The 72,089-nt window shown below is 33.6% G+C and overlaps 5 protein-coding genes and 1 long non-coding RNA gene across 17 annotated transcripts; 5 read left to right on the top strand and 1 right to left on the bottom strand.

Annotated features, from left to right (window-relative positions):
• The first annotated feature begins 458 nt into the window (after positions 1 to 458).
• On the top strand, positions 459 to 10,585 carry LOC114725059 (uncharacterized). The gene is made up of 3 exons (XR_003738381.1): positions 459 to 530; positions 1,349 to 1,355; positions 10,575 to 10,585. It is a non-coding gene; the product is annotated as an uncharacterized LOC114725059 (long non-coding RNA).
• A 12,519-nt stretch (positions 10,586 to 23,104) lies between these two features.
• LOC114725072 (ATP-dependent DNA helicase Q-like 3) lies at positions 23,105 to 32,165 on the top strand. Of its 8 annotated transcripts, none has more exons than XM_028911525.1 (20): positions 23,105 to 23,164; positions 23,304 to 23,481; positions 23,999 to 24,106; positions 24,238 to 24,245; positions 24,353 to 24,436; positions 24,910 to 25,050; positions 25,131 to 25,165; positions 26,690 to 26,773; positions 27,845 to 27,933; positions 28,176 to 28,328; positions 28,421 to 28,517; positions 29,085 to 29,088; positions 29,195 to 29,344; positions 29,482 to 29,574; positions 29,652 to 29,717; positions 29,810 to 29,943; positions 30,347 to 30,441; positions 30,560 to 30,687; positions 30,964 to 31,070; positions 31,387 to 32,165. In XM_028911525.1, exons 2-20 carry the CDS (start codon positions 23,316 to 23,318, stop codon positions 31,829 to 31,831), a joined length of 2,187 nt encoding a protein of 728 aa, XP_028767358.1. In that variant the 5' UTR covers positions 23,105 to 23,164; positions 23,304 to 23,315; the 3' UTR covers positions 31,832 to 32,165. The 8 variants fall into 8 exon arrangements, with proteins under 8 accessions (XP_028767358.1, XP_028767357.1, XP_028767359.1 ...); XM_028911524.1 differs by having other exon boundaries at positions 23,113 to 23,195; XM_028911526.1 differs by having other exon boundaries at positions 23,138 to 23,186.
• Positions 32,166 to 40,845: 8,680 nt separating this feature from the next.
• Positions 40,846 to 44,199, top strand: LOC114725066 (receptor-like protein 7). The gene has a single exon (XM_028911520.1). It carries the CDS (start codon positions 40,846 to 40,848, stop codon positions 44,197 to 44,199), a length of 3,354 nt encoding a protein of 1,117 aa, XP_028767353.1.
• Positions 44,200 to 46,385: 2,186 nt separating this feature from the next.
• On the top strand, positions 46,386 to 51,686 carry LOC114725073 (histidine protein methyltransferase 1 homolog). Its single transcript, XM_028911533.1, has 9 exons — positions 46,386 to 46,483; positions 46,613 to 46,753; positions 46,863 to 46,925; positions 47,071 to 47,137; positions 47,518 to 47,618; positions 49,012 to 49,056; positions 49,395 to 49,682; positions 50,079 to 50,181; positions 51,134 to 51,686. Exons 1-9 carry the CDS (start codon positions 46,457 to 46,459, stop codon positions 51,214 to 51,216), a joined length of 918 nt encoding a protein of 305 aa, XP_028767366.1. The 5' UTR covers positions 46,386 to 46,456; the 3' UTR covers positions 51,217 to 51,686.
• A 6,132-nt stretch (positions 51,687 to 57,818) lies between these two features.
• Positions 57,819 to 58,695, top strand: LOC114725067 (uncharacterized). Its single transcript, XM_028911521.1, has 2 exons — positions 57,819 to 57,942; positions 58,019 to 58,695. The coding sequence occupies exons 1-2, from the start codon at positions 57,819 to 57,821 to the stop codon at positions 58,693 to 58,695; spliced, it is 801 nt and encodes a 266-aa protein (XP_028767354.1).
• Positions 58,696 to 60,222: 1,527 nt separating this feature from the next.
• LOC114725074 (pentatricopeptide repeat-containing protein At3g24000, mitochondrial) lies at positions 60,223 to 66,665 on the bottom strand. 5 transcript variants are annotated; one of them, XM_028911538.1, is made up of 3 exons: positions 62,619 to 65,384; positions 62,300 to 62,367; positions 60,223 to 61,728 (listed from the first exon to the last, which is right to left on the bottom strand). In XM_028911538.1, exons 1-2 carry the CDS (start codon positions 65,269 to 65,271, stop codon positions 62,339 to 62,341), a joined length of 2,682 nt encoding a protein of 893 aa, XP_028767371.1. In that variant the 5' UTR covers positions 65,272 to 65,384; the 3' UTR covers positions 60,223 to 61,728; positions 62,300 to 62,338. The 5 variants fall into 5 exon arrangements, with proteins under 5 accessions (XP_028767371.1, XP_028767370.1, XP_028767367.1 ...); XM_028911537.1 differs by having other exon boundaries at positions 60,223 to 62,367; XM_028911534.1 differs by having other exon boundaries at positions 60,223 to 60,623; positions 61,391 to 65,384.
• Positions 66,666 to 72,089: the final 5,424 nt, after the last annotated feature.

Here is a 72,089-nt window from a genome sequence, read left to right on the forward strand (position 1 = left end):
GCACACGATGGACAAGAGGAAAATATCATCCACTTTGTTGACTCAAAACATGAAGCCTAAGAAGCAAAGAATTGATGATAGCAATCTCCCAAATAACAATAATATTAATGATTTCTGGCAATTTATTCCAAGTGGATTTAAGTTTCTACCTTCAGAACAAGAGTTGATTATGGCTTATCTGAGGAAGAAAGTTATGGATGAACCATTAGAACGTAATCTAATCGTCGAAGTTGAAATCTATAAGTACAATCCTGAACAACTATCTAGTAAGTTTCTTGACCTTTTTTTATGATTAAATATAATATTTCATTATATTTTAATAAAGTGTGTTGTTTTTAATTAATTATTCTTATGTATCTGTTTGTTAAAGGAAAGAGGGAGCCATCCTAATGTGTTTGTGTTTGGATAGAAACCAAACCATGGTTTCAGAAGTGCTTTTACGGATTACGAAGTAAATATGTGGAGGAGATTATCTCGTTTTGCGGAAAAGTGCTTCTGAAACCACGGTTTGGAGATACCCAAACAGGCTAGTATATGTGCATACTTGATGAGTTTTCTTGAAATACATCTCTAGTTGAATCCTATTTTTTTCACAAATAAATTTTTAAATCATGAAGGAAATTTTAAATAACTTTCTTAAACGTTATGGTATTTGTAAATATCTCATTCATAAGCAGTTTTATTTATTACTCCTGTGATTTTAATATAAGACCTATTTAATTAATTTGGTTAGATTAAAAAAGTTAAGTAAATTAGTTAATTATAATAACTATGACATGTTTTTCCTAAAACATCATAATCATCTTCCTCTTCTACCTGATTAAGAATGTTCAACTTGTCTCGTTCCGATCCCAATCAATTGAGGATGGGATGGGATGGGATGGGGGAAAAAATTTCAGAACGAGACGAGTACAGAATGGGACAAAACAGTGACCGGGTTCTCCCATCCCATCTCAGAGTTTTATTTAAAAAATCATTTATTAATAATTTTTATTAGATTATTCAATTCTTTTTTTTAAGAATAATTATTTTTATAGTAATTTTCAGCTATTAAGTTATAATATTATCTCAATAAAATCTTCTTCTTCAATAAAATAATTTATAAAGCTATTATATAATATTTCTTTTATAGTATTTCTTTTTTTACAGTATTGTTTTTACACATTTTTTAATTACACAATTGGGTTTTTCATGTAATATTTTTTTTAGTGTTTTTATCAACAGAAAACCAATAAAAAATAATTATTACGATATAAAAAAAGATTCAAGACCAAATTACATTGGCTCGTTAATAAAAAAAATGGGATGGGACACGAGATGAAATTCCCATCCCGTCTCGTCCCATGAGTAAGCTTGTAGATGATTATAGTTGAGTAATTATCAATAGGAGTAATTTAAAATAATTTATAAATATGAAAAATATGTTTTACAATCAACTTAACAATTAGATCCTATATTACGAATCGAATGAGTACTTATTTGTGTATATGCTAAAAATTTACGGGACTTGTATGCATATAACTTAAAATTTGAGAGGGTCATATACACACAAAAATATAATTGAAAAGGGTATATAATCGATGGTTGACATTTATTTAGAGAAAACCATTTTACAGATACCCATAATTTTTCTCAATTTATAATTTAGTATCTCTTTGTTTTTTCTCTTTTAATTAAATATTTTAGTTTTGCTCAGTTAGTATCGTTATTTTTTATAATTTTATTGTTTGTGCTGTTAACAGCTCAATACTAACTTAGAACCTGAGAGGGTTATATACACAATAAATTGTTGGTATATGGTTCAAAATTTATGAAAATTTTATATAATTTAGCCTTTATAGCTTTAAAATAATTATAAAGAACTTGCTAATTCAAATTCATAGTATTTCATAGTTAATTATAACATATTAGTTCTTACCTTTTTTTTGGAAGAATAATAATCCATCAAATGAATAAACTAATATGGTTTTAATTGTATATTAATTGAAAACACAGGAAAATATAGGAGTTATGGAGAAAATGAGTGGTATTTTTTCTCCCCAAGAGATAGAAAATATCCAAATGGAAATAGGCCAAAACGATCAACAGAAGATGGTTATTGGAAAGCATCAGGAAAATGTCAGTCCATTTATTTAGATGACGGATGCACATTAATTGGAAAATGGAGAAGTTTGGTTTACTATGAAGGGAATCATCAACGGAGTAAGAAGACCAATTGGATCATGCGCGAGTATTATTTGGATGGCACAACCCATGCAAGAACAAGTTCCTTAGATATGAAGGTTAGTAACATATAATTTTGATTTTGCAATCTTTTTAGTGTTTTAAAATTAGAGCTAAGAGTATTTTTGCCTCGGAAATATTTTCAAAAAAGATGTCGGGTATCAAAAAACTTTTTGACTTAATGTAAATATTATAGAAAAAAAAAGAAACAGTGTTGTCCCTGCCGATAAAAATTATTAATAGTTAATGTTAGTTTTTTTTTTTTTAATTATTAGGGTGACATTGCTAACACTACCACAAAAAATGCTGTTTATATATGTTTTGGAGGCTTTTTATAATCTTTTTTCATCTATTTACTGTTGAGTAAAAAAATTTCTGAATAGTCATATTTCATTGGCAAATATTTTTAAGGCTAAAATAACCCTCATTAGTACTCTAAATAGCATATTTTATTTTTTTCCCTAAAAATGATATTGTTGTATACTTTTGTTCCCCTTCCTTTTGCAGTTAGATGATTGGGTTTTGTGTAAGATTTACAAGAACAATAAGAACTACATGAAGAGCTCAACTAAGGAGCAAACATATTCAGAACCACTAAGAACAGAACCAGCTCAAATGATTTGTTCTTCAAAAATGTTGCCTCAATCTCAACCTCAGCAACCTCAACATGAAAGTAATAAAATGGACCCAGTTCAATTGAATCCTCATTCATCACCAGGAATCTCTCAAGAATCATCAAATCCTTCATATCTTAATGAAATCAACAATGAAACGTCAAGTTTTGATGATGATATTTGGAATTCAATAGATTTTGACAATTTGGATGCAAAACACAATGATTATATGATCCCAGACACGATTTCTTATGAAGACGACACAACTGCATCAGTAAAACCAAAGTCAGAAATGGAGTCTTCAAGATTGCTGTTGGCAGAACCATCAAATGATCTCTACATGATGGGGGGCATTAATAATTTTTTTCCTATATATATGTAGGAGAATAAGAAATTTTTTTTATAAAATTGATGGTTTAGTTTTGTCATATATAAAATATATGTGAACTTCTCTATATGTTTCAAGGGATGACTGAAGTGTAAGAAAATATTTTGTAGAGGCAAATATGATATGGTTTGGGTGAGATAAGTGTTTTATGTGTTAAGTAAGTGCCTTCAATTATATGAGAAAAAGGAAATCAAAATAATTGATATGTTTATTTTAATTTTAAACATATGTAATAAGTAGTAGCGCCCTTTAATCTCAACCAATAATTCAATACTAGTCTTGAATGCTAAAACTAAAAAAACAAAAATTGATATAAATATAATCACTATTTTGAATTTATAAATTTATAGTTGGTCTAATTGAATGGGTCAATTAACAAATTAATACAAATTTTAATTCTAACTTTATTTTTATCAAGGTAATTACTAAATTTTGACCAAAAACCTTGTTAATTCAAATAGATTTGAAAATTTCACCAGCAGTTTCGGTCACGACCACCACTGTAACTGCCTTTTATCATTACCGCCATCCCAACCATCATTAATAACCATCATCATCAGCCATTATCACGATCATCAATAGCTACTAGCTCACCATCATTGCTAGGGATTACCTCCGTCGTCACTTACGACCACTATTATTATAATATTAAAATTAAAATTTCTTTCTCTAAAACTGAATATAACACAACAATTTTAAATGAACTAGTATATGCTTCTCGCGATTAATGAAACCATGAAGATAAACGTCCCTTCAAATGGCTTAAATAATGTTTGGATAGAAACTAAACTATGATTTTAAAAAAAAATTTTGTGATATACAAAGTAAATATGTAAAAAAATTGTCTCGTGTTATGAAAAAAATGCTTTTTAAAAGCACTTTTACATCTTCTTAGGGTATGTTTGGATTGACGTTGGGTAAAATTGACTTATGAGAAAACTGACTTTTGTAACTGAAGTTAGAGTAAAAGTCAGTTAGTGTAATGTGATTTATGTTTGGATAGGTGCTTTTAAAAAGTCAGTTGAAAAAGTTGAAAGTTGTTTGGATGATTAATATAAAAGTTAGTTTAGTTGTAAAATGACTAAAAAGGGTATACATTTTATTAAATAGTAGTGTTAGATATTATATATTTTTAATATAATAATAATTTTAAAAATGCCTAAAATTATTATAATAAAATAAAAATGGGTTGTGAGCAATAATTGTTTCATCCTCCATAATCAAACCTCCTAGGTACTGATCACTTGCTTTTCTTTGAAGGAATCCACATAGCAAGAAACAAAATACTTTATAAATAGCCCCATCAAGTCGATGATTTTCAATTCGAATGCTGATGCAGAGGAATAGCGATATTCTATTGCCCAAAGATCTAAATCATCTTGGACCTCCTATACATGGCCTGATTGGCGAGTGCGTAGAGATATAGGCAAACTGCAACCCGCCAAGCCCCTAACAAGAAGAATGGTAATATGACAAAGTGGAGTTGAGCGCTCAGCTAAGGCAGGGAGACACCGGCAAAATTGAGGGAGGGAGAGTGCGATCTACAGGAGAGACTGACGGAGAGAGAAGAGCTGGCGACACTGAGGGAGGCAACGAGCGATCTATAAGGGAGACTATTAGAGGGAGCGAGCGAGCGATCTGCAGGTGAGACTGAGGGAAGGAGAAGAGCCAGCGAGTCTCAAGGAGGCAGTGAGCAATCTGCAGGCCACTTGAGGGAGGGAGAAGAGCAGCTGAGACTAATGCTCTGCTTGGATTGAGTGAAAATAGGAGAGGAAGGAAAAGTGGAGTGGAAAATGGGAGAGGAATGAACTTTTCCCCTGCTTGGATGGGAAAGAAAATAGGAGAGGAAAGAAAAGTGGGAGGAAAAATGTGGTGGGCCCCATGTCCTATTTTCCTCTCAAAATTTCTCTCCACAAGTGGAGAGATTTTCACCATTTCAGATCATTCCCTCACTACCCTCTCCCGCCAAACATTATCACTTGAAGGAATAACGAGATGGGCATTATGCTAATAGGTATTATACTAATGAGTTCGTTATCATTTTATTAAAATATTACATAATATATAAGTTATTTATTTCATTTTATTTTAATTAAGTTCAAAAATTATTTCCTTTTTATTTTTACATAAAAAATAATTTTTTTACTAAATTATTTGGTTTCCTTGCCAATTAATTATAATAAGGACATTTTAGTCATCCTTATATTTTTACATTTTCTTTCCTCTCTGTTTTCTCTCACTCATCCAAGCAGGAAGTAAGTGAGGGAGCGAGAGAGAAAACTGACAGTGGAGGAAAATGGTGGAGGGCAAATATGACAAGTAGAATTTTGAATGAGCATTTAATGCTCTGTTAACGGTATATCACCTTTTGAAACGCTCAAAAGCTACAGATCTGAGCGTTCCAACATACCAGTGATTAGGTCCAAAAGTCAGTTGGCTTTTTAGTTCATCCAAACAACCGATTGAATCCCCAAAAGCTCCAAACCTTCATTTCACGCTTTCCTAGATGCTTTTATCCTCCCAAACGGAAATCCAAACATGCTCTTAAACACTTCCTTAATAGAATGAGAAATGATTTTTTTCCTATTAAATATGGTTTATGAACAGTAAAATATGTCTAGAGCTGATGATAAGCTATTTATTGAGGTGGCTTGCTGGAACAATTATTGATGATGTACCACTCTGTTCCTTATTATAGGTTACTGGTATCCCAAAAGTTTGTTTCAAAATATAAGTCAATTGTAGTATAATTAATAATTTTTTCCCCAATTTTACCCCTATTAATTTAATAAAAAATTTATTAATTTAAGTTTGAAACAATGGCTCCTCAAAACATGTTCTTCTCCATCTCTCTCTCTACACTTTTCATTTCCTATACAGTCCATCCCCTCCCTCTCCCTCTCTCTCTCTCTCTCTCTCACAACTTTTAATAAGGATAAATGTGAAAAAAAAACTGGTTAATTTAATGTATTTCTTGATTTGCGGGTTTGGGATGCAAGTGACTTATATTGAAGAAAGGAGTGGTATAGATCAATTTGCTACATAAGAGAGCTGAGTGCAGTAATAAGACCAGCCAAGAGAAAAGGAATTTGCTGTAGCCTTAATCGAAAACTGAAGATCTTCAAGCTAGAGTTTTGAACTTGATCACTCCATTAAATAGTTGTTAATTACCCATGTGCAAATAGGATTACGGTGACAGTCCAAAACTACTAATAACAATGCTTTTTCCTTTTTTTTACAAATAACATTAAACTCCATCACGTCGATCAAAAAATTAGTTAAAAACAATAAATAAGTAAAAATTGGGAGTTATTTCTCTAAAATATGCTTTTTCATGAGATACAGTGAGATTATAGGGGAAAAAATAAGAAAATTATTATAATAAAAAGAAGGCTAAGGTATACATTTGGTTTTTTAATTTTATGTAAAATTTCAGTTTGGTCCCTTAATTTTAAAAAGTATACTTTTAGTCATTTAACCCCAAAATTATTAGTCTTAGATGATAATTTTTTGTAACAATTATAGTTACTTTAAATATTAAACTTAATGTGTTAGTATTTAGTAATGTTTTATCAGCATTCAAGAGTTTAATATCATCATTTTTTATTAACAATTTTAAGGTTAGAGGACTAAAAATTTATTTTTTAAAGTTCAGAGACTAAAATGAAATCTTGTGTAAAGTTAAAGGACTATAAGTATATTTTAGCCTAAAAAAAATTATGAAAGAAAAATAATATAGATGGAGAGAGATGATATTTTTGGAAAATGGGAAGGTATTAAAATGAGTAATTAATGGGAGCAAAATAGAAAATTTGTTAGAAAAATTTAAGACAACTTGTAAATAATACTTATATTTAGGAACAAGAGGATGATAGTAGTTATTATTTATTTTTTTTAAAAAAAACGAAAGGAGTACGGTTTAAGAGTGAATTAAACATATGGAGTATTGAAAACATGAGATGCCCTTCTTTCTTGTTTCTTGACTGAAATTGACAAATTGTAGATGGTCCATTTTACTTCTGAGAATTTGACAGGCCAAAGGAAAGGAAAGATCTCTCACATCATCTTCTCTCATGTAATATATGACCTATTTCAGTACCGCATATTATATATATTTATATAGAGAGAGAGAGAGAGAGAGATTGGTAAGTAATGTCATCTACGAGAATCCAAAATTTTGTTAGCTGAAGGCATATCAGAGGGAATTATATGAGAAAAATGACACAAAAATAATACTTAAACTTGAAAATCTTAAAATGGTCACTTAAATAAGCAAAATCCTAATTTAAGCATAAATAACCAACTTGGGATTTACAAATTTACTGAAATAACCATATTACCTTTTTTATTATTATTGTTTTAAAAAAAGCCAAATATCCTCACTAGCCAGCTGATCGCTGGAGGTCTGGTGCCTGCAGTGACCGCCATCATTGGAGCTCTGGCGGCTGATCAATAATTGGTAGCTGGAGCTCCAACCCTCGGCAACTTTTTTTTTTTGAAAATTTTTACAACTTCAGTAACACGGTTAACAAGTTTTATAATACTATTAACAAGTTTAGTATATTAATTAACCACAGGTTTTTCAAGAAATTCAAAAAGTAGCATTTTTACAACTTCAAAAATGCCATTAACAAGTTCCATAACTTTATTAACAAGTTCGGTATAACATTTAACAACAAATTTTTTGAAAAATTCAAAAAGTGATATTTTTACAACTTCAGTAATGTGGTTAACAAGTTATGTAACGATATTAACAACTCTTATAAATGTTGATGTTTTTAATATTAGCTCCCTATGAAGGTTGTGCAACAAAATTTTCCCACTTACTAGGCAGCTATTATGGCTATGAGAGTTGTTCATTTCATTACATGACTTGTTAACCGAGTTACTGAAATTGTAAAAATGCCACCTTTTAATTCTCTAGAAAACTTGTTGGTAAATACTATACCGAACTTGTTAATAGAGTTACGGAACTTATTAATGACATCATTGAAGTTATAGGAATGTTACCTTTTGAATTTCTTAGATAATTTGTTATTAACTGCTATACTGAACTTATAAGTAGTGTTAAAAAACTTATTAATTGTATTACTAAAATTGTAAAAATTTTCAAAAAAATAGTTGTTGGCTGTCGAAGCTTTGGTGACAAGGGCTACCTGAGTTCCAACGACTGGCCAGACAATGAGAGTATTTGGTTTTTTTAAAAAAAATAAAAAAAAAATAAAGGACAATATGGTTACTTCAATAAATTTACAAATCCCAAATTGGTCATTTATACCTAAATTGGGATTTTACTTATTCAAGTGACCATTTTGGGATTTTCAAGTTTAAATGTCATTTTTGTGTTTTTTTCCCAGTTATATGCGCATCTTAATTAGGCCATTATCGTGTTGGGATTATTCAAATCTAATTCATATGTTGGATTTGAAATATTTGTAAAGGATTTTTTTTTTTAAAAAAACATTCAATCAAATTATTGGGTTGGATTTTTTTGATTAACCATCTATTTAAAAATTTAGTTATTGATAAGGCATATTGGCGTTTTAGGATGATGTAGCCAACAATAAGGGGTATAGATGAGTAAAGTTGGGGAGAAGGAAAAGAAAAAGAAAGGAGAGGAGGAGGAAAGAGACGGAGGAAGAAAGGGAGAGGAAGAGAAGAAAAATAGGTCATTTTTGTTATAAATAAAGAAGAAATATAAAGAAGAATTATACAGAAAAAGAGATAATCAACAAGAGAGAGCACTTCTCATTCCATTCAAGTGTGCGCAATATATTATACATGGTTTCTATTTATAGGCACAGCTTTATACTTTCGATAGAATCTACATATTATATAATAATATGAGATAATTGTGGTATATAGAGATAATAGGAGATATTAGAGATTATAAGAGATATAAGAGATAATGGGAGATATATGGACATCCATAAAGATATTATTATATTCATAACACTTTCCCTTGGATGTCCAACATATATGAATGTGCCTTGTTAAAAAACTTCAACTAGGAAAAACTCTATGGGATAAAAACCTAGCGAAAGAAAAAGATTACATCATTCATTGATACACTATGCAATGCTGCCTTATTAAAAACCTTGTTAGGAAAACCCAGTGGGACAAAACCATAGACAAGAAAAAAGAATACAGCGTTTATCATCAGTTGACATCTTTGAGCCTGCAAAATCTAATATCACGAACAAACCTTCCAAATATTGTAATGAGATAAAAACATCAAACATGAATTTCATAATCTTCTGAAAATTATGAGACGAATAGTTCTTTTATGATTTACCCACATGTGGATCATACTATGATGTCTTGACATGAGGATCAAACAAAAATACTTTATCTATATAGCCATCAAGATTAGTCTTGGGTACCTTCAAATAAAATAATATTACCTCCATGACACCCTTAAAGTAATGAGGAATATTTTTAATTACATTCCAATATTTCATGTTGATAAAAAACTATGTTAGATTTTTGGGCTTGGATCCGCCCTTGATGGGCCGGATTATTTGACCCGGTATAAAGAGAATATATCAGTCAAATATCCAAGCGATATCATGATATGTTTGACTTGGTCAAACATCCTGAATCATATCCAATCGGTTACGATATAAATCTAATTAATTTATATTAAATTAATTAATTTATATTGTATAGATTAAATATATATTAAGTATATATATTTAGAATTAATTAAGATTGATTCTGGATTTGAATTCAAAATATCATGATATTATGAGATAAGGATATATTATATCTTATCTCAGATTTTATCTGATGGGCTCAGTGGATATTTTTATGCTACCCAAAATATCCCTGACAAAAGCTATAAATAGAGGCTTCCCCCCATCAGTTCAAATCACTCCAGTAGTAGAGCTTTCCTACTATCTCTCTCTCTCTCTTAATTTTCTTTCTTGCAAAAGTGGTGCTCTGCTGTGCACTTAAAAGCTCAGACTTTTATAGTCTAGCTTAAGCGTGAGCTAAGGAGATCCGACCGACCCGACCCGAGATCCGACCCGGTATGTTTTCGATCCATTCTCCAATTTTTCTAACATTGGCATCAGAGCCGAGATGTTCTTGAGGCTCTCAATATATGTGTGCATATATATATTACACGCTCATTTTTTCCGCTGCACGTGAATATGCCGTATGCCATTCGAACTGAATATGCTTGTGTTTTAAACTCAAATACACACTCCGTTTATATAAGTGAAGTTCGAAAACATTACTGTTACTTCCGTAAGATTTAAAAACGTGATCGAAGTCTACTTTCTGAAGCTTCCAACGTCGGCCGTTCGAACCTTTTTTTGGGTCTTTAAAATTGATGTTTTTTAAAGAAAATAAACCCATAGAGTTGTAGAGCACGAAAATACGAGTCCATAGACACCTAAAATGCATAAAACGGAGCTCGGAGGAGGAAGATACGGCGGTTCGAAAATGGCGGGTCGCGACGGACCCGCCGGAGCTCCAGCCGGATCTGGGGCGACCCGGCTGGAGGTCAGGGACGACCTGACCAGCCCAAAACGGCGTCGTTTTGGGCTGGCCAGGACGCAGCGTTTCACTTTAAGTGAAACGCTGCGTTTCGGGTCCGTGGACCCGGATCCCCCTGGAAGTCGGGTCGGTAGACCGACCCGACCGAATTTTTTTTTTTAAAAAAAAAAAAAATTTTTTTCTGAAATTTTTTTTGGACGCGCCATGTGGGCGCGTGGGGTCCACCTAGGGACCCTTTGGTCATAAAAAGCACATATATAGACTCCTTGAGACGTGAGGAATCAAATAGGACAGGTCAGGTGACGGCGAGAGGCCGGAAAGGCGGCGCGTGTATGACACGCGCCGGTCCCGAGAGTGGGCGATCCTAGCTCTTTAAAAAAAAAAAAAAATTTTGCTTGTTGGGGCGCGTGAGGGCGCGTGAGGGACTATTTTTGAGCCCTGTTTGACCTGAAATATTTCTAAAATCATGAGCTATGAATTAATATATTATGTGCTGATTTTTTATGACTTTTTGGGTATGAAAAATAGCAAATAAATGTTTTGAATATTTATTTTTATATTTTTCTTAACTTGTTCTTTTTGGGTTTAGGAAATGGCCAACTCAAACTCAAATTCTAACTCCTCTTTTGGAAAATATCCAACTTATTCTCCACTTTCTGATGCTCCGAAATCTTCAAATAATTATGCTGCCGAAAGTACAAATAAAAGAAAAGCGCCTCAATCACAAGTAAACTCTAATGTACCTGAGGGGAGCAGTGGTAAAAGGAAATGTGTTCCTGACCAACAAGAGGAAGAAGTCTGCAGACCCAAGGACATAAATTTAATAGAAAAGATAGCAGAAAAGCATGCTGATGAATACAAGCATCAAAAGTGCCTATTTTCAAAATTGAATTATTATGCTAAACAAATTGTCAATGAGCAAGACGCACTCTTTTTCTCAAATATTGCAATCCAGTACAGAGAGGAACTGGCAAGGAGGGGACACATATTTAGTGAAGCATTTTTTAAACAATGTCTCTGTAGATGCTGGAAAGGTGTTAAAGAGAGTTTGAGAGAACCAATGATAAAATATATCATGAACGAATGAGTTTTTGTTCACATTTATATTTCTTTTCATTTAATGTTTACTCTTGAGACTTCATTTTTGGAATTATCCAATTTTTTGTAAACATTCATGCTTCAATAAATAAAGTTTTTTTTATTTTCAAATGCTTTATTTGAGTGGGAGTTTCATGAGGAAAACTCCAAATTGGGGATATGTTCAAGGAAAGTCAAAGGTAAGAAAGGTAAGAGACTAACCAGGAGTAATGGGATGGGAGCCAACCTAGTTGTCTCCTGATCATGAAAATGGTGAGACTCTTACCCAGGCGACCTATGACCTACTTGAATAAAAGTGTATATATTGCATACCATACTAAAATGCATTGTTGTCTATGTGATAGCACGATGTCTCAAAGAGGAATCAAGTCCATTATAGCTGACCTCGTAGGAGGTGACAAGCTGAACGGAGACAATTACAGCATGTGGCGTCGTAAGATATCGTATGTCCTCGAAGAACAAGAAGTCACTGATGTGTTGACTACTTTTCTTCCAGAGCCTGAGGCAAATGCATCGCGAAGGGACCAGGACGGCTACGCGGCCTGGAAAAGAAGGGACACTATCGCCAGAATAACCATGCTAAGTGCCATGACTGACGATGTGTTGGTGCAATTCGAAACACACCCTTCAGCCTCTGCCATGTGGGCAGCACTGAAATCCGAATTTGACGGTACCTCTGCTGCGAGGCTTAGGAGACTCACCGTCAAACTTGATAATTTCAAGCTGGGTCCTAACACTCCCATAAGGCATCACCTAAGGGCAATGCAGAACTTAATAGGGAGCTTAAGGAAGCCGGAGGCGCTTTATCTGATGAGCAACAGATTCAAGCTGTCATGAGATCTCTCCCAGCAAGTTGGGATACCATGAAGCACACCATTACTCATAATGAGAGTATAAAAACCTTTGCTGATGTAGCTCGCCACCTCCAACTGGAGGATGATCGGATGGAAACTGTGAAGCCTGTCAGTAAGGCATATTTAACTGAAGGAAAGGGAGGGACAACCTCCCAAAACCAGTCCAAGAGAAGCAAAGGCTCTCAAAATAAGAAAGGCGGCCCTAAAGTGAAGAAGGGAAAGAGTCCTTCAAGAAAGGCAAGAAACCTGCAAAGAAGCGGAACATAGCAACCATCAAATGCTATGCTTGCCAACAAAAGGGACATTATGCCAAGGACTGCCCTGAGCAGAAAAAGGTATTGGATTCAGATTCAATACATTTCTCTTATGTTTCTAGCACTGCGTTTATTGCTGAAACTAATCCTGTTTGGGTTATAGACTCAGGGGCCACAGACCACGTGAGCAAGGATCGTGGGAACTTCACAGAATTTCGTCGGTTACCAGCAAGAAGCAGATGGCTTTATGTTGGGAACAACGCGAGAGTAGAAGTCAAAGGGATCGGTACTTGTGAGCTGACCCTGCATGGAGGAAAGACCCTAGTCCTGCAAAATGTCCTCTACGCTCCGGAAATCCGACGAAATCTTGTGTCTGTTATTTCCTTAGTTAGATTTCATTTCAATGTCTTTTTTCATGATTTCACAGTAGACATTTCGTATGGGACCAATTTTTCAGTTTCTGGTTATGTTTCGGATGGTTTCTTTGTTTTAGAAAATTTCAATGATAATTTTTCTAGTTCTTGCTATGCGCTTTCTTCCGATGTCAATTACGATATATGGCACGCTAGATTAGGACATATTGGTCAAGAACGCATGACCAAACTAGCAAAAGAGGGTTTGCTAGGAAACGTGTCCAAAAAGGAAATGTCTCTGTGTGAACATTGCCTTGCTGGCAAGAGTACAAGGAAGCCTTTCGGAAAGGCAACCAGGGCTAACCAACCTCTTGAATGGTACACTCTGATATTTGCGGACCAATGAGTGTTAGGGCACGTCACGGAGCATGGTATTTTATTACCTTCATCGATGATTCTTCCCGATATGGCTATACTTACCTGATTTCCCACAAATCTGAGGCATTAGAGTGCTTTAGAAAATATCTCAATCTAGTGGAAAATCAGCTAGGTTCAAGAATCAAAGCCTTAAGAACTGACCGAGGCCGAGAATACCTCTCTGATCAGTTCAAGGAGCTCTGTGAAGAAAGGGGCATTGTTAGGCAACTAACAATCCCTGGCACTCCTCAACAGAACGGAGTTGCTGAAAGGAGAAATAGAACTCTCCTCGATATGGTTAGATCAATGATGGCACAAGCTGAGCTTCCAACCTCATATTGGGGAGATGCTCTTTTAACCGCCACATTCATACTTAACCGAGTGCCTTCTAAATCAGTCACAACAACCCCTTATGAATCATGGACAAACCGCAAACCGGATCTAAGCATCCTAAGACCATGGGGGTCAGCGGCCTATATTCGTGATTCTTCCCATAAATATGACAAGCTAGAACCAAGGGGCAAAAAGTGTATCTTCATAAGATACTCTGAGAACTCTAAGGGGTATGTCTTCATTGGTGAAAATGATGACGGCTCAGTGACTGAGATAGAGTCAAGGGACGCAACATTCATAGAAACCGAATATCCTAGCAGAGGGAGTATTGATCGAACAAGCCGTCTTTATGAGGATGATGGCAATGAGGTACAACAAAGTGTTCCTCAGTCTACTGATCCGAGTGGGAGGGTTGAACCATTTTCACAACAAGGTTTAACCCAGTCACAGGAAGTAAGTCCTGCACACAACCCCACTTAGGAGAAGTAACAGAGACAAAACCCTAAGAGACGCTTCTCAATTGAAGGAGCAACCTTCATCGTTAGTCCAGAGCACGATGAAGAAGACCCCGTAAGTGTTAAAGAAGCACTAACAGGACCTGCTAAGGAAAAATGGCAGAAGGCCTTACAAGAGGAAATGGATTCCATGGAATCCAACCAAGTATGGGAATTAGTTGATCTACCACCTGGCCGAAAGGCAATTGGGAGCAAGTGGGTTCTCAAGTACAAACGTAAGGCTGATGGATCAATTGATAAACCCAAAGCAAGGTTAGTTGCCAAAGGGTATACACAACGGGAAGGAGTGGATTACGCAGACACCTTCTCACCTGTTGTACGTTTCAACTCGATACGACTGATACTGGCTTTAGTAGCAAGTTTAGACTTAGAGTTACATCAGATGGATGTAAAAACCGCCTTCTTGAATGGAGAACTAGATGAGGAAATCTATATGGAACAGCCTGAGGGCTTCATACAGAAAGGGAACGAACAAAAGGTTTGTAAACTATTGAGATCCATTTATGGACTCAAGCAATCATCTAGGCAGTGGTACTTAAGGTTCCACAAAGCTATAAGCTCCTATGACTTTGAAATGATCGAGGAAGATCACTGTGTTTATATCAAGCGGTTTGGAGACAACTTTGTCATTCTATCCCTCTATGTTGATGACATACTACTGGCTGGTACCAATCTTAAACTAATAAAGATGATCAAAGAGTGGTTATCCTTGAACTTCGAGATGAAAGACATGGGCGAAGCAGAATATATCTTAGGCGTTAAGATAAGAAGAGATCGTTCTAGAAAATTGCTGTCATTGTCACAAAAGGCATACATAGCAAAGATTCTTGAGCGTTTCAATATGAGAGACTGCAAGCCTATGGATACCCCTGTGGTTAAGGGACATAACCTAAGTGAGGAAATGCGCCCTACAAAACAATGCGATATAGAACGCATGAAGAGAGTCCCATACTCAAGTGCCGTTGGCAGCCTAATGTACGCCATGTTGTGTACCAGGCCAGACATATGCTTCGCAGTCGGACTTGTGAGTCGATTCCAATCCAATCCAGGAGTCAAACACTGGGAAGCTGTAAAGAGGATTATGAGATATCTAAAAGGAACCATGGACTATGAGCTATGCTATCAAGGAAATGGCCTTCGTGCGGAGGGTTATTCCGATGCTGATTGGGCAGGAGACCTGGACGAGCGACACTCGACGTCAGGCTATGCTTTCCTACTGAATAACGGAGCAATCTCCTGGAGCAGCAAGAAACAAACGTGTGTGTCTCTTTCATCCATGGAAGCAGAATATGTAGCCTGTTCTGCAGCTGTCCAAGAAGCTGTGTGGCTCAAAAGATTCTTAGTACGATTGGGAATCCATGGTGGGAGTGAGGGACCAACTCTGATTCACTGCGATAGTCAAGCAGCAATAGCCTATGCAAAGGACCCTAAGTACCACAATCGTACTAAGCATATAGACATAAAGTATCACTTTGTAAGGGATATGATCGCTAAGAAACAAGTGACAGTTCAATACTTGTCCACTCATAAGATGTTGGCAGATCCCCTAACCAAGCCTATAGCTAGAGATCCTTTCGTTAAGCATGTAAAGGCCTTGGGCATGCGTAGAGCATGATGTATTGAACTCCTTTTTCTTTTTGATCCTTTTTGTTCAAATACGCAGGCACAAGGCATGTTGTACTGAACCTTTTCCTCTTACTTAGTAATTCAATGCATTTTATCCAGTTCAAAGAAATTTTTCTTGTATATTTGTGTATTTATACATGCATAGGCACAAGGTATGCAATACAATTATGTCGTACAGGTCACAAGGTTGGCTCACTCACACGAGCAACCGCCTCGCTATGTTCTCATGGGATATAGAAGGTTTGACAGCAGATGATCACCATGAGATGGTAGAGAAGAATCACTGCACAAATGTCACCTCAGCTAGACTGAGATGAGACCCATAAAAGTTTGGGCCGAATCATGGATAATGTGTCATCCATGAGACCTGTAGCCAGACAAGGAACTCTTTACTAGTGAGACGTCATATATAGTTGTGATGAAAGAGCTCCTGGTTCAAATGTTGGAGTACATTTGGAACTTAAGTCTGTACGGTGCTATTAAAACCAAAAGCGACATACTCCACTTAGTGGATTGAGCACCGTAACATGCAATTCATACTGCATGAGCTCACTTAAATCCGCAACAAGGGACGTAGATGGAAGATCCCTGATCCATTACGATGTGAGTCCCAGAAAGGAAATAAACCTTTCATAATGCCCTTAAGACTTAGACAACATCACAAGGTTTTGGTTTAGTGGCAGCTACTCTAGCCTAAACCCCATGGTCAAGAATGATGCGATCTAACGGGTCAAGACTGAGAAAGCGACTATGCCAAATCTAAATGATGAATAGTCAGAAGGAAGGTTTATCCTGAAATACACATCTACGTTGGTGTCTGTGACATGTCCCTTGCAGGTTGAACAGAACAACTAAGCAAGTGTGGATACCATACGTATGAAAAAGGCAATCTGAGTAAACAAAATAACTCGAGAGGGATTAGATATGCCACAAGTAAAGTGTATGGATAAAACTAGGGCATTCGAGGCAACAAGCATACAATTTGCAGGTACACCAAGGGTGTTCTTGTGTGCTGGTCCTGCATAAAGGATTCCTAGTGCACAGGCGCCCGAATCGATGACGTCATGCCCACGCGGTCACGGCAGACACCTAGTATGAAGCAATGAAAGATTTAGCTATCGCACGATGGACAGCCCATCAAGTGCGAGTGGGAGATGTTAGATTTTTGGGCTTGGATCCGCCCTTGATGGGCCGGATTATTTGACCGGTATAAAGAGAATATATCAGTCAAATATCCAAGCGATATCATGATATGTTTGACTTGGTCAAACATCCTGAATCATATCCAATCGGTTACGATATAAATCTAATTAATTTATATTAAATTAATTAATTTATATTGTATAGATTAAATATATATTAAGTATATATATTTAGAATTAATTGTGATTGATTCTGGATTTGAATTCAAATATCATGATATTATGAGATAAGGATATATTATATCTTATCTCAGATTTTATCTGATGGGCTCAGTGGATATTTTTATGCTACCCAAAATATCCCTGACAAAAGCTATAAATAGAGGCTTCCCCCCATCAGTTCAAATCACTCCAGTAGTAGAGCTTTCCTACTATCTCTCTCTCTCTCTTAATTTTCTTTCTTGCAAAAGTGGTGCTCTGCTGTGCACTTAAAAGCTCAGACTTTTATAGTCTAGCTTAAGCGTGAGCTAAGGAGATCCGACCGACCCGATCCGAGATCCGACCCGGTATGTTTTCGATCCATTCTCTAAATTTTTCTAACAAACTATATCATGCTAATCAGTAAATGATATATCAAATTTTGTATGGCTAGATATATAAATGCTTCAGTGATACTAAGATATAGTACTTCTGAACCAAATGTTTATTCATTGCCTTCTGAAGGTCTAAATCGATCTTTAGTCCATATCTAAAGATTTTGCAACTACTGAAACATATAATGGATATTGCTTATCCACATAGTGGATGTGACTTATCTATATGCATTCTTCTGAAAGCTTTCATTTCAAATTTTTTCTTTAAGTAATTTACAACTTTTGAAAACTCATCAGGAGTTTTAATACTATCATTATAAATAGTACTGATAACAGACTCATTTTGAATCTTTTTACAAACAGACAAGTTAGAATAAGTTTACATCATTCCTTCAGTTGATATTAACCACGTATGTCTCATATAGAGACTTACTTCAATAGTGTTCTTGAGAACATAATTATGTTTATAGAAACTTAAATCCTTTAAGGATTTTCATACATTATGATCCATATCTATTCATCTATTGGATCGTTTATATTTATACAAGGATTTGAATTCTTATGGGATTCACATATAATTTCACTATATAGCGAATTACTATATTTTCTAGACACATATGAGATATTTTCATATATTATCAAACTGTCAGATTGATAAGATACATAAAAATTTTAATTCACCACAAGATTGTATTTCTCTTTTTTTGTACAAATGCCCATTACACTTCAGGTACTTGGATTAGAGATACACAAATCTCCTGTTATAATGTTGCGTCTTTTCTTTTCTGTTGGCCAACCATTTTTCTATCTATATCTCATAACAAATTTATATATAAGATCCTCATTTGATCATGTGATATTATCAATCAAATTATTGTCGACAATTTTATTCCTTTATCGGTCTCATTTTCTTTTATAACATAATCTATCGAGATCTCTTTATTACTTTCAAACACCTAAACCTCTTCAGGGGTCAAAGAGTTATGTCTTAACATCTTTTGCAATTCATGTTTCCTTAGTATGATCATCATGATCATTTGCTTCTTTTTCTTTTCTTTTGGAACCAATCATAATCTCATGCTTTTAGTATGTTTTTAAGAATATGAGCATTTTTAGCTGGAATATAAGAATTAAGAATTCTCATTTGAGTTAGTAATTGCAACTGGCAGACATTAGTAATGTTTTACAAAAGCAATACTTTATGAATTTCTAGTTCATATTACTATATTTGAGGATCTACATTTGATAATGAAAATACATTTTATGTGTTTTCTTTTCCAACTACATATTTTCTCTCTCTCATATTGGGAACATGTAACATATGTCTCCCAAATCCATATATCTCCTTTAAAAACATTATTTTGTTTCATTTAGAGATAAATAAGAATAAGGAGATTTTTATCTAACAGTGATCCAAACTTACTTTTAATATCTATCTATATGCATTATTGCGGCAGAATAATAGATATTGTACATTCTATGATGAAAAATGCCTGGTTCTTGACCAAAAACCAATTATAATGGGAGAATTCACAATATATTATTGGCTTGATGCATTTATGTGTAAAAATATATAAAATCAATCATCCCAATACTCAAATGGGAATTATGTTCTCATAAACTCTGATCTAGCTATTTATGGAGGCTTTTACTAAGCATATAATCATCAGCAACGAGAGGAACAATCATTAGCAATCTGAATGAGAATCATATTGATTTCATAATCAAGAACTTATGTACTTCATGTAATTATCTAAACATATTTGCAAATTTCATGTTACAAGTTGATCATAAACACCTGTGACCATTTTATAGATGTATCTTTCACTTATAAAGTATTACTTTGGTTTACATGGTGTCTAAATGGGCCCATATATAAAGTTGATGCATTATAAATATGTACGGATCCGATTTGAGCATAGCTAGTGATGTTTTCTTATTTAGTTCTTTTAAGAACAAACAACACATAAAAATTCTTGAATCATATATCATTTTTAAAGAATCTTCCGGTTCTTTAATAAATGATAATGCACATTTTTCATGATATTTTGCATCATTATGATCTGGGATGATATGACCGGTCATGTCAAACTATGAATGCATAAACTTCTAGTTTATTGTAAAATTATTCTCAATTATTGGTAAACTTCTTGTTACCATGTTATATTATTTATTTTTCTCCTTCATATTTTATAAGGAATATGTTATCAATTATGGATTTTATCTCCAGGATAATAAATCATAATATAGCTCTTCTAGAATGTTATTTTTCATCTTTTACACAATGGTAGAAACTTGTGCACTCATAAAAGGTTGAGCGCTACTGACTCTTCTGGAGTTTTTTTCAAAAAGAATATGAGATATAATGAATGACATTAATATTAATAATAACAAATTCCATCCAACATAATTTACACTTGTATTTCAATAATCCCCCCTTAAGTGTGAGTCATATAAATATATTTTTCTTATTTCTATATTTCAAATACAATGAATAGCATATAGTAAGCTAATAACATATTTTTAATTTGGAAATCCAAATACTTTTTGATTCATATATGATAATGGATTTCAATCAAATTGAGTTATCACCTTAAGACCTTTTGATAAACAAATACCCTAATATATATAGTTGTTCAAGAATTAATATATATTGTTTCTTTTCACTATATGATATAGTTTACTCCTTGTTATGCTTTTTCAAAGTATGAAGTATGTATTTTTTTTTTCAAAACATAAAATTCTCTGGAAATTTTGTTATTCAAAAACTTCATGTAATGCTTCAAAACTTTTTCATAAATTTATAAATTCAACAAAAATTTGAAAAGATCTATAAGGATTAAAATCAAACTGTATAGTTATGAAAATTTAAATCATAAGCTTTCAAAGCTATTTATAAGTCATTAGTCTTCAAGACTCTATATAGTAAATATATATTTTAAAAATTATTTGTATCCCTTGATATTTGAACCATAAGCCTTCGGGGCTTTGAAAACATCATAAGTTATTGGTTTCATGTCATACAATAACATGAGTATAATAGCTGCTGGTTATTTAGTAATAGGAAATTATAATATTAATAAATATCAAATTGAATGTCAAGAATATATGAGAATAAGATAAGAATAAAACTTGAATTTCAAATTAATTAAATGTAACATGAAATAAAGAGAAAAGATAAACTCTTTTACCAACACATTCTTCACTATGTAGTCATTAGTTTTTTGGACTACATTATTTATAATTCTAATTGTCATAATTTTTCTTTTATAAACAAATCATAGAATGAGTCAAAACTATATGGTTTTAGGCCATTTAATAAAGAAAATAAAGATATATGGCATCTAGCTCTTTAATTTTAGAATTAAAAAAATAGAGATATATGGTTTCTGACCATAAGATAAAAATTTGATGTTATATAGCTTTTAGCCGATTAATAAAATAATAAAAAATTAAATATTTATGACTTCTAGCCATAAGATAGAATATCAAATTATATGGATGTGAGCCATTTAAAAAGACATAGAAAAATTATATATATATGGCTTCTGGCCATAAAATAAGAAATTCAATATGATATATATAAATAAAGATAAATTAAATATATATATGGCTTTTGGCCATAAAATAGAAAATACAAGTTATATGGCTTCTAGCCTTTTAATGAGATAAAAAAATTCAAATATATATGGCTTTTGATAATAAGATAGAAAATCAAAGTTCCATGACAACTAGCCATTTAATAAGATAAAAAAATTAAATATATATATGACTTCTGGTCATAAAATAGAAAATTGAAATTATATGGCTTCTAGCCATTTAATAAGATAACAATAATCAAATATATATGGTTTCTAGTCATAAGATGGAAAATTTATACCTAAATACTTCTAGTTATTTAATAAGGTAAAATATCAAATATATATAGCTTCAGGCCATTTAAAAAAATAAAGAATTAACCATATATATATGGCTTCTAGCCATAAGATAAAAACTCAAAGTTGTATAGTTTCTGGCTATAATATAGAAAATTAAAATCATATGGCTTTTAGCCATTTAATTTGAAAAGAATGGAAAATCAGAGTTATATGGCTTTTGGCTATTTAATCTCAATGAGATGAAAACTTAGAATTATATAGCTTTTGGCCATTTAACCTTAAATGGTAACTCTTTAAGGATACTGCTGGTATCCATTGGAACTTCGAGTTCTATCAAAATAATGACGTTAGGTCAATAAGGAATATAGGGGGAGAAAAAAAATCATCTTATCATAATTAGTTCGGAAGATATAATATCTATATCAAAATTAAATTATAGCACTAAAAAGTAAAGCAAAATCTCTAATCATGGCCATGGAACTCGATGTTTAAAATAACGGTAGATAATCCTTTTAATTCCATATAATGGCTCAGATTATCCTAGATAAATTGAATAGGAATACGGATACTTTGAAACACCATATATATGATGGTCGATGTATTTTTATTTGAATAGAACAAATGATACTCTAAAAAAATAATAAAGATGATGCTCTAACATTATGATGGGGTAGAAAAGTATATCATACGCACCTTAAAGATGATGCTCTAACATTATGATGGGATAGAAAAGTATATCATACGCACCTTGGTTCGAGCTTCGTGCTGATAATGTGTTATAAATAAAGAAGAAATATGGAGAAGAATCATACAGAAAAAGAGATAATCAACAAGAGAGATTACTTCTTATTCTATTCAAGTGTGTTCAATACATTATATATGATCTCTATTTATAGGTACAGTTTTACACCTTTGATAGAATCTACAGATTACATAATAATATGAGATAATTGTGGGATAAAGAGATAATATGAGGTATTAGAGATTATAGGAGATATAAGAAATAATAGGAGATATATAGACATCCACAGCGATATTATTATATTTATAACAATTTTGATTTTTGTTCCTAATATTTTATAATTTATATTTAAAATCTAGTCCTAACAGTAATTTTGTGAATTAAAAAAAACCGATTATAATTTCATAATTCTTAGGGTATTTATTTGTGATTGTTTCAAAATATGACATGTGAAAATGAAAAATAAAAATTGCAATTGAAATTACCGGACAGTATGTTCAGATCCTTGGAGTGGAAAGTGGAAACCAGGGGAAAAAACAGTCGTCAAAAAAACCAAAAAAGCGCCAACCGCGTGCGAAACTGTGTCTGCAGAAGAAGGAAAACCTCCGCTCAAAATTTCGCATTTTTCGTGTTTTATTGCTTCGAAAGCGATTGTACTTAAGGTTTGAATTCTCTCATCTCGCCTTCTTTTTTAAATCTTCTGAAATGTTCTATTTTTTTGTGATTAATTGATCGAGTAACGAATAGTTTTACGTTGTGTTGTTTCGCAGGTCGGGAATCCAATGGACAAGTGTTCTTTGCCCTTAAAAAACGTAGAAAGTAAGACCCATGATAATAAGAAGAGGGTGTTATCTGGGAAGGAAGCATTGGTGAAGCTTTTAAGATGGCATTTTGGTTATCCTGATTTTAGGGGCAAGCAATTGGAGGCTATTCAAGCTGTACATTCGGGTAAGTTGCTTCTTAAACTTTGGATTCATGCAGCTGTACTCGGTTGATTCATGCAGCTATACTCGGTTTTGTTGCTTTGTAAACGTAGCAAATGAAAGAGTCTGAGAACAAAAGCATTTCGAAAGGCTGGCCTAGTATGTTATTCTAACTTATTTATACAATGATTGGGAGAAGAGAAGTGAAGAGTGGCTCATTACATGGAATGGAAATGAACATGATGAAAAAAGTGATTTTGATGATGCAAAATAATTGTCATATTCCAACTTCAAACAAATAGAATAAATACTGCGTAGTAATGATGACAAGAATATTCGGCCAAAAAAAAAATGATGACAAGGATATAATAAACATTCCACAAAGAAAGTGGGAGATGAATCCATCTCCCTTGTACCAAATGAGGCTGCCTAAGTTTTTTTTTTTTTTTTTGGAGCTACTTAAGTTGTAAGTTGAAATGGATTTTTGTTCCCTCTCTTTCTAATTTTGGGTAAGATATAGCAATTATTGTTTTTGGGTGCAGGAAGAGATTGTTTTTGCCTTATGCCTACAGGAGGGGGGAAGTCGTTATGTTATCAGATCCCTGCATTGGCTAAAACAGGAATAGTTCTTGTTGTTTGTCCATTAATAGGTGAATAATGTTCTTCTTTTCTGAAGTTTACATGATTGGCTGAGCTAAATGCTGCATGATAATTTGATTGGTTATTTGTGATAGAAGACCCGCTGTTGATTCTCGCTTTTGATCTTCTTTTTAACTGACAGCTTTGATGGTGAGTATATATTATCTATCTCTATTCTCTAATGTGTGTTTGTTTTATGCATTGAGTTTTTGAGCTGCGAATTGAGTTTTGGCTCATTGATTCTTTCTTTAAGTTAGGAAAACCAAGTGATGTCATTAAAAGAGAAAGGAATTGCTGCAGAATTTCTCTCCTCAACCCAAACAGCCGATGCAAAAAATAAGGTGGATTGTCAGGATGTTAATATTTCACTGCATATAATCTACTTGTTATACATCAGTATGACCTTTGATATGAATGATATTAATCTATACTCTCTCAGAATTTTGGATTTTTGTATTAGAAATTTGAATAAATTCAACTTCATATGGAGTAAAATAATTGGATCGCTCAATTCAAGCTTCTTCATGAAACTGCTAAACTTTCTGGGATGCCACATCTTTGATGTTGCTGACCTTTGTTCATGATGAGAACTTATTTTTCGTTTAATATTTGTTGGAGTGGAAGTTACTTTCTGTACATAAACGCACTTATTTTTTTCCTTAGAAAATAAATAATGTTTGGGTCTTGGTATCTGCAAGGAAAGGGCAATGATCATTCCCTGCCATATTTATTTGTAGTAATTTAATCAATTTTTCACATATTCCTTATTGTTATGTTAAAATTCAGAGGTGACTTTCTGTTATCTCTTTTGAAGATTTATGAGGACCTTGATTCTGCAAAGCCTTCTATAAGGCTGCTGTATGTCACTCCAGAATTGATAGCGACGCTGGGTTTTATGTCAAAGCTGAAAAAGATATATGCTAAAGGGTTGTTGAATCTCATTGCCATAGATGAGGTGTGAGCTTGGAAGATCATTTGTGTTATTACGCTGGAATTTTATATATTACCAAGTGATTTCTCTTCCAAAATTTTCAGGCACATTGCATCTCAACTTGGGGCCATGATTTCAGGTTTGTCATATAATATGGCGCGTTTGAATTAGAAAATTTCTGGTAGACTTGTATTAGAATAGTGTTATGGCTAAGTTAAATTATGTGTGAGTCAACTACTAGTGGACTGGGCCTATACTAGCCGTATCTGTACTATCTTTGTACTTGATATTATTTTATCATATTATAGATAGAAATGAAGGAGCTTGACAGTATAAGTCAGTGGTCCTGTTTCCACTTCTCTTTCCTCACTCACTGAATAAATTAAAAAAAAAAATCATCATATAAATTGAATAGGGCTCAATATTTCTACATAGGCAAAAATTTTTTTTGACAATTAGATCCCTATTGTCATGAGGCCCATGCCTGATTAGATTTACCTCACCCTCTTCCTTTTCATTCACGTGTAAGTTTGCACACTTTTCATTCACTATTCCTGCATATTGGAATTAGTTACGGCAACTGATTGTTCAAAGAGGTGAACTTCGATGAGGATTAGGGTGGAACCGCCTGATCTTGGTTTGATCCCTACCTAAGGTAGCGTTTTTAATTTTTCACAAATTGGTGAGGTTCATTTCTTGGGTTGAGAGGAAAAGACATATTTAAGACTTCAGAACTAGATTTTCTTTGATGGATGCCTTATTGTGCAGCCCAATTTGTAGAGCGGGGTAGTTTGAAGACTTCTAAAAGCTGTTGGTTTAGACAATGTGCCCAGGACAAATAATATGGGAGAATGATATGAGGCCACTCATAGAAAGTAGGTTGAAGAATTCTGAGAATTATAGTTCATCTACAGGGGATGTTGTGAAAGGATATCCTAATTTTTGCGAACATATTGAATCCCAATTGAGTATTGAGTATAAGTGTGTAACCTTAATAATTGTGGTGAAATGTCTAGGTGCCCTAGTCTACAGATGGGAAACCTGCCTGATTAAGGGTTTGAGTAGGATTATTGTGAATCCTACCTTTTAGAATTCCTAATGGATTAGAACTCCTAATACATTAAGAGGTTATCATTGTTCGGACTCCTAGTATTTATTATTGTATAATCTTGTAGAAGTATAATTTATCATTGCCTTTAGGAGTTTATCTATCAGTCAATCTCTATTGTTGGAGTGCTATGCATATGTGAAAGGGTGATACAAAATTAGGAAGGATTTATTTAATGTTTTAGTAGTTTACATTTAACTTCATAGCTTCATGTAACTACTCAGGAACTCCTATTTCTATATCTTACTTTCTAGTCATTTCAAAACTAAGAAAATGATAAGTAATTTTTGAATTTTAAATAGTTACTGGATGGCTTTAATACACTATTTCCATAATTTTTTATTTTGTAAATGAAAATAACGGCTAGTTCCAAAAGTTTGGTGACAACCAGAAACTAGGACATATTACTTTTTTCGCTAAAAGATATGTAAGTTGAAGATGGCATGAGGCTAAACTTCTCCAACTGCATGTGCATGTTTGTGTTTGTGTGGATTAGATGCTGTGTTAAGTTATTTATTCTCATGCTAGATAAATCTTTTGTCTACTGGAGAACAGGCCTAGCTATCGTAAGCTTTCAACCTTGAGAGACCAACTTTTGGATGTGCCAATGTTAGCTCTGACTGCTACAGCTGCTCCTAAGTGAGTTTTCTTGATGCACCTTTTCAAATGAAACTTATTATATATATATATATATATATATATATGTTGACAGTATATTTGACAGGATTAAATGTAACAAGCCATTGTTAGAAAATAAAGCAATTTGATGCTGTTTCTTTATTGAACTGACAACAACATTTGAAAAAAAGTTTCTTGATTCTTCATTTTTATTTCTGAAGTTTTATATCTGTAAATATGGGTTAAGTATCTCTTGAAAAGCAAAATGAGGGCAAAAGAACATGTTTAAGATAATCAATGATGAATGGATTTGCATAGTGAAGAGTTCAAAAGTTCCGCAAATAGTCTTGTATAAGGCAGGGTTTTTGCCGGATGCAATCCAGAGCTTGTATCTCAACTAAGTATTTTCATGTCTGAGTTACAACAAAGCTATTATAAGCTTTCAGTTCAATAATAACTGCGGATGAGGTGCATGTTTTGATGAACATCATAAAAAAATTGAAAACGATGAACTAAGCACAAAGTTTGTCATTAATCGCTAGATATGAACCTGTGCTTTAGACAAAGTTCAAATAATTTTATTCTCTGTCTTGTAATTTGGAGTTCTTTTGTGAAGTGTTTTTCTTTTTCTCTTATTGACATATTGTGTTCCCATTAATGTTAAAATATCATTCTAGAGTTGCATCATTCTATTTTAATTGCTGTATTGCTTCCTGTATAAGTTAATTTCTTCTTGAAGGTCTTGTGTTGTAATCTTTTCTTAGGTTGTTTAAATCTTTTCAAAATACCTTGAAAATTGTAAGGTTCTAATTTGCTAGACTTTTCTGCAACTTCAACAATCACTATATTTCTAATATGATCACAAAGTTGTTCATTTGGGACCTTTGGTACCATTATATCATAACTGGATCATAAAATTATTATACACTAGTAGGGGCACAAATCTCTTCATTCACACAGAATTCGTTTCACTTTTCATGTAATCCTGTATGGCTAGCAATCATGACCTTTCTGGCTCCTATCTTGGGTAGAGAATGCTCACATTATGGAATTAATTCTTTTTTTATTTTTTCTTTTCACTTTTCCCTGCAGGGTACAGAAGGATGTGGTAAAATCACTGAACATGCAAAATCCGTTAATACTAAAGTCATCTTTTAATCGTCCTAATATATACTATGAAGGTTTGTGCTGCCTGCTTTGTGTGTGCTTCTAAATATTATTTCAATTGTATCTATCATATATGCCTTTTTTGGCATGCTTGTGACCATGAAACAATTCTCCACCGTGTCACATTGACAAACATAATAGATCAGTTCCCTACATGAATTTTGGCATGCTAAAAAGATGTCGGTATTTTGTTTCTTGCCAACATATCAGTATTTATTAATGTGCATGTATTTGAATAAACTCAATAATGATGCAGTTCGATACAAAGATCTTTTGGAAGATGCTTATACTGATCTGTCCAATATGCTAAAATCTAAGGGAAATGTCTGTGCAATTGTTTACTGCCTTGAGCGTTCAACATGTGATGACCTGGCAGCTCATCTAATGCAAAATGGCATTTCCTGTGCTGGTAATGAAACCCCTTTTTCTTTTCTCCGCCTTTGCAAATGAGCTCACAACTACCAAATAATATGATATATATTTTCCTCCTTGCCTCGTCAGCCTATCATGCAGGGTTGAATAATAAATTGCGGACCTCTGTGTTGGATAATTGGATTTCTTCCAAGATACAAGTTGTTGTTGCCACTGTTGCTTTTGGGTTAGTTTTCCTTTTTCAAATTTGCACCAAGCTTGCTTTTGCATAGGACTTAATAATCCTAGTGGTCGGATATTGTGCCACATTTTTTAACGCAAAATTGGTGGAGGATGACATGCATTTGCGCACGCACTTGAATGCCCCCACAATTTGCTGCAAACCAATTGTCTTTAATGTGCTTTTTTTTTTTTTTGGTTGGCTAATAAAGATGAATGCATTCCATGGAAACGATGGACGGACTTTGATGAGTAATACAGCCATTTCTGTTGGTGCTGCACCATTTATATTCAACTTTCTTAATGCCCTTTTGCTTTGTTTTTTTCCTGCTTTTTGGCCATTTGTCAGCCAAATTACGTGATACTGTGTCAAACTGAACTGCTTGATTGTGAAAACGTGCCAAATGAATATCACAGACAATGTTCCATTAAAGATGCACCTGTTTCTAAATTTTTCATGAAGATCTGTACTTGTTAGTATGAATTTGTGATTTATTCATCTCGTTTTGTCCTGTCTTCTGCATGGAGCTGTACTATTGCAAACACAGTTACTGAGCTTTTGGTGTTCATTTAGAATGGTAAGCTGATTTACCGTAATTTGACTCTTGAACTTATATGTGAAAGATTGTTGCGAATACTTTTTAAGTTCATCTAATTTTCTAGTAATGCTTTGTTATACATCAGGGCATTGACAGAAAGGATGTCAGAATTGTGTGCCACTTTAATATTCCAAAGTCAATGGAAGCATTCTATCAGGAGTCAGGCAGGGCAGGTCGTGATCAGTTGCCATCTACAAGTTTGTTGTACTATGGAGTAGATGATCGCAAAAGAATGGTTGGCTGATTTATCCTGAAGTTGTCATCACCATTTGTATTCAAGTTGTCTGAGCAGTTGTTGCCAATAAAAAGAAAAAAGAAAATTGCCTGAGTGTTCATATTTGACATGATTTTTTAAATTATAATATATGGCAGGAATTTATATTGAGTAAATCCCGAAGCAATAAGTCACAGTCATCAAGCTCTCAGGAAGAATCATCCGAAAGGTCCCTAGCTGACTTTAGTCAGGTGACACCAAAATCCCCAAATACTTTTTGAATAACTCCATGTCATTTAGTTGTAGAAATTAAACTTGAACCATGCAGATGATTGAATACTGTGAAGGATCTGGATGCCGAAGGAAAAAGATTCTTGAGAGTTTTGGGGAGCAGGTAATAAAATTGATATGGTTATAGATAATATGGATGTATATGATCTTCATGCTGACTCAAGTTGAGCATTCTACTGCGTCTTTTCGAAGCAGGTCACTGCATCATTATGTGGAAAATCATGTGATGCCTGCAGACATCCAAACTTAATTGCTAGATGTTTGGAGGACGTAGCAACTGCCCGTTCTTTACACCCAAAAAATAATTCCTCTCGAGTCTTTATCACCAGGTGTTTATTGTATTTGTGCTTAAATCTTATTTTTCTTTGAATGGGGACAAAGTTGAAAAGCCAAAAAAATTTAAGTATAGATTCATAGACAGTCCGGCAGGTTTGTGTGACAAACTAATATGATGTTGGTAGTGATAGGCTGAATAGGTAGAGGATAATGTTTAAGTCCATTTAAAAGTAGAATGCCAGATTTGGTCGCACTGATTGGACTTTAAAGTAGTTTAATAACTTCATTTTGTCAATTGCTAATTGCTTGGTCAGACTTTTAATTAGTAGCTTTGAATTATGGCCACAGCATCTGAGTTTTTCTGGTCAATATCCTGCTAACACTATATGTTATTCAAGCTGGTTTAATGGGATCAATCAAGCTACCTGAGAGATGCATGTAATTTCCATTTTTCAGTTCAACAGGTGGAGTTGGCGAAGAACAAGTATCTGAATTCTGGAATCGTGATGAAGAAGCAAGTGGATCGGATGAAGATATATCTGATTCAGATGGTGGGTGTACTGGTTTCTTTTAAGGCTGCTTGGTTTTTCAATGGGCGCAAAAATGGGCACGGGGGCATGAGAGCAGTTTGCTGGTGTACCGTTTAAATTGATAAGTTTTGATTTGCAGATGGTGCTGAGATTGTCAACAACCTAACCGGATCAAAGTCCAAATCCAGATTGGGAGTGAATGAAAAAATCGCATTGTTACAACGTGCTGAAGAAAACCACTATCAAAATGAAAATGCTGATAAACAGGTTGATTTTTTTTATATCTTCTAGCTGGATAGTTGCAGTTCAAAAGTTGCGTCTTTTTCTTCTATGTCTCGACCCTTTTTGACCTGCCAATAATATGGCCACTTAATGTGTTGAACTTGTTATTTCACCAATCTAAACAACGGAAGACTGGATAGTTCATTTTTCATATCTGTATATTTATTTTCTTTGATCAGCACGATTAAAGTGATTGGTTACAGCATGTAACTACCTTGTCCTCGCTCCGCCACGGAATCATTCGTTCCTATTTTGATTCAGAGAAACAAGGTTGACAAGAATGCTATATCTGATACAATAAGAGGAGCAACCAGGGAAAGACTGCAAAATTCTCTAAAGCAGGCCCAGCAACGGCTCCAAAACTTGAAGTAAGATCAGTGCCCCTCTTTCTTGTTTGAGTTCTTTCTTCTTTCAATCCTACACTTTCCACCCCCACCCACTCGGAAAAAGAATGTACAAACAAACAAACGCACTTGCACGGTGATTCAAAAGGAGCTTGACACAAGAAGTCCGCAATTCATTTGACATTTAAAATGCTTGTTTAGGTTTACATTCCAGTTCACCATTAATGCGAATGCGTCTGTAGATTTCTCAGAGTGCCCTTTTTCCATTTTTTTTTTCCCCCAAGAATAGAAGCCACGATTAGTTTGAGATACAAGCTTTTCTCTGATCTTGGTTTTCCAGGATTGAAGTGGAATCCTCGGCATCTTTACTTGAAGATGAATGCTACAAGAAGTATGGGAAGGTTGGCAAATCATTCTATTATTCACAGGTGGCAAGTACTGTTAGGTGGCTGTCAACTACAAATTCAACCGATCTGATAAGTCGCCTTGGAGGGACTAACGCTTCCTCATCAACGATTGTATTGTCTGAAGCTGAAAATCCCCTTACAACGCCACCTTTGTCAGATCCTTCTGGGAAAGAAGGGGCTGGCAACGGGCCTCATGCCACTGCTTACTTAGAAACCTCCCCACTCGACTTACCGATCGAAAGTTCATCAATAGAGACAAAGTTGCCGCCAATTCCATCATTCTCAGAGTTTGTTAACAGTAGGAACGTAAAAAGTCACCAAACAAGAACCAAACAAGAGCACTCACCAAGAGTGGAGAAGAGGTCAAGGCATAAGTAGCTATTTGTGTTTGAAGGCACCTCCCCAGTTTCTTGCTGCAATATTTCTGTATAGCACCAGCTTTAATGTTTGTTGATGGAAGCCTTGTTAATTTTCTTGGGCTACTTTTTGTCTTTATTTAGTATTATTAGCTCAAATGATCCAAATACAATGTACATCAGTATGGATTCTGGCAGAAGCACAAGGTGGTGATGGTGGTCCCATTGAACTGTGCTTGCTTCATAGTAAGCTGAAAGGCTTTGGGATAGTTAATGAACTAATCATAGTATTAGCTCATGGCTAACTAGATTGATTGTAGTTTAACAGTGATAATAAAACAAATATTTTAAATTTCTATGTTGAAAATGCAATATAATCAATAATAAGAAAAGCACGCAGATTAAAGAAAATAGGATTGCAATCTGAAATAAAACACTAAAATAGCAAAAAAGAAATTCAGTTATGTTGAAAGGAGTAAATGGCATCTATGTTGTGAGTATATAAGTACTTGTTCTTTAAACGCAGAAGTATAATAAAATGGCTGTAGTTAAATACTTAATGAAAAACTTACAACTTTGGCATTAATGAAAATAAAAGAAAATTAATTTTTAATTTAAAATGCTCCAAAAAATAGAGAGAATAGACACAAGTTACAACTTCTAGATACTTCCATGTTCTATGGTTTTTAAACAAGAAACAGATAATACTTTTGGAAAACAGATAAAATCAAAATACTCGGAGAATCTTACGGTGGTCAAGTCCCCAAAGGATGCATTAGATGAACATGCCTCGTACAGAATCTAATGCATTTTCCAGTTCAAATCAAGAGATCACATATTTACAAGAAAACCAGACGCATAAAAATTTATCCTCATGTCTACCCTTTCAAGCGGGGTTTACAATTTAGAACAAATATAAAATTATACATTGTCGAATGCTAAATATAAAAAGTAGATAATTAATTTACAGAGATTAATAAAAAGTTAATTATTTAAAAAATAATATGTTATTTTTTCTAAAATATTATCTTGATAATTTGTATTGAAAACTAACTCATTGATAATTCTCTTTAATATGTGTAATAATAAGAACTAAGAAAATTAAAAGTTTGAAAGACAAACTAGATTGCAAGTTTAAAATAATTAACTCAAATTACTTTCACATTTTAAATAAGAGAGAGTATTATATACATAAATTGAATGCCAAAAAAAAAAATAGAGCAGGTACAATGGGTTGGGGCCGCAGGCCAACCACCAACCTGCTATTAGGAGGCGGGTTCGGACCGACATTTTGTTAACTCGCATCGTGTAATTCCTGGGTTGTGATGAGAACGGCAAACTTTTTTGCAAATAAGTTTTGTTGTTAAATATTAGGAATTTAAAGTATCAAAGTCTCACACTCTTGCACTTCTTGCCTTTCGATTTTCTGCTATGACTATTACTTGTCTCTCCATAAAGCGATTCACATTTTTTAATTAATGACCCAACTTCGCTATCAACATTAAACTTTGAAATTTTTATGGCTTTATCACGTAATATTGAACATCGGTTATGTTTGCAGTGTTTTGTACTGTATTCGTATTAATCCTTTTGGGTGATTGCATTTAAAATTTTAGAGAAATATAAATAATCAATTTTTTTTTAAAATCAGATTATGAGGTAAAAAAGGTTGGCGAGGTGATCAGCCAACCCGCCATGCTAGGTTAGGATTAACATTTTGCAAGCCAGTCAAGACGCAAGTTACTTCAACCCGCACAACATAACCCGCAGGTTAGCTAATATTCCAAAAGGTACTACCATGGCATTCAACAAAATATCAAGCGAAAAAATGAGACCAAACCAACTAGTGATTTGATTTGATTTTAGTGCTGAATTGGCCAAAAATTGAACGGGAATCAAACTAGAGGTGAATCGGTGTGAATCGATTTGAATGATTACATCGTTATTAATGTTATTTTTTCTTATTTAGCTCTTAATATGTTAGTCACTATAAGATTTGAATGAATCTTAATGATGATTTGATATCAATTATTATTAATTTGTTATGAATATTATAACATGTGGATGTCCATCTCCTCTTCTTCCTCTTCCTCTTCCTCTTCCTCTCAACTTCATCATCAACTCCCATTACTTCCACTAGGCATTAATCTTCCACTACTCCATTACTTTTTTACTATGTCTTTAATCTTGTAACTTCTCCTACTCATATTCATGTGGTTTATTGTCCACTATCTATCATTTAAGTACCAATGTAACTTATATGTAAAACTATGCCTATAAATAAGGCATGTCATTGTATTGTGAGGCAAATGAAGCAAGTGAAGGAATACAATATCATTCTCTCATTTTCTTGTCTACTTCTTATCTCCAATCTACTTTCATTGTTGGTTAATTTCATAACACGTTATCAGCACAAGACTCTACTATCTGAGTTCATGGCTTCTAGTTGATACACGTTGATGCTTTGTTCGTTGAATGAAGATAGTTTGATCCAAACAGTTTGGTAAGATTTCTCAAATTTATTTAGAGGAAATGATGGTTTTGCATCTTAACCGTATTAATTCATTGGCAACCGAATATTTTATTCGTCATATTGAGATATGAAAATTTTTATTTTTATTTCTTATTTTTCTTATATTTTTATGATCCTACTATCCTTATACTTCTTGATTTGCTATGAAATTTATGCTCATCTATAACATTATTATATATGATTATCATCTCCGACATTAGTTAATTGTTGTCTTAGAAAGTAAAATGTTAAATATATAAATGAATGGCTAATAGTCATTGTACTCTTGATTTTGTGATTAGATGGCCAGAAGCCACATCACGTTTTGATGATTATTTGATAAAAGACCATTTTGTGGTAGTAACAGATGTCATGACAAAATTGTCACAATTTGATAATCTATATCAAAGTCTTGAAGATTGATGGTTAAAAATGAAACGATACAAAAGAACTTCATAGTTCTAAAAATTTTGTTATAGTTTGGAAGACTAATATTTGAGAAAATTGATAGTGTGTCATTAAAAGCAAAGAATATATCTATAAGAGTGATAAAGAGTATGATCACATTGTATCAATGGAACTGATAACTAAAAGGGCAATAATCTTGAGGCTTGACTATTGAATCATAACAACAGAATTAGTAATAGCCCTATGATCAATATGATAAAATTATGAACAACTATTATAATATAACCAGAAGTCATATATACAAATATGTATCAATTCATTGAAAAGCAAATGTTAAAAAAAAATAGCTGTGAAATAAAAGGACCATGTGATATTATGAAAATATCAAAGGTGATTCTAATGCCTGAAGGCAATAAGTTGTGAAAAAAGATAGATGCCCAAAGCATATATAAAAATAGAAGATATATAAGTATATGCCTAGAAGGCTATATGTATAATGTTTAATTTTTATTGGTCTGTAAATTTATGGTGATTTGTAAGAAACAAATTGTTATAAGAATTTGATATTGTGATATTGATAAGGGTGTGATATAAAACTAAATAGATCAAATAGACCCAAAAGTTACTGTTTATTTATATCTTATTTATATGATCTGATTCAATATTAGTTTTGAATATTTTAAATGTTTATAGTACCTTGATCAATATTGAGAAGTTTTGAACGTTGAGTCTTATTTGTACTTTATTTTTAAAAGTTCATTTTAAATATTCTTCATTATTTTTGTGTGTCTTTTATGTGTATTGCAAGTTAAATCTGTGATACTCATAATTATTTGTTATTATGTTAATGATATATTGAAATAAAGTTATCTTCCATATTCCTCTTAAATTGTATAGTTCTTGAAGAACTAGATGCAATAGTATTAATATAGTTCTAGAAGAACTAATGCTATTTTTTTTTTAATGAGTAGACAAACTATATATGAATTATAAAGTACTTGGGCTTCCAAGCAAAAGATAGGTTATTGACCTTGACCCATCATATGCTCATAACTGTTTATGAAATATATGAATAAAGGAATCATGTTTGAATGACTCAATCTTGAGGGGAAAAACTGTTGGAATATAAGTATGAGTTGATATTGGATATATTTTTCATATCAATTTCATAAATGGATATCACCAATCATATATTATATTGAACAATTTATTGTTGGTAATGAAACATGGATCAGTAAAAAGTTTACTGATATGATTAGATTTATTGTTGGCATGATTTGTTTGATTATCTTAAACTATATAATTATTGAAGATTATGTATTAATATCCATTGAAGAATCAGAAAATTCTTCCGAATAGCCAATTTTTAAGAATTCGTATGTGCTGCTTGTTCTCGGAGAAAATTGATTATAAAATATTACTAGCTATGTTTTGTTTTCGAATGGATCACTACATTTCTGGAAATATATATGGGTCCATTTAGAAGCACATAAGCCATACAAGTATTCGATATTTGATAGATGCATCTATATAAAATGGTAAGATGTGTGATTGATATTAATTTGCAACCTGAAGTTTGCAAGATTATTTAGATAAATATTTCCAGACTATGTGATTCCTAAAACTTAATTTTAAAGATGCTAGTGAATTTATATATCAGGCTTTTAATGTTGAAAAGCTTGCTTAACAAATTGATCTAGCAAAATCATTTGTTAATGCCTCCGTGAATAGCTTGATCAATATTTATGAGAACAAATTTTTTTCATTTTAGTGTTAGCATATTTGATTTAATATATTGCAGCACTTATAGATATCAAGGCAACATAATTCTCCTAATAAAATTGGCTTTTGGTCAGGAGTCAGATATTTTTCATTTGAAAAATTGAAATGCGCAATATTTATTCTTACCAATTCATCATAATGCATATAGATATATATTAAAAGAAAGTTGGGACATATGTTGGGTAAGAACTTCCTTCTTGTTTGCTTCTCTAAATGGAACCAAACAATGTTTCTAAAAGAAGCAAATGGATTTAGGAGACTTATGCTGCATAATTAGTTGATTGTCATTCGACAAAGTTTTCCTAACATGAGGGGGAGAAATTGAGTAGCTGGAAAAGAGAATGCATGGAACGCATTATTACTATCAAATATAGATCCTCATATATATCAGTATGGACCAGAAGTTCATCAAAATTGCATTCATGAAATGTTACAAAATATTTTAATGACCTGAATGAAAATTTTTAAATCTCTTATTCCAGTTGAAAATGCTCCAATTATTTTAAATATTAAGACATGCCAGAAGCATGAGAGGTTAATCGGTTCCAATATATATCTTGAATAAAGAGGAGTATACAACTTAGAAGTTGTATTGAGGAGGCATGTACTCTAGAAGAGTGTCAAGACATAACTAATTGTAAAACCCCAGAAGAGGTTCAGGTACCTGAAAAGAAAGAAAGAGATCTCAACAAGTTATGTCACAAAAGAAAAAATGGAACTGAAAAGATAAAGTTATCGACAATGATTTTCATAAGAATATCACATGATAAAAAGAGGATCTTACGTATAGATCTATCATACAAAGTAGATATAAATTTGGCCAAAAAGAAAAGGAAAAGGGAAAAGACATGATGAAAATATTATTTTGATATGTGAAAATGGGCCCGTAGTCCCAACGCATATAAAATTTCTATAGAATACATAGACGTTTATGTGAAAATATAGATTTTCACATATAATTATGATGAGACATTGTTTTGTGGTGGATATAATTTTACATATTTGAATAGTTTGGCAGTTATGAAATGTACTTGTTAGATATTATTATGACCCATGGATGAGGATCATTAATAGTGAAATTTACATGATAATCCTTGAAGGATAAAAAATATGCCAGGAGCATATATAAGAAAATCTTTCAATATATAAAATATTATGAAGATTAAAATAATTTCAGTATGTATGATCCATTTTATAGTTTTGAATCAAAATATATGAAATTCCCTAAAGAATTTCACTTGCCACAAGCATACAATTTAAGTTCTTGAGAACAATGATTAAGTTAAATAAATTGCCAGAAGCAATCAAGGCGTATGTGGTATAACCGACTAAGTAAATATCAGTTGAAGAAATGATATAAAAATGATTCAATTTGCTCATGTATTTTTATGAAAAGATCTGAAAGTGAGTTTGCTATAATTGTTTATGTTGATGACATAAATATTATTGGAACTCTTGAAGAGCTTACAAAAACTATGGATTACTTAAAGAAAGAATTTGACATGAAGGACTTGGGAAAACAAAGTTTTGCTTCGGATTGGAAATTGAATACTTGATAAATGAAAATTTTTGTGTATCAATTAATTGATACAAGAAAAGCCTTAAAGTGTTTTTATATAGATAAATCATATCCATTATATACTTTGATGGTTGTGAGATTTGTGGAGGTGAATAAAGAACTTTTTAGATTTTGAGAATTTGATGAAAAACTATTTGGTCCAGAAGCACCAAATCATAGGTCCAGAAGTACCATATAATATCTCATCAGTCACTCATGACTTGACATATCATTTGTTGTTAACTCATTACTGAGATATAGTTCTTCATGAAAGACATTGGAATAGAATTCTAGATTCCTTTTTGATCCACATGTTGGTAATTCCAGATGAAGTATTTCATGATATTCAGAAGATGGTGAAATATATATCTAGCAAATCCGTTCCAATGAAAATCTGACAGATTTGTTCACCAAGTCACTTCCTTGTATGATATTTGAAAAGTTTGTTTATGATATCGGATGTCACAGACGCAAGGATATCAATTAATGTTATCAAGAGGGGGAATTAATACACGCTGTACTCTTTTTTCCTTGTCTATGGTTTTTTTCCCCACTGGGTTTTCCTAGCAAGGTTTTTAATGAGGCAACACCAAATAATCAATGAATGTGTACTCTTTTTCTTCTGCTAGGTTTTTGTCCCACAGGGTTTTTTCTAGTTGAAGTTTTTTAATGAGGCACATATCTTATATAATGAACATCCAAGGGGGAGTGTTATGAATATTATAACATGTGGATGTCCATCTCCTCTTCTTCCTCTTCCTCTTCCTCTCCTCTCATCATCAACTCTCATTACTTTCACTAGGCATTAATCTTCCAGTACTCCATTACCTTTCCACTATGCCTTTAATCTTGTAACTTTCCCTACTCATATTCATGTGGTTTATTGTCCACTATCTATCATTTAAGTACCAATGTAACTTATATGTAAAACTATGCCTATAAATAAGGCATGTCATTGTATTGTGAGGCAAGTGAAGTAAGTGAAGGAATACAATATCATTCTTCTTGTCTACTTCTCATCTCCAATCTACTTTCATTGTTGGTTAATTTCATAACATAATTTTAGTTATTTAAAAATTGTAAAGATCAAAATTCTTAATGTTGTTATATTTTATTATTACTACAATCAGACTATTATTATATTTTTTTTGGTATTTCGTTATTAGTTATTATTAGTGATATTGTTTTTAATTAAATTATATTATTTTAATACGACCAATTTGACTTTGAGTTCACCCAATCTGATCCACCTACCGCAACCAGTTTGTATTTTGTCTGCTTGCAAAATACTCTTCTAGTCTTAAATATAAGACTTTTACAGATCGGGGGAGTATATAAGATGAGTTTCAAGATCTTTTCTTATTCCTATTTTCGCCTCATCTATCGGTCATTGGTCTTGGATAAATTGTTGGCGTCAAGAGGAAATAGAATCGAAAGATGACGTTTCCTCCGCGAGTTGAAGGCATGCTGATCCAATGACCAAGAAATAGCGCTTCCGTCTAATCCAGAAACTTCATAAGAATTAAACCATTTTGGGGACCATTTAAGATTCTCATATTTTGTTTTCCGAGTTTGCCTGCATCTCTATCTCTCGTGAACATACACGGCGAGGGCCATCATTGGCTAAACTTTGCCTATTAAGGCCGTCTCTTGACTTACTCATAGCACTATTTTCACTCAAAGCTTGACCGTTTGTAGCCATTGATCTTTCTGTGCCCTATTTTCTGCTATTTCATTTTTTTTTCCAAATTCTTATGGTTTTACTTTCAACAGTTCTGCAGAAATCGATGGATTTCTAGAAACTTATAGAAAATTGTAGAGTTAAAAGGTTTTTTTAGTCAAATAATCAAATAGTTTTGGCTTTGAAGAAAAACCATCAAACTAGGTTGATGGAAAGCTAATACTATTTCTACTTTTAATATTATGAAAGCTAGTTAATTAATTTAGATAGATTAAAAAAATTAGTTAAATGTAATAAATATGAGTTGATTTTTTTTTAAATATCATTTTTCTATTTTTGGATGGAAACCGTTAATATGTGTAGTCAATAATAGTCCTTTATAGAGAATAAATTATAAATTTAGGAGATAAAATAGATTAAGATATTATAGTTATGATCAAATCTAATTTTTAACTTGTTTTTATATTAAAAACAGGAGATAATAATATCTCAGATCAATGGAAATGGAAGGGCCTAAGGGTGGTGTCTGCTCCATAGCATCCATTGGTTTTCACGGTAGTCAAGATTGCTTAGGTCACGATGAAATCATGAGAAGTTATGCTAACTGCACTGAAAGCTTATAATGGGAAAATTAGACATTGGTGGAATGGATCAAATGCTTGACTTCCAAAGCCACTCAAAGACTACCAATATGTGGCTTAGATTTAGTAAAATACTTTTCGGAGTTCTCAGTAAAAAAAAAAAAGAGTGAAATTCGTTGTTTATAAAAAGATAGTATATATATTGATTTTTTAGAAGTATCATTTTTAATAATTTGCATTAGAAACTATTTTTTTAATGAAAAATCCCTTTAATATATGCAGTCAATAAAGAGAATTTAAGAAAAAAATTATAATTTTTGGAGATAAAATGAATTTGATATCTTACATTTAGAATTAAAACAAATATTTTTGCTAGTTCTTACATGTGGGATAGGAGAAAATATAAAGCAGGTTGCTAAGTATAAAAGGATGATGTGCCTAACAGCACAAGGCAAAATCCATCTTCACCTTCCTCACCCACTTCTAAGAGGAGGCTCTTCGTTAAACATACGCAATGAGGTCTATCCCGAACTTATGGCTTTCTTTGGTATCCTTTTGCTTCATAACCTTGAGCATCAATATCCTTGTTGTGGCCAGCCAAAGCCTTAGCCATCAAAAATCTGCTTTGCTTTATCTAAGAAACAGCCTAGAATTCAACCCTTCCAAGTCCAAAAAATTGGTTCATTGGAACCACAGTCATGATTGCTGCAAATGGAATGGAGTAACATGTGACAAGGGACATGTTATAGCTCTTGATTTGAGTGAAGAATCAATCACTGGAGGGTTTGACAGTTCAAGTTCAAATAGCCTCATCAACTTGCAATTTTTGCAAAATTTGAACTTGGCTTATAATGAGTTTCATTCTGTAATTCCTTCAGAGTTGAACAGATTGAAGAACTTGAGGTATTTGAATCTATCAAATGCTGGCTTTAAGGGTCAGATTCCAATTGAGATATCTCACCTAACAAAGCTAGTTTCTCTTGATTTGTCTACCTCACTTCACACTCTAATACTTGAGAAGCCAAGTATAGCGATGTTTCTGCAGAATCTCACAGAAATCAAAGAACTACATCTTGATGGCGTAAAGATACCTGCTAAGGGGAAGGAGTGGGGCCAGGCAATATCTTCACTGAGAAATCTTCAAATTGTAAGTATGTCATCTTGTAATCTCTCTGGACCAGTTGATTCTTCACTTGAAAAGCTTCAGTCTCTTTTAGTGCTTGGACTAAATAATAATAACATGGAAAGCCCAGTGCCAGAGACCTTGGCGAGTTTGATCAACTTAACCACCTTGCAACTCAGAAGTTGCAATTTGCATGGAGTGTTTCCAAAACAGATCTTCCAAATGCCAAACTTGCAGGTCCTTGATATGTCAGATAATCAGGATCTCCAGGGTTCTTTACCAAATTTCCAACATCATGGATTTCTCCATACCATGAACCTTAGCCACACAAATTTCTCAGGTCAACTACCAAGTTCTATCCAAAATTTGAGGAGGCTGTCTATATTAGATTTATCAAGCTCAAAATTCCATGGAATACTTCCTTCCTCAATCTCTCAACTAACTTCACTTGTTCATCTAGACTTGTCGTTCAACTATTTCACTGGCTCACTTCCATCTTTCAATAGGTCCAAAAACCTCACATATTTGTCCCTCTACAACAATCACTTGGAGGGTGAAGTTCCATCTTCTCATTTCAAGGGCCTTGAAAATCTTGTCACTGTTGATTTAGGTGGTAATTTTCTCAATGGGAGAGTTCCATCATCTCTTCTTGCACAGCCATCATTGCATGAACTAATTCTCACTAACAACAAATTTGAGGGGCTTCTGGATGAATTTCCCAATGCTTCTTCCAGCCCATTAGAGATCCTTGATGTCATTGAGAATAATTTACAAGGGCCTATACCTATGTCTATCTTTCAGCTCAGAACACTCGGTTTGCTGCAACTTTCCTCAAACAAGTTCAATGGAACCATACATTTGGATATGATGAGACGCATGGAAAATTTGGCTATACTAGATCTTTCTCACAACAATTTGTCATTTGATGCAAGTTTGGTGGACCATAATCAGTCCGCATTCCCCAAATTAACCAATGTCATGTTGGCTTCTTGCAAGGTGAAGGAGTTTCCAAAATTTCTCATAAATATGTCCAATTTAATGTACCTTGACTTATCCAACAACCAAATTGAAGGAACCATACCCAATTGGATTTGGAGGTTTGATTTTATGTTTTTTCTGAACCTTTCCAACAATTTTCTGACAGATTTGGAGGGACCTTTCCAAAATATTAGTTCCAATTTGTTCCTTCTTGATCTTCATTCCAACCAACTCAAAGGTCCAGCTCCTATTTTTCCTAAAAAAGTGATCTATTTGGACTACTCAAGCAATAAATTTAGTTCTATTGCCCCACCAGACATTGGTAATCAACTCCCTTTCCTATACTTTCTTTCCCTTTCGAACAATAGTTTCCAAGGAAAAATCCATGAGTCCATTTGTAATGTTTCAAATCTTCGAGTGATTGATCTTTCCGATAACAAATTTGAAGACACTATTCCTGTATGCTTGATAAGAAAGAGCGGCACTCTTAGGATGTTAAATCTAGCTGGAAACCACCTTAAAGGCCCACTTTTTGATGCATTTTCAACTTCCTGTGCCCTTCAATTCCTAGACCTCAATGAAAATTTCTTAAGTGGCACAGTCCCAGTGTCTTTGGCTAATTGCCAGAAACTACAAGTCTTGAATCTTGGAAGGAATCAATTCACTGATAGATTTCCATGTTTCTTAGGGAACATTCCAACTTTAAGGGTCATAGTTCTAAGGTCAAACAGATTGCATGGGAGTCTTGAATGTCCAAATAGTATCAAGAAGTGGGAGGCACTTCAAATTGTTGATTTTTCCTCTAATGACTTAAGAGGTACTCTCCCTGTAGCACTCCTACGAAGTTGGAAAGCACTGATGGTGCCTGATGAAGAAAACAATGGATCGCAATTTGGCCAATTGCATTTTAACATCTTTGATGATAATAATCTTGTGGACTTCATGATTACACTATCCACTGTGAATAAGGATCTTGCACTGAAGCTAACCAAACTTCTTACATCAGAGCCACTTCTTTTTGTGCTCAGCCACTTGTTCTCTGAAGTTAGTGCTAATGATTTTGGTCATCGAAGTTACCTGGATTCAGTCACAATTGTCAACAAAGGAAGACAAATAAAGTTCACTAAGATTCTTATTGCCTTCACTTCTTTGGATTTCTCATCCAACCATTTTGAAGGGCCAATACCAGAAGAGCTTATGAGTTTCAGAAAACTTCATGCTCTTAACTTGTCACAGAATGCTTTTTCAGGTCATATCCCTTCATCTGTAGGGAATCTGAAGTATCTTGAGTCATTAGACTTGTCTCTTAACTCTTTCAATGGAAACATACCAACAGAGCTTGCAAGTCTATATTTCCTCGAATTTCTCAACCTCTCCTATAATCATCTGATTGGGCCAATCCCAATAGGTACTCAAATTCAATCATTCGAAGGAGATTCTTTCAAAGGTAATGAAGGCTTATGTGGACCTCCATTGACACATAATTGCAATTTGAATGGGGCTTCAGGATTGTCACCACCATCATACAAATCATCTGAATCATTAGATTCTGGGAGCTCTATTGATTGGAATTTCTTGAGTGCTGAATTGGGATTCACTTTTGGGTTTGGTATTATCATCCTTCCCCTTATGTTTTCTCAACGATGGAGGTTGCAATACTCAGAATATGCAGACTACATGCTTTGGAAGATCATTCCTCAGCTTGATTTTGTATATGAACATCGTGGGGGAAAAACTTACAGAAGTTTAAGGTGGAAGCCTTTTTGATTTCAGTCAAATAAAATTGAATGACCCCACAACTCTTTCTCTGCCCCTCCCCCCTTTTTTAAGTCTTTCTCTAATATCTGTAAGAGGTGGTGGATGATATCAATAAGAGAACTGAAACGAAACATGGTTTTGTGTTCAAGTTCCTATATAGACCCCTCTTCTTGTCAGAATTTTCCAGCTAGTCTTATTAAAATTGTTGGTATATCCTCTGACAATATTCTCTTTGAAAAGGTACAAATTGAAATTTGAAATAAAAAATGGTTATTCTTTATAAAAATTTTAACAAAGAGGTATGTGTTTTCATTTCCTCCTCTGTATTATTAAGATTTACACCATGGAACAGAATTGGTCAAAGCGTGGAAACTAAAGTGATTATGTTTGGATAGTATTGTCTTAGATACTTCTAACTTCTAATGCCATCAAACTCTTCTTTTCTTTGGCCTGCAATACCATTAGACTAAAGAAAAAACTATTACAGCTTTGTATGCTTTAAAGCTCATTTTTAAAGACCGCAGAGCTAGTATTTTGCACTAATGTTTGATGGATACAAGTCTTCAAGCCCCCTCTTCTGTAAGCCTTGCTTATAATACACACACACGCACGTTCCTTTTTGGTGCGAGTGAACAAAGATCCAAGAGAAGCAGAAGGAGAGAAGAATTTTTATTTCACTTGTTTAATATAGACAATAATCAAATTAAATTTTTAAAGAATTAACGCTTTTCTCAAATAAGGTTGGTCATGGTGGAATCTTCTCTCCTTTTTTTCTTTTCATTTCCCTAAAAAATCTCCATCTCAATAAAACACTAATGTTATCACCCTAACTGTATCATTTTTGCCTACATCAAATATTTTCTCAGGTTTCTGCCATTGCCCATGAAATATATAGAGAAGTTTACATGCTACCTCCGATCATTAGTATCACTTAGCTAATTTAGATACATTAAGAAAAGTAATTAAATTAGTTATTTATTAAAAAAACGTATTGACTTTTCTAAAATACATTCTTAAATTATTTGGATTAGAACTATTTTTTCATGCAAACTTTCTTAATATATGAAATCAATGGAGTTAGCTTAGATAAATGAGGAGGATAAAGGGATTGTTCTTGTAAATCTTACACAGAATGTTATTACTTCCACATTGGGAGCCTTATAAGTGTGGTGGGATCTACAAGTTCAAAGGATTCTTCTTCTTAATAGGCTAATCGTTTAGGATTGATCTCTTCTTTTTAGTTTATACTTATCATATTGGTACTTTCATTAAGAGCTAGCCAACTGAAGAGGGTTACCTGCAGGGGATTCTGAACAGAAGGGCTAATTAGTAGGAGACTAAATGAAGTGTCGTAGAGTAGAGTTGTTGAGGATGGCCAGGTCTCGAAAGGGGTGATTTTTATGATCCTGTATGAATCATTAAAAATGAAGAGTAAGAATTAAGATTATGATTGAAAAAATATATTAAAACAATATTACCTCCGGTTCTTAATATAAGAGTTAGTTGACTAATTTGAGTAGATTAAGAAAGTTTGTTAAGTTAGTTATTTGTAATAAATATGTATTGTCTTTCTTATAACACCCTTGTTAATAATGTATAATAGCTAAAACTACTATTTGATGAAATCTTTAAGAAATGCAACTATTGTAAGGATTACTTTGAAAAAAAAAATATATAAATATGAGAGACACGGTGAATATGGATCTTATATTTATAATCAAATTAAAAGTCAAACTACCTCTTATATTAAAAACTAGAGGTAATATTTAGTATGAGAGATTGTTTATTATATGGGATCAAACAAACCTATGTAAATGGAATTGGTGAATACTATGTCTAATCCCACCTCTGTGGGTTTGCCTAATCCCATATAATAAGTAATGACTCATGTTAAATACTAATTTATTAGTTTTTCTCAATCTTAATCACAATTCTCACCTCTCATGCTCAATGCTTCATACCAAAAAAAAACCTATAAATCTATGCTTGAGGAGCCTAAGTTTAAGGGGTCTTTCCTCTTAATAGACTGGACCTTTGGAATTGGTTTTTTCCTTTTGAAGTTAGTGCTCATCACACACAACCTAATCAAAAGTTAAAAAAAAAAAAAAAACCACCTCATAATTTTTCTTTATTTTTAACATTATATATGTATGTGTGTATACGAAGCCAAAATTTTTAACGTTGTATATTGGCTAACCCCAAAATAGCAAAGAACGGAACCAAAAATTTTTGACATCGCGTTAGAAGCAAGAGACGAACTGAAGAAATGACGGCGACGAACTCTGATTCTGAGGTGAGTGCTGTTGAAAGTTGCATCACATCAATTGTAATAGCTGATAGCGTCTTCTTCAGTCACTGCGCTGTGCTTCTTGTTGATTTAAGCTTTCAAGTTTGTTTTGTTGTTGTGCCTGTGAAAATTCAGTCCCAAAAGCCAAGTTTCGAAACATTTCGATTGTTCTCCTCCACAGATGGCGACAGCACCAGTTCTGGGTTCAGTTTTTTTGATGCTAGACAAGCACCTTCTATACCCCCACCTCCCTGTATTGAGGTGTTTGCCTCTGAGGTATTCTTTGCTGTTGCTATTTTCTCTTTACTTTTTTTTTTTTTTTGGGGTTTTGAATTTAGTCTCAATGGGAATTATTTATTTTGATTACTGTATCAATCTAAAACAGGCTTCATCGTCGGTGGAATACAATGCGGAATCAATAAGCTTGGATGGGGTTACTCTGCTGAAGGTAGCTTGTCTCCTTCCACAATTTTATTGCCTGAAAATTTCCAGCCTTGAACTTCTGATAGTTTCATGGCTGAGTTAGATTTATTTTAGTTTCATGGATTAATTTGTTTATGTAACAACTGAAGTAGTGCTTGTTCCATTCTTAGGGAAGGGTCAATACGCAAGAAGTTTTTGGCTTATCCAACTCTGATTTAGTGCCAGGGAAATATGAAGGTGGTGATATATTTTTCTGTGCATTTTTCATATAATTTGTTTGGTGCATAAGAGATTTTCTTCCCCAAACTCTTGGAATCCTAACTTTTTGGATATAATAGGGACTTATTTGTGCAACGTTTTATCACCCCCCCCCCCCCAAAAAAAAAAGGAAGCCATGAACACCATGTTTGATACTGGGCTGTTAAACTTTTTGTTTATGTCAAATTGAATATCTTCATAAATTGGTTTCGGAATACTTGAGACATGAGGATACCAGTACCCAAGGATTAATTGCCTCCGGAATGTCTTTTTGTTTCTGTTACCACTTATTTCTTTTGGTTCTAATTTAACATTTCCTTATTAAAAAACTGACCAAATGTTTTAAATTTGGAGTCTAGGTGGGCTAAAGCTGTGGGAAGGTTCACTAGATCTAATTAAAGCCCTTAATTCAGACATCAGAAGTGGGCATATTTCATTTTCCAAAAAGCGAGTTTTAGAGGTCAGTTCTTAGTTTTAGGTGACTCTGTAGTGTCTAAGATATAACTGTGGTTGTTTGCTCTGGAAAAGAGGAAAAACATCAAGTACTTATGCTTGTTATTGCTTTTCTGTTTGAAAGTATACTTTCCCGTATTCTTTACTGACTATTACCCCGTATATTAGTCTTGCATTGGTGGGCAGTTGTACTATTACCTCTTATCATCTGTTCCTGTATGTTTAGTTGGATGAACTTAAATATATGAGAGCTTTCATGTGTTATGTGCAGAGAAATTGGATATGTTTGTCACCATTATAAGCTTCTTAGTCATAAGTTCACTGTTTTCTTTTGGTTTCTATGTTTGGCACTTGGATGGACATCCTGTCCTCCTCTCCTTGTATTTTTCTTCCTTCTCTTCTGAGAGTTTATGCAAGAGGTGTAAAATATAAGCTTCCATAATGTATAATGACATTCTGTTGAGTACTTTTGTGTGATTGGCTGGTGGTATCGACTTTGTGCCGTGTGATCCCTGTGCTCTCGTCTTTCTATCAGGAAGTTTTCTTATATACATGCTTGTTAATTGTTAATGCTATGTCTGCTTGAGAGATTTGATGGCAAAAGGTAATGCTGGCAAGAGTTAAGTGTTTTTATTTTCATGGCGGGGCTGCAATTTTGCCCTTGAACATGCACCGCACGGGTGCAATTGATAGTGTGTGTGCATGTATTTTTCTCTCTTGGGAGGTTGTTGGTATTGAGCTTTTGTTCCCAACATACAAGGAGAGCTCATGCATGAAGTGGGTCCCTGTCACCATGCACGAATTTTGCTTATCAGTAACTGCTCAGTGTATGCTGGTCTTATAAGTCTTCTCCACTTCTTTATAATTTATGTACTATGTGATTTTTACGGCTATTAGTTGTAAAGTAAGGGAAAATTTAATTTTAAGGGATCCTTGCATTTACTGAGGAGAGACTGAGTTTGACTACTTTGTTTTATCTGATAATATGATAGAGGCAAAGAGTTTAGTAAATCAATCTTTGAGAACTAATGGAAAAATTACAGCCATAATCTTTATCAATAATTGAAAATATTAACCATTCCGGATGTCACTAGCAGTCAGTGCAGTAAAATCTTTTGAAGAGAGATAGGGTTTGAGATTGCATTTCTTACTTTTTCCATGCTCAAGCATTAAAAGGTACTGGTTCTTTTTCTTTGTTCCGCATGGTTCTTCTTCATTATTATATCATATTATGAACATTGAGTTTTCAAATGCAAGTAATCACTTTTCTTGATATTTTCCTGTACCACAATTTTTTTTTTAAGGTTATAAGTACTGCACTTTATTTGTTGTTTGTTTGTTAAATAAGCTATGCCGAAAGTTGTGCTAAGGAAGTAATCTCAATATATTTGACTTTTCAGCTTGGATGTGGTCATGGACTTCCTGGAATCTTTACATTGCTTGAGGTAAAACTTGGGTCTTTGTCTTTGCTTTGTGGTTTTTTTTAGTGAACGCGTCACAACTTTCGGTAATTCTTTACATTGCTTGAGGTAATTCTTTTCTATCTTGTAGCTTCGGATCCTGGGTCAAGCTAAAGATCACAACTTTTGTTACCCATCCTGTATATTTTCCTTTCTTAGTTTAACATAGTGAAATTTTATATACAATTCGTATAGAAATTACTGTACAATTTCTATATATCTCATAAAATGGGTATTTTTTAAATTATTTTTTTATCATCCCCCTGCACTTGATGCACAGTGTGAAATCTATTTCATAATTATGTCTTCTCTTGTTGCTTTAGGGGGCAGCTGTTGTACATTTTCAGGATTTCAATGCTGAGGTACTACGTTGTCTCACCATTCCGAATGTAAACACAAATAAATTTGGGAAACATCCATCATCTTCAAACATGGCCATAAGTGACAAGGCAGAAATTCGCTTTTTCTCTGGGGACTGGAGTGAAATTGATAAACTGCTCCCTCTTGTTGATAACAATGCAAAGGATGGTCCTGGTTATGACTTTATTCTAATGGCAGAGACAGTTTACTCAATCAGCAGTCTCCAGACCCTCTATAATCTTGTTAAGAAGGTGCTATTTTAATCTGTTACACGAAAGAATAGTATTTCATTGTGTGCTATCTCTTATTCACTCTAGCCTCCCCAAGTGATTCCATCCAATTATGGACTGAGGCTCTTTATTTTTATCTCAGAAGCCCTCGGCTTTTTTGGGCATTATGTGCAATACGCTATTGTTGAGCCAAAGCTTGCTTTGATATTTTATCTTGTTCAACTGAGGTATTTGATTTACTTACCATGCGTAATGTACCAATATATTGTTGCATATCACGTGGTACAATACATGAAAATTTCAGAAAATGATACAATCTATGGCTTGCAATACCGACAACTCAGGAGGGTCTACTTGCCTGTCTGGATACTTTTCTTAAAACATATTTTTGCTTATCAATTGAAGTGTTCAATACAGTGTCTGCGCCATCCTGATGGAGTTGCTTACATGGCTGCAAAGAAGTATTATTTTGGAGTAGGTGGTGGAAGTCGACGATTCTTATCTGTGGTTGAAAAAGATGGTAAGCTAGTCATGACATTTGGTTACAAATTTTGACTGGCTAATTAATGGCAATATATATGTTGTGTTCAACGTTTTGTACCCTGTGCCTAAGATGAAATTAAAAAACTGCTATAGTTGCAGTTATGCAGTTTACCTTGCCTTTTTTCTAACTGGTTATTTGTTATGTCCTTCTGTTGCATAAAAGGAGGTAATTTGGTGATGTTTCAAGCTTTTAATATGCCACCCCTTCTTGTTGGTGAAACAATACCGAGTTTTTGATACCTTGGCTTTCCATTATAACATACACAGGAAGTCTTGTCTTCTCCTTATCTTTTAATTATGGAGCCATGTATCTCGTCCGGAGTTAAGACAAAAATCTGGTTTCATGTCTTTTACATGTCTGACTAAGAAAGGTGCTGAGTCTTCCACATGGGGTACTCGTTTGGTGTACACAATATAAAAGAAAAAGAACAAAAACTAATTTGGAAGGTAGAAATAACTCTAGCACCTTTTTTTGACAAAAATATAGAGAAGTAAAACATTGACTGATCATTGCGAGAATATAGCTGACAGAGATATTGCTGGAGGATATTAGGGAATAAGTTACAAGTCTCTTCTGTAAATGATGGAAGAGGAAATTACGGAAAAAACTGATTCCCTATTACAGTGATAAAATGGACAGAAAATGAAGGAAAACATACCAAACAGTAAGCACTTCCCTGACTATTGATCATGTCTCTCTTCAGCCAGACATGCCAATCCCTTGCTCATTCTCTTGCGTGCAACCCTTGATAACGTGTTGCTGGTATGGTGGACCATTCTGTTGGCTTTATTGCTCTCATCCTCTTTATGCGTTGCATAACAAAAGAAAATAACTTGTATCTTTCTGCTGTTGCCACCAGAAGGAATCGGTTTCTTTGTCTTTCTTTTTACCAATTATACTGATTTTCATTTGCCTTTTGCCTCTATAGGGGTCATGAACAGTACTCTCGTTGCTGAAATCACAGATGGTGCATCGAATGTGCGTGAAGTATGGAAGCTTTCATTCAAGTAGTACTGTGTGTTTGTTTGCTTCCTGCCCAATCCAAAGCTTGTTTTTCTCTCAAATGGATGTCTCCACGATGAAAATGAGATGGCTTGGGCAACAAGTTGCCTCGATGAAGCGCGGATATTTCAAAAATAGAATCATACTGTATCCTACTCTAGACTTGCTGTCAAATATTTCATGTGACATAGTGCATCAAGTTCCGTGGAAACATTTTATCTTGTCACCTTTTGGTGTTCATATGATACAGTTGTGTCTTGTATCTGTGCCAATGTTGGTGCTTTTTAGGTTCGTTCCATTTTATCCATTTTGAGTGAGTATTATTGGACACGTTTCGCCAGCGTGATGGAGATTGTATCATCTAGCAAATATTCTCGTGTCGTGCTATACTTTTGCATTAAGATTTTCCCCCACTAACTTAGAAGGCTTTCCGTACATATACTCTTTTTAGAACAGTACAATGGCTTCTTGATGGACAAGTTTGAAGAATTGCTTTAGTGCCTATTTAGATTAGTGGTGGAAAAAGTAATTTTATTGTCAGTTTGATTTTTGAAAAAGTTAGATTGAGTAAAGTGATTTACGTTGAGAGTGACTTTTATAAAGGAGTTATTTTGTAAAAGTAAAAGTTGTTTAGATTGTGATTAAATAAGTAAATTTAGTTTATAAAATTATCAAAATGGGTTACAAAAATTGGAATTAATCAGAGGCCATTGTGAAAAATAACCATACATCCCCTACGGCCGTACCTTTCTGCAACACTAAGGGTGGAAACAGGACAGGCAGGGGCTTACGGCTTAATCTGTTTTCCAAAAGAGACAGGCTCAGGCCTGTTTAAGTTAATAGGCTGGGCTTAGGCCCTTTGAAAGGCCTGTTAAGCCTGTTAGGCCGGCCTGAACCTGTTAGAAATTTATAATTATAATATATAAAAAAAAATTAGTTAATGGTATTGTTAATGTGTTCTTTTAATTTATTTTTAATTTTAATATATAGTTAATAGCTTAGTTCTTCTCTAGATTTTGAAGTTTAGTTGACAAGTAAAGATAAAAATATAATTTAAAATAAAAATATCAATGAATAATATGATCTTTAAATCTTAAAAATATAAATAAAATAGGAAAGAAAATTTTTGTTCCAAGAATGATAGATTAATTAACTTATGTATTATATTAATTAAATTATGAGACTATTTATTCATTGTAAAATTAATAGTTTTTTCTCTTTATTTATTTGTCTTAATTTTTTTTGTACTTAAACATAGTTTTGTCTCAAATTTTAACATACAATTAGAACTAGTTTTTAATAATATCCTTATAAATTGTAATTAAGATTTAAATCAGTACCTATGATACTAAAATTTAAATAAAAGACAAGACTAAAAAATTAATTATTATGTATGCTTTTTTTTATTTTAGCTTTTTTCTAAAAAAATTATTGTAATTTGAATTTTTTAAAAATACAGTATTTAAACAGGCTTCAGGCTAGGCCAGGCCTTTATACAAGTCAGGCTCAAGCTGAAAGATAAGCCCGTAACAGGCTACAGGCCAGGCTCAGGCCTATAGGTTACAAAATAGGCTTGGCCTGTTAAGAGTAAAGCCTGACTTGGCCTGGCCTGTTTCTACCCTTATGCAACACCTATTAAATTTTCTCTTTCACACATTTCTTAAACGTCTTATAGGCATTTAAAATTAACTCATAAATTACCAACCATATGTAATCAAGTTTTACAAAATTTTCTCAATTGAAGCTCTAAACAAAATTCAACTCATGACCACAACAAAACAGCATTAGCCAAAAATACTTCATCCCCTCTCCTACTTTCATGCATAACAATTGAAATAGGAAAAAGAATTGAGCATACCCGTGGCCACAACACACCAACACAACAAAGGAAAAGAGAGAGCTTTTTTACCAAAATGCGATAAACAGTAAAACTATATGCCAAAATCCTGCACTTTTAAAACTATTTACCAATATGCTGCACTTAAAATCATTCTTGACAAAAACGACTTTCAAATTACACATAAGTCGTTTTTGGCATGAACGATTTCAGAAGTCGTTCTTGGCATGAACGATTTCAGAAGCCGTTCTTGGTATGAACGATTTCACTTTTAATGTTTTTTTAAATCAAAAAGTGAAACATTCTTGGCGTGAATGATTTCTGAAATTGTTCACGCCAAGAATGACTTCACTTTCTGCCACACATGCAAAAATAAGAATCCCCGACGATGCTCCTGTGAGGCTACAACATATATAGTAAATATTACTTCACCTGACTTATATTGGATTAAAATTTGAAAATCCCAGTTTTTTAGTTTTTTTTTTTCAAATAGAGCTTGATGAAATTTTCTATCATTTCCTCTTCTTTTTATCTTTCTCATACCAAACAGTACGTAACAAAAAAAGTTATGTTTTGATTGTAAATTTTTAATTGTAGCAATTAAGTTGTAATACTAAATTATTATTATTATCATTTTGATCACAAGCATAAAAGGCCCATGCCCAATACTTGATTTCTTGTCAAACCGAATAAATGCCACATGACAGGCTTTTTTACCAAAATACTACAAGCAGTAAAATTATATATCAATATGCTGCACTTTTAAAAGTATTTACTAATATGTTACACTTAAAATCGTTCTTCAGGTGAATAATTTTTAGTCATTTATTTGGTGAATGACTTCTTCATAATCTGTCCTCGATGTGCATGAGGTGAATGAAAATCGTTCTTCTGGTGAACAACTTCAAAACTTCATCTACTGTTGAATGACTTTCCCATTCTTTCCTGATTAAAATGATTAGTATAATGATTTATCAATCATTTGAATGACAAAATCATGACTAAATAATGAGAGAAAAATGTTATAATGATGTTAAAACTAATTGTCAAATATGTATAAAATGTATATTAATTAAAAATAAAAAGTAATAAATAAAGTTTAAGTTTATGAAGAAAAAATTATACACCTTACTAATAGTGACTTCCAATACTACATCTTGACCTTCTTCTCATACATTGTGGGCGTTGTTGTTGTATATCAATTTCTTGAGATTCAAATGTCTCATTTGTTTTTTGTAGTTGGTGTGTTCAAATCAAACCAAGGTGATTCATTTAAATATATAGATTGTCGAGGAGTGACAAATGCTTTATTTGATGGTACACCATGTTCAAAATTAGAAGCATTGTATTTAGCTAAAAATAATGCAGGATTATCTAATAAAGTCATGAATAGTTGAAATTGAGAAGGATTGGCTGAGTTGGAAGGGGATGATGATGAGGGTGCCATGTAATGAGACTCAAGTTATGTAGGATCGACAGAGGTGAAGGGGGATGATGGTGACGGTGATATGTCAGAAGCGTAAGTAAAAATTAGAGGTTCCTGTTCCCTTGCATTTTCATTTTCAATTATAGGTTGGGTAGACAAGTATTTTTTTAATATTAAAATTCTTTCTTGTAATATTATTTTAGTAATAACATATTATGAAGATTTTTTTTATTTTACGCATACACATATTATTTATATCTTATAAGACCTATTTATTATTTCATTATTTTTGTAAAATTTAATTTAATAAATATTAATTTATTGCATGAAATTAAACATTTAATTGGGCTAAAGTCTTTTAGACCATTGGGTTGAAATGAAGGGTTCAAAAATAAAGATTTTTTCTCTAGTTTATCCCATTCATTAAAAATTATTTACTTTGATTTCTTTTAAATTGTAAAAATATATTTCAAATTCTTAGTTTTTATTTATCATAGAATTTAAATAATATAAGTTTAAAAGATTTTATAAGTTATTTCAATTTATAATTCAAAACTTTTAAACACTTCTTTATTACAAAGATTTATAAACATAATTAGTTAAATATATATTTATTATAAAAAATTAGTTAAAATTTTAATCAAATATTTTATGTTTGCCTTAACTGATTGAAATTAATGTAACTATAAAAATATAATTTAGGACTGTATTAGAATTAGAAGTAAAATAGTAAATAAATTTTATTTTAATATAAATTTGAGTTAAAAATAATATTTTTAGAATCTTTTTAGAATACTCCTATTAATAGTGTTAATTAGTTAGACTAAACTGTATGTTTTTAAAACAAAAGAAAGATCTATGTAATTGATGCAAACTAGAAGGATGATCAGAGTATTTTATTCTTGATTCAAAACACTTATATCATGACATGTCATCATCAATTAAAAAATACAACATAACAAATAGCATGGAAAAGGAAAAATGAAAAAAAAAGAAATTATGAGTGCTCTTCATTCATTTTAATTTTTCATTACTTACACCTTATTTTTACCTAAAAAATATATGAAAGCAATAGTTCATTAGAAGTGGGTAGAACACTTTTTTTTTTTAATTTACCAACTTAATATATACCACATATTTGATATTTAGGGCATATATATAATTATTTTTCAGTTTTATCTTACCAAATTTAAACTTCTCGAAAAGTATACTTTCATAAGAAAAAATAATAATCATATACCAAGAAAAAATAAAGCTTATATCAAAATTTTAACATCTTAAAACAATATAACAGATGATAGTTTTACTGTTAAAATAAGAGGCACTTAGTTTAGAAAGAGTACAAATATTCCAGATTGTTAAACCCACCACTCACTTCCTGAAAATTAGAACAATGAAATATTAACTCATCAAGGGTAGTATGGATGAAAAATCAAATTGTATATCACAACTGTAAATTTTTGAAAAGAAAAAATATAAGAGAAACAACATACCCACAGCAGTAGTAAAAGAGTTTGTTTGTTTGGAAACAAGAGTGAAAAAATAACAGTACAGGAGAATAATAAAAATGAAACAACAAGTGAGAAGAAGAAGAAAAGAGAGAATAATGAAAAAGAAGAAGAAGAAGAAAAAGTGAAGAGCAATAAAGCGCAAGGCGTGAAGAGAAGGAATTCACATATAATATATATAAAAGTATAAAACCATAGATGCTGTAGCCTCACGGGGTTCTCGCATGTGTTGTTAGAGATGCTTATAGAGCACACATAATTGGTTGGTCTTGCATGTATAATTGGTTGGTTTTGCATGCATAATTGGCAGAAATTCAGACACATAGGGCGTGAATAGGAAAAAATGAAATCGTTTACGTCAAGAATGATTTCACTTTTTGATTTAAAAAAAATTAAAACGTAAAATCGTTCACGCCCAGAACGATTTCTGAAATCGTTCATGCCAAGAACGACTTGTGTGTAATTTGAAAATTGTTCTTGCAAAGAATGATTTTAAGTGCAACATATTGGTAAATAGTTTCCAAAGTGCAGCAATTTGATATATAGTTTTACTGTTTATCATATTTTGGTTAAAAAGCCAACAGCTTGACTGAACCAAACCTATTCCCTTAATATGACTTTTACACAAATAATTTTTTTTCAATATAGCTTTTATAGAAGATTAGGTAAAAGTTAGATAGTGTAATATGATTTATGTTTAGATTGAATATTGTGAACAAATCAGTTTGAGCAATTGAAACTTGTTTGAATGATTAATAAAAAAGTAACTTTAGATGCAAAATGACTTAAAAGGATATGATTTTTATTAGGTAATACATATATGATATTATATGTATATAATGTGACTATTTTAAAAGAAGTATTGAAAATAAAATTATTAAAAATAAAGGAATTTAATTTATTATTAGGAAGAAATTGAAAAATACTAAAATACTTAATTAAATATATTTGATGGATATATATATAAATTAGAAATCATACAAATGCAATGACTCCCGCACAAGACAGCAGGAGCATGGTGGGGAGACGGCAGAAGACACTGGAGATAAAGGTCGATGGCCTCTGTTCTTTTCTTTCGATTTTTTAGCCACAAATGAGAGAAAATATGCACGCAAGAGAGGGTCAAGGTGGGTAAAAAATTTAAAATACAATTAATACTCCTAACAGTATTATCCATCGCACTGCCCACCTCAAAAAAAGCAAGACGGATCAACTTATTCCAAGAGTCTATTTGAAGCAAAAAGGTCATATTGCCAAAACGTGGGACCAAACACTCTTTCTTGCAGCCCCAGCTTTTCCATTCGGGGTATATGTTTAAGCCCCCAAATGGCATCCCCAACACACCCTAATGTGTATTAAGCTCTCTCAAAATATCATTCAGATGGAGATTAACATACAATATAATTATCTAATCATGCGCCTGGTTATGAGTACCTCGCAAACTCAAACTTGTGACCTCCTTGTTTCAAACTAGTTTTATGTGTTCGATAATATTTCGAATAAGACTGTTTTTAATAAGATGATACCCATACGCAACTAAAACATAGTATAAAAAGTAGGTCTGGTCTGCTACTTAAACAGCATGAGAAAAGGTTCATTGCTTTTGAAGAACTAATCAGTTAATTGAACCGTATTTTCTCCTAAGAAAAGACTCTCTTACTTTGCGGGCTTAGAATACAAGTGACTTATAATTAAAAAAAGAGTGATAATATGTAGTTACAGACTTACAAATCATGAATATTTATTATTAAGTGTTAGAGATTAAAAAAAGTTGTTGGTAATGATAAGTTAAGGAAAATTTTATGTAATTGAGTTTCTTTTCTTGCTATTAAACTACATCATGAATGGACTTTCTGAATCGCAGATTCAGTCTATGATTAGTCTTAAACCCCAAATATTGTTCTCAAGTGTGGATAAAACCCTGAAGCCAAAAATTGAGTACTTGCAGCTTCTAGGGTTTCAGGGTTCTGAATTAGGTGAACTTCTCTCAACGAATGCAATTCTTTTAATTTGTGGTCTGAATAATTGTGAATATTCAAGGATATGGGAGGTGGATAATCTCAAACCAACAAAGGGTTTTCAACAATGCGGCTTTCCTCAAGAGTTGTGGGATCGTTGGGTCTCAACTTTCATTTTTACTGACACATAACGCTAGTCTTTTTGTAATAAGAGAGTCCCAGCTTCGAAGCTATGTTTCGTGGGCTGTAAACTTGGGTTTCTCCATAAACTCAGGGATGTTGGTACATGGGCTCCGGACAACTACTAGCATGAGCATTGGCAAATTTGAGAACAAGTTGGAAGTAATTCAGAGCTGTGGATTTTCCAAAGATGAGACCATGCAAATGTTCAGAAGATCTCCAGGATTGCTTAGCAGATCTGAGGAGAGGCTGAAGTTTAAAATTCAAGTGTGCTTGGTTAAAATTATGCTGCCGAAGTCACTACTGGTTAATAGCCCTGTGATTTTGATGTTGAGCATGGAGAAAAGGGTGATTCCTCGATGGAGGGTACGGAAATTGCTAGTCTCAAAAAATTTACTTAACGAGAATCCCAGTTCTCTTCAAGTGCTTCTTTTGCAGGAGAAGAAATTCTTGAAGAAATATATTTCCAAATTTAGAGATAATGAAGAGGCTTTATTGGAGGCTTACAAGGGCCCACCATTTGGAAGATGCTTCTACATAATAGTGATAATTAAGTCTAGTACTATCTCCGTTTCTTAATATAAAAATTTATTTGACTTTTATTTTAGTCCTAAATATAAGACTCAAATCCATTTTTCTCTCATATTTATGTATTTTTTTTAAATAATCCTTCTAACGATGGTAGTTATAACCAATACACTTGATTAGCAAGGATATTTTAGGAAAGACAGCACATATTTGTTACAAATAACTAGCTTAATTTTTTTCTCTAATCTTTTCAAATTATTCAATTAACTCTTATAATTAGGAGCAAAAGTAGTATCTAATAGGAGAATACATGTGCTTAATAAAAAAAAGAAAGAAAGAAAAAGAGAAGTTCTGTTTCATCGGCTTCTTTACTCAAACCTTACGGCGCCTAACCATATGTTTGGATCGAACTGACATTTTTTTAAAAAAAAAAATTTAGATCTAAATGCAACGTTTTTAAGATTTATATGTGACCCGGCAACTCAGTTCAAAAGAAAAATGACTTGCAATATTTCTATAGCATTGCAACACGAAATTGGAAGAAATTAATGATTACGTGTCTCATATTGTAGATATTAAAGCACTCATTTTAATATAATTGCATAATAATTTGAAATTTCCAAAATAATCCTCTCACCCTGAGGACCTTTCATCTCATTCCATTATCTGGCGTGGCCCTGTATGGTAAATATTAGTAACATCATCTAAGCTATAAATGGCTGGGTTTTGGATACAAAGGAACTGTAGAAAAGGGCTGATATTAGAGTAGAGGGAATAATTTAGTAGAAGAGATTAAGTCTAAAAAATGTTTTTTTAATCAAATGAAAAAGGAAGAATTTCATTAGAGGACCAAAAAACCAACATTATTTCCAATCAGGACTAAGAATTAAGAAATTCTAACGTTTCACTGCAGTATTTTAGGGCCAAGATGTTGGGAAAGAAATTTATAAAATAACCTTGGCTAATGAAATAAAAAATAGACTGAAGAAAGAGTAAGTGGGCCAAATCCCCTTGCCATGAAAACTAATGCTGCGATAATCCACATACTTATGTTGTTAATAAATATGTTTAGGTATAAATTTAACCTAAGAGTTTTCATTCAGAAACAATAGGTACTTGAAAGGTTATTTAGATGCAAATTTGCCTATAAAATTTAAAAGTCAACATTACTATTTTAATAGTTAATGTTAGACTTTTAATGATATAGAAAAATACTGCTATGATTTTAAAGCTTTAAGACAAATTTGTACTAAAAAAACTTTCAGATAACTAGTATTCTTGAATAAAAACTTCCTGAACAAATTTGTACCTTAACCCTTAATAAATCTTATTGGTCTAAATAAATTTATCTAATTAGTCGATCACTTATAGGTTGAATTCATTCAAATAGTCATCCAAGCAGCATGACAATGCCGAAGAATCAGAATCTCAAGAATCTACCAGCTAACTGTAATCAAACTGCAACACAACCAATAGCCACTCTGAATCATCAACATAATGCATTATAATCAAGAAAATAATGGCGGTAACAATAAAAAACCCTATCTCACCAAGGGGGATCAGTTGTATGAATCATGCATGAATCACAGTGCGCCAATATGCCCCATCAAAAACCCATTAATTGTAGAGATTTGCGAGCAAAAAAGATGAAACTAGGACAAAAATTGTAAGATACATAGGGCAATATGATCTCCTTCTCTCTTGACAATCATCTAGCTTTCTCTTTCTTAAAAGCTCTAAAATCTCAAAAGAAAGGAGGGAAAAAAAACAAAACAAAACAAAACTCCCAGGCTTTTTGCTCGTTGCACCAAACAAGGTGAAGTAACAATATTGATGTCTCAGTATGACTAACATGGAAGTCTTTACGACATCTAGCAAGTTGTGATAAACGGAGATATCATCCCGACCAACATAAGCAATGTCCAGAGCTCCTTGCACCCCTTGGATATCGACCTTTTTCACTCGCATGGCCTGATTTCCTTATTTATAGGCAAATAAGTCCTACAACACAATTAGAACCAAATGAAATTTCTGCTCAAGAAATACATTTGAAACGCATGCAAATCCAAATTACAGATAATACGCTATAGAATTCACAGATTAGCCACAAAAATCGGGGGATATACAAGCACAACCCAATTGGACAAAAATCCTGCAAGGTGGTATTCAAGAGAAAACATAGAATTGAGCTCTAATCATATCCAAACTTATTTATGGCCTCCTCAAAAGCTGAAGCCGATTTTTGTTTTAAAAGAAAAGATTGCCCTGGCGAATCTAAAATCAAATATTGAAATAAAAGTCTTTTTCATCTTTTGTTTATTTTCTTTTATAATTAGGAAGGAAGGATCATTTGTCCTCTGCTTTCTTAAGTTCTCCCTTCTCATCAAAACTATCAACGCAACAAAATAAATAAATAATGATGATAACAGTGATGGTGATGGTGATGGTGATTTGTCACGCTCTAGGTGGTTATCCTTTTTATTCAGATTTATCCAGTATAATATTAGAGAGGATTGGGATGTTCCGTCCACATAGTTATCAGTGGGCAAGCCTGTCAGCTAACCATATCTCAGACTCTGTTCTAACCATAAGTTTAGCCCACTTCCAGAAATCTAAAAAGCAACCACCCAAGATGATGAACAAGGTGCAAAAGGCAGTAAATGAAAGACAGTCCTTGTCAGTTAAAACAGTATCATTCTGATAATTATATGAAACTCCATTCTCAAACAGAGATCAGGTTTCAAACCTTGGGAGAAAGACAGCAGAAATGCATGGAATTGTTGTCGCAATCCTGAAAGGCCAAGCATTATGGGAAGGGCGAAGCCTCCTATCTTTATTAGCACCTGTAGAGAAACAAGGGACAGTACTTGGGGGGAAGGGGATTACTTGGTTCTTACTTGGTAGGAACCCAGTGTATCTATCTATAGTAAATAAAGTAGGCCAATAGTCAATAAAATACTATAGAAAAACTATTTCAATAGTATCGAATAGTGCAAGTATGATCATGTATTCCACCGCGAAGTAAATCAAATCCCACCAAAGCACAAGCAACAACGGATCTAAACATCATGTAGTCATATCACACTGCATTTCCAAGAAACAAAGGGGAAAAAAAGGGGTTTGAATCTTTGAGTGAAAAGAGGGGGAAAAAATCAACAATAGAATACTAAAAACAAGTGTTGGGCTTTAAGTAAAAAGGGAACTAAACAGAGCATGCACAGCTCTTAGACTAAGAAAACTATCAATCTCATTATACTAACCAATAACATTTAATAAAGGCGAACATTTAAAATGCAAGGAGAGTCAAACTATGATAAAGTAAAATGCACAAAAATCAGTTAATACTCAAACGACAAAGAAACGACAAATTAATAGAATGGAAATATAAGAACCATCCAGCATAAAATAAGCAACGAAACACATTATAAAATATAGATTTTTTCAATAAAGTCAAATAAAAAGGAAAAGAAAATCAAAATAAAGAATGACAATGCAAACATATAGACTAATGGTATTCAATTGGCTCTATTCTCTCTCATACGTGATTATAAGATTCGAAGATGAGAAGAAAATAATAAATCTTCTTAGGGAACTAATTTGAGATAAATAAAATACAATGTCATTTGGGAAAAAAAAAAAATGCAAGACAACTAACCTCCCATTGTGCAAGAGGAATAATTATAGCCTGTATCTTTCATTGGTATAATCCACTTTTTCCAAGAGCTGCAACCAATTGATCGAATAGAACTCAAGCATGGTTTTAATTTCTTTGCCCAGTTTTTCAATTATATATTTGCAACAAAATCCAATCCGCTACCAGTAGTCTAAACAAGAACACTTGCCACCAGTAAAATGGTGAAACCGGTATGCGTCCCTAAGTATAATTTTCCTACTAAGGATTTTGCTAACAAGCTTGAAAACAGAGTGGCAATCACCACAGACACGAAGATTCTTGAATATTCTAATTGGCGAACCTTCTGGACAATTGATCAATCCAAATGCAAGGGCAATTCTCTCACTATGGTTCCAAAGATTATGCTCCTTTTGTTCTTCATCTATATCTTGTAGTGAATAGCTTGTGTCAGGCACAAAACCTGTCTCTTTTAGCAGCTTCATGAGCTCTTCCAACTTCACAATGATTTGTTCATTCTGTGGATGACTCTGGTCTCCCATTCCAAAAGAAGTCACCTTGTTCCTCAACTTGATCCAACTGCAGGCAGGCTTCTTCTTTATATTATGAGTAATCATTTCTTTTCTAACATTCTCTACATCATCCCATCTTCTGGTTGATGCACATACATTAGAATAAAGAACATAGGCTGAATCATCTGAGGAATCCATCCTGAAAAGATTCTCAGCAGCTTTCTTTGCAAGTTCCATATCACCATGTATTTTACAAGAAGCCAACAAGCTACGCCACACAAGGTCATTTGGTGGAACTGGCATTGTGTCAATAAAAGCCTCAGCCTCAGCAAGCCTGCCAGCTCGCCCAAGAAGATCAATTATGCAAACACAATGCTCAATTCCTACTGGAACGCAAAATTCACTAGTCATTGAAGAGTAGTATGCAAGACCCTCTTCCACTAGACCGCCATGACTACAAGCAGATAAAAGTGAGACAAAGGTGACATGATCAGGTCTCAGTCCCAGACTAAGCATGTCGTGAAAAGCTTCCCTAGCCTCTTGGAAAAACCCATGTCTTGCTAATGCTGATATCAATATGTTCCAAGACCTCTGCAACCTGATGCTAGGTAGGGGAACAATTTTTAACACATCATCAATTTCCCCACATTTTCCATACATATCCATTGTAGCATTTGACACATAATGATCTGACTCAAACCCAAGTTTAACAACCAAGGCATGGAGCTGCTGGCCCTCATCCAATACAGCCAAGTTACCTACAATAGCAAGAGATATGGAGAAAGTAAACTGATCTAAACGAAACCCAGCACTCATCATTTTTACAATGAGTTTGAGGGCCTCTTCACCGGGCCCATAATGAGCATTTGCAGCAATAATAGCATTCCAAGCACTAGAGGTCTTACTACCTAACTCATTAAAAATGAAATTACTTGTATCAAGATCGCCACACTTGGCATACATTGTAATGAGGGAACTTTGAACATACGTATCTAATTCATGCCCTGTCACAACAGTATGTGCATGGATAGGGAATCCATGTTTTAAAAGATCATCAGGAGATATGCAAGCACCAAGAACATTGACAATTGTGATGTAATTTGTACGTACACCTTCTTCTCTCATTAACTTAAAAGCTTTCAATGCCTCATTAGGTTGTTCATTATCAGAAAAGCCACCAATCAGTGCATTCCAAGTTACTTCATCTCTCTTGGGCATGGCTTTGCACACCCTTTGTGCATCAGACATCAAATTGCACTTCCCATACATGGTAACCAATGTATTGCCTATGATCAAATTGTGATGTAGACCAAAAAGGATTACAAGAGCATGAACAGTTTTTCCTTCAACTATGTTTGATTGGTTAGAACAAGCGGCCAATGCACTTGTGAAAGTAACATAATTCATTGCCCTTCTAGCCCGGAGCATGTCAATGAAAAGTTGTATAGCTTCTAGGTACATTCCATCCTCAACATAGCCTGACATCATGGAATTCCAAGAGATTAAATCCTTGTCTGGCATTGTATGAAATACAAGCTCTGCATCCTCAGATTTTCCAGCAACAGAATACATAGTTAAGAGACTATTACATACACAAACATTTGATTCTAGTCCAGATTTTACAAGAAGACTATGAAGTCCTCTTCCCCAACTCAATTTTTGAGCCGACCCACACACTGATAATAAGGCCGAAATTGTAATATAGTTTGTTTCTGTATCAGTATTACGCATCAAAGAAAAGTTTCGAAGAGATTCTTCACAATGACCATTGTGCGCAGCTGCAGTAATGATTGAATTCCAAGAGATGGTGTCACGTTCCTTCATGTCATTAAACACAGAAGATGCCTCCTCCATGCTACTACAGCTACCAAACATGGATATGAGGGAATTCACCACAGAAACATTACTGTCTAGTCCAGATTTAATCACATTTCCCAAGATTTGATAGCCCAAAAGTCTATCCCCAAGCATCCCACAAGAACTAAAAACTGTAGCAATTGTATTTTGATTACAATAAAACCCATTGCGTCTCAGATGCTGATAAATATTTATAACCTCCTCCTGATCACCATTATCTGCATAAGTCACCATCAAAGAAGTCCAAGACACTATATTTGGTTCAATAATCTCCTCAAAGGTCTTGCTGGCCTCACAAACCCAACCATATGAACCATAAAAGTGCAGAAGACAAGTGCCTACGAACACGTCAGAGAACAAACCATATTTGACAACATAACCATGAATTTGAAGTGCTTCTTTGATCATACAGCCTGACCTATCACATGCAGTCAATAAACTAGCAATTACAAAACTGCTCGGCTTGGCATCCCTTTCAAGCATATGATAGAAAAAAGGCATCGCTTCAAAGTACCAACCACATCGAACTAACCCTGACATCATGTTATTCCAAGAAGCTTCATTTCTCTCCAGCATTCTGTCAAACACATATTGTGCATACTTTATGTCACCAAACTTAGAGTACATGTTAATCAAGGTATTTTCATAGAATGTGCTGAGCTGAACAACATCTTTTATACATAATGCATGTAGTGCTTTACCAGCAATTCCTTCAGTAATTTCTGAAAAACCCTTTTGAAGAAAACATGAAATCTGGGGGCTAGGGTGGTTTGAGAGGGACCAGTGGGCCCCATAGCTCAAGGTTTCTGTGATGCATGTGATAGTATTAGAAGGTGACTTCAACTGGTTTTGGCAAGTGTAAGCACGCAACTGTACAGAATGTGCTGCAAGAAGAAACTTTCTGCCAAACCTAGCCAGCTCTGGCTGACTTACTCAGCCCTGGATAATAGCAGTACAATAGCAAATTCTCACGAAGAACTGAGAATGGCTTGCCATCAACATCTTGATTGTCTTTTATTCTCAATTATTAACCTGGCAAGCAAGACATGATATATGTCATCATGATATATTTCCAGCCAACAACTGATTTTTGGGGGAAGGGGGGAGTGTAAACAAAACCAACAGTCATAATAGAAAGTAATAGCAGATATTATAGGCGTATTAAGTTTTTAATCCTACAATAGATCCAAAGGCTTCAGCATATATGAACATTACCCAAGCCTATTCTAGGGACTTTTTTTTATTGGCCAATATGCCCGGTCTCCTTGGTCAAAAGACTAGTTTCTGTATAATTATACACCATATAAAAGGTGGAAAAAAAATTTCTATGATTCTTTAAAATCCATCTAATTACCAGTTACCCTCTCTTACACGCTATCCATGCCATGTACATCCGAAAAAAACAGATGATTAAATATATAAAAATAGTTGGAGGGCAGTGAAACCGTGTTCAATACTTCATTGCGGGAACCATGAGATTGGAAATGCAATAATTATTTCAATAATGAGAGTTAAATTACCTGGAACCTTGTCCAACCTCCTTCAATGATCACGGAGTATTTATCGCCCAAATAAAGTTCGATACTTTGGTAAACGTCCCTAAATTCTACCATAATCATTATATGCCCTTTTGCCATATTAGGATAGAAGAAATGAAAAAAAACAAAAAAAACAAAAAAAACCATTCAGGTAGAATTTATTAGAACACCGAAATGGTAATGGTCACCTGAGTATTGAGCTCCAAAAACAAAGTGTACGGTGTCCCCAGACACAAAGTATAGATTATCAAAGAGACGAAAGTCTCCAATTAAAATTAATGAACGATGGCATGTGAGCTTGGCTGAACCGCCGAAACCGCCGTATATTGTGCAGACTCGGTTGCCAATTCCGGTCTCAAGCTTCCCACTCGAATCAAAATCAATATAAAGGCATCTGGTGGAGGAGGAGGAGGACAGAGGGCCTGCGAGCAGCTTTCAATCAGATTACTACATAAATTTCAGCTCTAGAAAAAGGGACGAATATGTAAAGAGGTTCAACTCAGCTGACGGAGGGAAGCAGAGGCGTGGGGTTTTTACTTTTAAATAAATCAATGCTAATGGTTTTAAGGAGGGGTTTCCTTTTGGTTTCGTTGTTCGATTCATTTTCCTTGTTACTGAAAAAAGAGGCATTTTACCATGGCAACTACCGCCATTGGGTTGGGTTAAGCTCCACGAGCTCTACCAATAAGAAATCGGGCTGTGGGGGAGTTTTGTTGGTAAATGGATTGCTGGATTTACTCATTTTATTGGCTTATGAAGCGGAGGAGTGGGCCATTTTAAAGGGGCTTGTGCCTTGCCAGCTTGGGATCTTGGATTTAAGATGATTTTTCTTGAATCTGATTCAAAGAACTTGGTGGATTTATTATCCAGAAATTGCACTAACAAGGAAGCAAAGCAAGTCTAGTCTTCGTGCAGATTCTGAAGTTGTTGAATTATTCATTGGAAGTGCCTTTACCGCACATATCTCGTGAACAGAACCAGTTGGCAGATGCTTTAGCAAAGGATGGTCTTTCATGCTCCTCAATATTGGACTCTTGCCCGCTGCAATTGAGAGCTTTGTTACCCAAGAGTATGTGGAATTTGATTCCCCAGAGTTTTTAATTTTGTGCTTGGGCTTTGCCCTCTTTTGTACCAAAAAAGAGGGGAATTTTTTTTGACAAATAGGAAATAAGAATCTCATGACAAAAAAATATTAACGGAAAAGGATATAGAATTCTCCCAAAAAAAAAAAGAGGGGGAAAAAAGATAAAATGTAAAAATTAAATGTAAAATATGAAAGATCAAATTTAAATATTTTGATAAAGTAAGCAGAATTTCATTAAAGGACCACAAAACCAACATTATCTTCAATCAGGGTCAAAGGCTGGTCAGAAAAAATCAGGGTCAAGGAATTTCAGTAGTTCACTCAAGTATTTGGGACCCAAAATGAAATTAAATTATAAGAAATTACTAAAAAGTACCTGTTGAATTTAATTTTAAAATAACAGATAGGTAATTTTGATATATTTATATATGCCAAAACATTACAAGAATAGACAACATCACTTATTTGTTATTTTAAAATTCAACAAGCATTTTTTGTCATTTTCACATGAAATTAAGGTTTAAGGTTAATTGACAAAAATAACCTTGACTAATGAAAGCAGAAATAGACAAAAGAAAGAGTAAGCCAATGCGTGCCAACTTCACTTATCATGCACTCTGCCATTCCTCCATCTTCACAAGGTGGAAAGCAATGTCATTGCTCATGAATCTCCTCCTGCTATGGTTCCAGTTTCCCATTTATGGTATGTGGAAATGGGTAGGGAACGAATGAGTTATTTCAGTGTGCATAGTATGGCACGTATTTGGTTTACAATCTAAAGGAATAGGTAAATGTGTTGAACATTAATTAATGGCATAAAAGTATGTAGTCAAGAAAAAAGTATTATTTGTATTGTGAAAACACTAATGTTTTATTATAAAAGTAGTAACTGTAGTTGTAAATTTATATTTTATTCAAGTGTCCGTAAGTAATTGAAATTTATATTTTAGTGAAGTGCGGAAACACATGAAGTTTTAAAAAGCAGTTATTTTGCATCTTTTAAAAGAATTTGTGAATACTTTAAAAGAGAAAATGATATATGAGGGTGAGATTGTAAGTGGAAGATTAACAACCAAAAAAATAATAATAAAGGAAGAACTAAAAACCTGTTTGGTGGGCAGGACTGAATTTTGAGGGATTAGGGAACAAGAATGGGATTGAGAATTGGAGTGAGACTTTTTTTTTTTAAACAGCACCAAGCCTATGTTTGGCAACCCTTAAAAGTATTTTTAAGAAATACTTTTTTGCAAAACGAGACAAACTCCTCTACATATTTATTTCTTAAATTATAAAAACATTTTAAAACCATGATTTGGTTTCTATCCAAACATCCCATTAGATTGTAAGGACATAAATAGAAGACGATCAACTAAGACAAAATAACTATGAAATCCGCCTACTAAGTTACAAAAATTCTGATTGACAACATGATCCTCTTTGGGTAGAGCTTTGAAAGGTCAAAAATGCTGCTGAGATTTGAGCACTATCATGAGAGAACCCGAGCGTTCAACAAGGATAGAAGAATCCTGCAAAGAGCATCTTGAATAGTAATTCCTTGGGCAGGCCCAAAAAAATAAAATAATAATAACGGAATGGTAATTCCTTTGGAGGGCACAATAGGAAGAATTCGACAATATTGCCCAAAAGAAGTTCCTCCATGACATGCCACGCCTAGGCCTGCAAAAATCATTATGCCGTAATAATAACCAGCCAGTGTTACAGGGAGAAAATTGAAGGCAGAATATCTGTTGAAACCACAGCTCCTGCACATTCCTTCCCAAACTGCTCTTGTATTGGTACAGGGTGTTGCTACCTACGAAATCTGTTCCAAAACATAAATCTAGGCAAAGATTTCTCGGGCAGAACTGTGACTTAGCAGTCCTTGCTTCCCAGATGATGTGAATCACTAAAAGGAAAAAGTGCCTTTTGAGTAAGATTCAGCTTAGTACTATCCTTAATATTAATCTGAGATAACCATTTTAACCAGCAAATCAGTCCACATTGTCATATGTCATCAATGCGAATGTTAAGAGGAGAAGCAAACCAGGAAGCTTTCTACCATTCTAATATTTGAAGGGAATGCTTGTATTAAGGGAAGATTGCAATAAGATCCCATTCAAAAGAATTAAATACCAAAAAGTCCCTCAAAATGATTAAATTAATCAAAAGTCCTAAGGAACTTTATTACAAGAGATTCTACTTGTTTAATTACTAAATTATTTTTTTAAAGTATGCATTGATAATTGAAAGAGCAATCATTAAGAATTTAAGAGGTAATAATTAGCAACTATCATGATAAGTATTGACAACTCATGCATTATATTTTTGTGATGCGTTGAGAAAATGCATTATGAATATCTATTATGATAGTTGTTAACTGTTATGTCTTAAGTTATTAACTACGGCTTCTTTTCCAGTTGTCAATACATATTAAAAAAAAGATAAGGGCAATTTAATAATTAAAAAATTGAAATCTCTTGCAATGAAATCCCTTGAAACTTGAGATTAATTTGATAATTTCAAGAGATTTTTTTATATTTGATTCTCTTGGATGGAACCCTATTACAATTTTTCCTCATATTAATTTTATTTTAAACTTCAGCTGCTCCCACTCTCACCTGCTCTTCAGTCGTTTGCCCGCCATCATCTTTATTATCCTCCCTTGTCATCTCTGTCAATGAAAATTAGCATAAATATTTCCACATTTGTCTTCAATGGAGGAGTAAAAGAAGGGTGATTTGGCTCGGAAAGCTTCAATTTCAGGGTTAAATTTCCGATACCACCTCTTTCCCGGTTTTGCGCAATCACTCTTCATGGCAATTACCAGTCCCAAGGGGCGAGCATCCCCACTATCAAACACTTTAACGCCGTGTTTGGCATGGAATTTTTAGAAGGGGAGGAGATTTTGGTTGGTACATTTTTTAAGGACAACTCCCTTTCCCCTTGTTTAGTTGGTATATTTTTTAAAGAGGGGAAGGGCTCTCATCCCCTTCTTTTCTCTTCTAGCCTCACCTCTAAAAGTGGGATTGTTTTGGAAAAGAGATGAGAGATAAAATTTTATATTTCAAAATTAATCTAAATAAAATATTTTTATTCCTTTCTTATTCTTTTGATTTTTAATGTGGATGATATATTTGCCTGTGCATCTTTTTTCACATGGATCCTTTTGTTTTGAAAATGCGGATGTTTACTTTAATTGCAATTTATATTGGTAGAGAAATTCAATCTATTTTTTTAATTTGTTTTTTTTAAGAAGGTTGGTATAATTAAAAAATTATAATTGTTGTTATTTTGAACAAAACTAGTATATAATTTGTGATTTAAATTTTTATGCAAGTTAAATAATTTTTTATTAAATTTGGTGGATTGCATTATACACATTTATATTTTGATAGAATAAAAAAGTGAGAAAATCCATTTTAATTATATAAGGTTAAAATAGTGAATTTTTGATTAACTCTCATCCCCTTGTCTTCTAAACCAAACATGGTATTACTAAATTTCCTCATCTCTCTTCTTTTTTATTAAAATCCCTCCCCCTCACTTCCCCCTCCATACCCTCCCCTTTCTAACTATACTCTCATTTCTTCCCTTCATTAAAATCTCTCTCCTCTCCTCTCCTCCCCTCCCCTCTGTCGAGCCAAACAGTGTAAGAAAATTTTTCGAATCCCAATTTCTCAATATTTCCTATCAAAGAGGGCCTAACAAGTTTGGTAGCAATGAAGTTGTCGCCTAAATGTAGCGGGTTGCCAGTTTTTACATGAAGTACACTTCCATTTTTCCTAAACCAACTTGTCATTTTCTAAACTCCTAATTGTGAATGCAAGATGGATCATTTGCTTGCACGTTCAAACAGAAGCTCACTCGCTGCTCCTAGATGGGATTTCGAAATGGGAAACTTAAACATACCTTCTCTCATAGAAAGTGGGACAACATTGTTATGGCTACAAAATGTGCAAAGACCATCCAGTTTACAAAGCATAGATGTAGAAATTTTTGCCAACACCAATGCCAAATAGTAATTCTTCAAAGTGGAAGGATTTGTTTGTGTGGACTTTTCAGACATTTCCTCATGATGATCTGCTCATTGACATGGATATTCCTGAGGAAGTTTTGATGAACTGTTTCTTAGGAGGATTGTGTACTGATCTCCAAGCTTGCGTAGCTGCCTTTTGACCAACAAGTCTAGCTAGCATGATGCAGATGGCCCATATGCAAGAACGTTCCCTCCAAGCAATGTATGATACTGCTGCCAGTTCACGAAGACTCATCAGCCTTCTAAGACTCCATTGCCCTCTAGTAATTTTAGGGGTTGATCATCATTTTACCAGGCGGCAAAATCTTCTTCTACATAAAACCTTCCTTCTTCCACTTCTTCGTCTTCTGCACCTGTCAAGAAGCCTTCAGTGACATTATCCAAAAAGGATATGGAAGACAGGCGTCGCAAGGGCCTCTGTTATTGGTGTAACGATAAATACACCTCATCTCACAAATGCAAAGAATCCCAGGTAATGATGCTTGTTATACCATATAATGACGATGATGATTTTGCTTATGCTATTGATACATTGGACTCTGATTCCTTACCGACAGCTACCATCAATGTAGTAGAAGGTAGTGAAGGGTGTACAACATTGAAATTGGAGGGATACATTAAGAAACAGAGAATCGTAATATTAATTGACACTAGCAGTACACAGAATGTTGTTCATGCTGCCCTTGCGAAACGATTGAAGCCTCCAATCATAGATGGTCATGCTCTGTGTGTTAATGTCACAGGTGGTCATCAGCTTCCGATCAATAGATTTTGTCAAGAGTTACCA

This window comes from Neltuma alba, unplaced genomic scaffold, assembly GCF_004799145.2.
Source record: "Neltuma alba isolate B1F8T4 unplaced genomic scaffold, ASM479914v2 tig00012221_pilon, whole genome shotgun sequence".
Classification (NCBI taxonomy): Eukaryota; Viridiplantae; Streptophyta; class Magnoliopsida; order Fabales; family Fabaceae; genus Neltuma; species Neltuma alba.

Excerpts from the sequence above, each read along its gene's own strand:
- LOC114725072 (XM_028911525.1), top strand. The coding sequence starts at position 23,316 with ATGGACAAGTGTTCTTTGCCCTTAAAAAACGTAGAAAGTAAGACCCAT. Across the intron at positions 27,934-28,175 it reads TCCTAATATATACTATGAAG|TTCGATACAAAGATCTTTTG; the intron begins GTTTGTGCTGCC and ends ATAATGATGCAG. Across the intron at positions 30,442-30,559 it reads AGATATATCTGATTCAGATG|ATGGTGCTGAGATTGTCAAC; the intron begins GTGGGTGTACTG and ends TTTGATTTGCAG.
- LOC114725073 (XM_028911533.1), top strand. The coding sequence starts at position 46,457 with ATGACGGCGACGAACTCTGATTCTGAG. Across the intron at positions 46,926-47,070 it reads ATGGGGTTACTCTGCTGAAG|GGAAGGGTCAATACGCAAGA; the intron begins GTAGCTTGTCTC and ends TTCCATTCTTAG. Across the intron at positions 49,683-50,078 it reads TCTATAATCTTGTTAAGAAG|TGTCTGCGCCATCCTGATGG; the intron begins GTGCTATTTTAA and ends TGTTCAATACAG.
- LOC114725066 (XM_028911520.1), top strand. The coding sequence starts at position 40,846 with ATGAGGTCTATCCCGAACTTATGGCTTTCTTTGGTATCCTTTTGCTTC.
- LOC114725067 (XM_028911521.1), top strand. The coding sequence starts at position 57,819 with ATGAATGGACTTTCTGAATCGCAGATTCAGTCTATGATTAGTCTTAAA. Across the intron at positions 57,943-58,018 it reads GCAGCTTCTAGGGTTTCAGG|GATATGGGAGGTGGATAATC; the intron begins GTTCTGAATTAG and ends TGAATATTCAAG.
- LOC114725074 (XM_028911534.1), bottom strand. The coding sequence starts at position 65,271 with ATGTACTCTAAGTTTGGTGACATAAAGTATGCACAATATGTGTTTGAC.